Source organism: Electrona antarctica, assembly GCF_951216825.1.
Source record: "Electrona antarctica genome assembly, chromosome: 12".
Lineage (NCBI taxonomy): Eukaryota > Metazoa > Chordata > Actinopteri > Myctophiformes > Myctophidae > Electrona > Electrona antarctica.
Window position 1 is genome coordinate 20,181,214 of NC_136793.1, and position 72,089 is coordinate 20,253,302.

The 72,089-nt window shown below is 42.6% G+C and overlaps 3 protein-coding genes across 3 annotated transcripts; all 3 read left to right on the forward strand.

Moving 5' to 3' along the window:
- Window positions 1–3,631: 3,631 nt before the first annotated feature.
- npffr2a (neuropeptide FF receptor 2a) lies at window positions 3,632–46,798 on the forward strand. Its single transcript, XM_079515587.1, has 5 exons — window positions 3,632–3,736; window positions 4,053–4,166; window positions 21,006–21,340; window positions 32,588–32,687; window positions 43,198–46,798. The coding sequence occupies exons 1-5, from the start codon at window positions 3,717–3,719 to the stop codon at window positions 44,045–44,047; spliced, it is 1,419 nt and encodes a 472-aa protein (XP_079371713.1). The 5' UTR covers window positions 3,632–3,716; the 3' UTR covers window positions 44,048–46,798.
- LOC306933652 (signal recognition particle subunit SRP54-like) lies at window positions 5,156–6,610 on the forward strand (the record flags this gene model as incomplete). The annotated part of the gene is made up of 1 exon (XM_079515966.1): window positions 5,156–6,610. The coding sequence occupies one exon, from the start codon at window positions 5,156–5,158 to the stop codon at window positions 6,608–6,610; it is 1,455 nt and encodes a 484-aa protein (XP_079372092.1).
- LOC306933653 (signal recognition particle subunit SRP54-like) lies at window positions 9,836–11,236 on the forward strand (the record flags this gene model as incomplete). Its single annotated transcript, XM_079515967.1, has 1 exon — window positions 9,836–11,236. One exon carries the CDS (start codon window positions 9,836–9,838, stop codon window positions 11,234–11,236), a length of 1,401 nt encoding a protein of 466 aa, XP_079372093.1.
- Window positions 46,799–72,089: the final 25,291 nt, after the last annotated feature.

Consider the following 72,089-nt stretch of genomic DNA (forward strand, 5'->3'; position numbering starts at 1 on the left):
TTTGTCTATTTACAAATTTTCTTTGCTAACATGTTCAACTCAAAAATACTTAAATAAATAAATTGATGAACTCTTCTTGTCTTCTATAATAACCATGTGAAGAGAGATATTTGTTTTGTTTGTGTGTTAACCACAGATTTGTATAACTCAAATGGACTGCCCATGTCACTCACTGTGCAATCATGATGAGACTTTCAGTGAGTGATTCTCAAACATTTACATGAGATTAGATTCTATTCTCAAATAGCTGAAGAATAAGGGCTAAAGTGTTTCAACTGTTCCTCATTTTGCTGTGGACCCCCTTGGACGGACCCCATCAAGGACCCCACGTTGAGACAATGTGTTGCAGTGTGACTGGTCTGTTTAGGCTGGAGAGGCGAACCTGTCCCGGCAGAGCTGTGTGTTAGCCAAGTTCAAGTATGAGTCAAGCCATTGTAGTCAGTGTGGATGTCTTCCCACCCTGTATCACAGCAGTGAGTACTCCTACTCCCTGATCCATCTTTCCTCAAATGCTGTGTCATTGCTTCCTCGCCTGATGGAGGGATAAGTGGAGCCAGCTCTGAAAGCATGGCTGCTCAGACATGGAGAAATAGCTGCAGTGGTTCCTAACTTTTTTCCTTGGTAAATGGTAAATAGTGCATTTATATAGAGCCTTTATCCAAAGCGCTTTACATCAGAGCTGGACTGAGACAAAAATTCGGCCCGGACATTTTCGCGGAATTTGATCCAGACTGGCCCACCACTAACCAGCGCGCAGATACTCTACTGACTTTTTGGGTCGAGGCCCATACAAATACTTGAAATACAAGCCCTTAACACCACTACATTTACAGTAAATACATAAATGATACACAACCAACAGACAACTAATTTATTATTTGGCCCACACCGGCCCACCAGACGGTCGGTCCACGGACCACCGGGCATATGCCTGGTACGTCCTGTGGCCAGTCCACCCCTGCTTTACATAGATTGTGCATTAAATTCACACACCGATATACAACTATTATAGCTAAGAAGACGTGCGAATGCATTCACATATTTGTCTCTTCACTATTTAAAATACAACTTTTTTTTTCTTGTTGTGTACTGACAGTGTGCCAAAGGCAAATTTCCATTTTATGGAAGATTTAATAAAGTTTTCTTTATCTTTGCCACCCACCCCTCCTCTATAAATAATATACCTTTTGATGCTATAGTTTTCTTTTCTTTTCTTTTCTTTTTTTTGCAACTCTATCTTTAGTGGGACAGACTTCCTGTGAATTCGTGTGGTGTTTTCAGCATTCCAACGGTCTTTGAGCTGGCAGGGTTTAATGAGAGTGACCTTGACTAGCTGGTCCTGTTGGAAATATTTCATATTACACTGACCTCAAAAGCTCAAAGCACACACACTGGTATTGTTTGATAATATAGACTCCGCTACACCTACAGTATATAATTATGTGTAGATATTGTGTGTGTGTGTGTGTGTGCGTGCGTGCGTGCGTGCGTGCGTGCGTGCGTGCGTGCGTGCGTCATGAAAAACTGTTTTAGAATGTTGTTGATTTACTAGTAAATGCCTTCCACCACCACAAACTAAATAATTACATGGCCCTTGACTGTGTTAGTGAATAATGAATATCTATGACTCATGCCATGTGTGTTGACTTTGTCTTAACCCTTTACGTTAACCCTAACGTTTTCTTGTGCTTAGACTCAAGACGAAGGAATCTTTTTCTGGATTTACTAAAGGAAGGAAATAAAAACATGATTTCCCCTATAGAGACAATTCTGCATGATTATTTTTCCCCCATGCAGAGAGAATACATGCCTCACAAAAACACAGCCATATGTATATCTGCAGAGTTTTATGCGTAGGCCTACAGCAAACATGCTGTATAAAAGGGGATGATGTTGAAGTGGAAAAAGAGAAACTGTAGAGCCTCAAATTACTGGTGGTAGTACTTTTTCCTGCAGTGAAGTCTATTTTATAGCTTGGAAGAACAAAGCTTTACAGTGCTGGCACTAGCTGCCATCTGGTGATAAGACAATGAAATAACACCCTGAATCTAAGCCTAAGGGACACTTTTTCCTCAATGTTTTATCCTGTACTTCTTAGCAGGCCTTTTTCTGTGGCTAGAAGCATAGCAATGATGTTTGTTTACTTTACTCTCTTGTTGACAGTTGATGATTGTGCGTGTGCGACTGTGCGTGCATGTGTGTGTATGTATAGTATATAATTTCTGTTTATACCTTTACATAGATAGCACCCAAGGCGCCCAGCCCACATGGACTTATAGGACACACCATACAAATCATTGCTTCAGTATTGCATTGTGTACAAGAGACAGTTTTTACACACACAAAACATTCTGCCTTTTTTCCCACGCTTAAAAAGTCTGCTAAAGCAAAAATACCTTTCCTAAAACAAAATTCCAGTTTTTCATAGTCCTCTAACTAGAAAAAGTTAACACAGATGGTTGTCATTTTACAAAATAATACATGTCTTAATTCTTCATATAATGGGCAGTAAAACAAAAAAATAATTTCATTTTCAATTTCTTTCAAATCACACACTAGACACACTCTGTCCTCCTCAGGAGTACCAATGAATCTACCTGTTTCTAAAGCTAATATAGAAAAGTCCCAATTTCTTCAGCTAATAGCTTGAGACTTCATGAAAAAAGAAAAAGAAACGTATGTACGGCATTATGTAAGGCATTTCTTTCATTAGTTATTGTTTGCTTGTCATGGATTGTTTACTGTATGTATTTCAAATCAGAGTACAAAACACTGATTTTAAAATTGACATAAGGTAAGCAATCCATGACAAGCAAACCTACAGGAGGCCGATGCTCCATCTTTGGTTATTGAGAGCAGTGTTCCACCCACACAATTCCACCCACACCATCTTAAGACTGAAAGGGACCACCTCTCACCTCTCCCAGCATCAGTATCCCACAGGCTAATGAAATAACATTCTGTAAACAGCGTCTGTTCATTTGCATTATTTTTTAAGCGCTTAAGCCCTACTTATGGCATATGACAAATATGTAAAAATAGCCAATGCATAAGCTCAGCTCACAAGGACGCAATTCATAAACTCACACAAATGTTTGTGAAAAGTTCAGAACATTTTTGCAAATATAGGGATGCTATTATGTGAGGTTGAAAGTGGTTTAAAAATTATAATATACTAATAAAGAAGAGTCCTCTGGTAGCTTCCCATTGCATGAAAGAGTAGATGCTGGAGTATACTGTACACTGAGCTCAATCCTACTATAAATGCGCCACATCTCTGTGTGCGTACATGTGTGTGCGTGTGTGCGTGTGTGTACGGTTGTAATGCACGTAACTCGAGAACCGTTTGACCCACCGACTTCAAATTCGACACACGCGTTCCCCACAGGGAGTGCAGTGCCCGGTATCGAGTCGGTCGGACCCACGCTTCTCCAGAACCATCACAAAAGGCTCTGGTCAGGGCAGGCTCTGCCAGTGGGCCTAATGAGGCCAACTCCTTTCACCTGGGCCAGGCTCTGCCAGTGGGCCTAATGAGACCAACTCCTTTCACCTGTGCAATTTCCAGCCTCTGCCTCATCCAATTGAGGCTCAACCAATCAGGCTCTGCCAGTGGGCCGAATTGATTGCCAAGTACACTTTTTAGTTTGCAGTCTTCACACACAGGCACATACACAGATCTCCATGTGGGACAGCGGCTGACAGTTAAAACGGGTGCTATGACAACATATCTCTACAGGTCTAGTATTTACAATTTAACCAAGAGCTGTAAAGTGTGTGTGTGTGTGTGTGTGTGTGTGTGTGTGTGTGTGTGTGTGTGTGTGTGTGTGTGTGTGTGTGTGTGTGTGTGTGTGTGTGTGTGTGTGTGTGTGTGTGTGTGTGTGTGTGTGTGTGTGTGTGTGTGTGTGTGTGTGTGTGTGTGTGTGTGTGTTAAAAAGAAAAAAGATTTGGGACAAGAAATGTGCTTTAGCCACTTCAAAGAATGCAGTTATGGTCTCTAACTGGGTGTCTCCTTTATTTCCCCCACATCAATGTTAATACACTGTTGTCTGCAGGCGAGCGGTTTGCCTGGCATGGGATGAGATGCTGAACCATGACAAATTTAGAAGCTGCCAGTCTTGCTCTTCTGACGCCCAACAGCGAGGAGGTGCAGCTGCGGATTCTTCTGGGTGTGTAGATGCTCTTCGAAACTACAGAATGACTAGGGTTGAGATAAGGAAACTGAACATTAGACTAGAATAATGTGCAGCTGTGAAGGGCTTGCCACGCTCTCCACAGTAGGCTGCCACTACATCACACAATGCAAATTGCAAGAAAGCTAGATCCCTTGGCGGATTGTAGTAATGGGTGTTTCTTTCTGAGGGGTGAGTTTAACACATCTAGCCATTCTGGCTTTTTCTCACAAGGATCATATATCATTCTCTATATTAATTTACACAGCGACAGAGAAAATTAAAAGTTTTTGAAGAGCTATAGTGTAGATTCTGTCTTAACACAAACATATTGACAATGAATGGAGAATTTACATCATATATGTGTCTGAGCAAATCGGCTGTCGGTATGTTGGTGGAAACCCTTGGCCAATAAGGGACCACCATTCCTTGTGACGTAACTAAGGTATGTTTCAAGGTTGGTATAAGGTCAATAATTGATTAGAGCGCCCCTCACTTCACACAGGTGTGATTTTTGAAGGGCGCTAGGTGCTAGCCCCTCTTATATACAGCTTTTGTCCCCACACATCTCAAGATTTGCCATTGACAATGAAAGGGGAATTCAGGTCAAATGTCCACTAAATCTAATGGCAAATCTTGCCTATACGTATATGGGCATATCAGGTTTGTTGATGGTTATGCCTGAGTGAGTACAGGTTGTTATGGTTACCATTGTTGATAGTCAAATATGTCCACCCCCAAATATGGATATGGCTGACACATCATGAAATCATTGGAATGACAAGGAATGACAAGGGCATCCCGCAGTATAAAAAGACTCACGCCCATCAGATTTCATCATCCCTTCATCCCTTACAGATTCCAACATTAACCTCCCAAAACGAACCAGGGTCAAGAGGTTGCACGCATTAGATGCTGTTACCTCTGGTTAAGGTCTGATCAGTTGTTTTTATTTATTTACCGTAGAGAGACATTTATACGTCACCATGGTTCTAGCCGACCTGGGGCAGAAAATCACCTCTGCACTGAGGTCTCTAAGTAATGCCATTGTTATCAATGAGAATGTGTTAAACTCCATGTTGAAGGAGGTTTGTACAGCTTTGTTAGAGGCTGATGTCAATATTAAACTTGTCAAACGACTACGAGAGAATGTCAAGTCTGCCATTGTCCTGGAAGAGATACCTCCTGGTCTGAACAAGAAAAAGATGATCCAATGTGCTGTGTTCAATGAATTGGTTCAGCTGGTCGATCCAGGCGTGAATGCTTGGAATCCAACCAAAAGGAAAAACAACGTTATCATGTGTGTTGGTCTGCAGGGCAGTGGAAAAACTACGACCTGCTCTAAGATGGCGTATTTCTACCAAAGAAAAGGCTGGAAGACCTGTTTGATCTGTGCTGACACCTACAGAGCTGGTGCCTTTGATCAGTTGAAACAGAATGCTACAAAAGCCAGAATTCCTTTCTATGGAAGTTACACAGAGGTGGATCCGGTCGTCATTGCAAGAGAGGGAGTAGAGAGGTTTAAATCAGAGAACTTTGAGATCATCATTGTTGACACAAGTGGACGACACAAACAAGAAGAATCTCTGTTTGAAGAGATGCTGCAAGTTTCCAACGCTGTGCAACCAGACAACATAGTGTATGTGATGGACGCATCTATTGGCCAGGCCTGTGAATCTCAGGCGAAAGCTTTTAAAGATAAAGTAGACGTGGCCTCAGTCATCGTTACTAAACTGGATGGACATGCTAAAGGAGGAGGGGCCCTCAGTGCTGTTGCTGCCACTAAGAGTCCAATCATCTTTATTGGAACAGGGGAACACATAGATGATTTTGAGCTTTTTAAATCACAAGCCTTCGTCAAAAGATTGCTGGGAATGGGAGACATCGAAGGACTGATCGACAAATGTAAAGAATTAAAGCTGGACGACAAGGAAGAACTTGTGAACAATATGATACATGGTCAGTTCACTATGCGGGACATTTACGGAGTGTTCGAACAGAACGTGAAGAAGATGGGAACATCTGGACATGTTCTGCAAATGATTCCAGGTTTTGGCAATAGTGACTTGAGCAAAGAAAATGTACAGGAGACAAGATGGACGAAGAAATGTATTACCATCATGGACAGTATGAATGACCAGGAGTTGGATGACAAGGATTGTTCTAAGCTCTTCAATAAACAGCCGAACAGGATCCAGAGGGTTGCTCGAGGGGCCGGGGTTGCGACCAGTGACGTTCAGGTGTTACTGTCTTGGTTCTCCCAGATGGGCAAAAATATAGAAGGCATGAAACGGCTCTTTATGTCTAAGAATAAGAACCTGAATGCCAACCAGGTGGCCAGGATGATGAGGCCACGGTTCCTGCATCAAGTGGGTGGCATGGGTGGTCTCCAGTCCATGATGAGAGGCAACGGGAAAGACATGATGGTATTCAACATGTGACCATGGCCACACAGCATGACATATGATATGTGTGAAGACATTATAAAGATGATTTGATCTCATCTCAGTTGTTTAGCGTTTTGCGAATAGCTCTTCTTTTTCAAAGGAGGGTAAAAACAAACCACAGACCCTGTTTTGAAGGAAGAGAGGAGAGCCAGTCAAATCAACAAAATATAAAATCTTAGACAGGAGATGTGTGAGATGATGAACTCTACAATAAAACAATAAAGTTAAGTATATGTTCATACAAATAATTTACCTGAAATTATTCCTCTGTATTTGCCGTTGCTAACTACCAGGAAGATCAGCGTAGATTACCATGAAAACCTGCAAACCCTGTCCGTCAGTCGGTCGGTAACGCCTCCATATACGGTTGTCAGAACATCACGCCTCATGACATAAGGTCCATATATGGGCATTCCCAGACAATGCCCTAATACCATCCCTGTTATGCCAATACTGTATATGGAGATCCCTGATGTCATCGGTATTAAGCCCATATATGGGAATGTCAATATGGCCATATTGTGACAGTCTTATGATAACCTGTGTGGTTGCCTTGACGCGAGTCACACCTGCAAATGAACCAAGTTGGTACAACACATGGATCTCCAATCTCCATATGTGGAGCTGACTATCATCACCTGGATCTTCATATATGAAGATCACGACACTGACCTCATCAAACCCTGGATAGCCATTAGCCATACATACATGGTTTGACATACTAGATCTGCATATATGGAGCCGGCCAACATCTGACCTCACTGACACCAGATGAATAGTTTAACTCCTGCTTCTCAACTGTGCCGTATTAAGAAGCTCTGTTGTTTCAGCACGCGCTTCTCGCCCTCAGGGTGTCTTACTGGTATTGCAATCTGGTAATCAAGTTACTGTATGGGTCATTTGTAGTAATAATTGTGTCAAATGCGGTTTACTGGTATTGCAACCTGGTAATCAAGTTACTGTATGGGTCAATTGTAGTAATAATTGTGTCAAATGCGGTTTGACCCTATCTAGCATTCTAAGGTTTCGTTAAGGTTCAAGGTTATTTATTAGTGTCCCCGAAGGGCAATTGGTTTTACAGCAGGTCATAAGGCTTGAAACACATATAACATACATCAATCAAACCAAACGTATTGCTGCTGGTCGCAAGCGTGCGCTGCGCCCGGCCTACTTGCATCTTCAGAAGAAAAAGAAAGAGGTGGGGGGTAAGAAGGCTTCATATCACATTACAATTCGTGTCTCAGGTAGGGGGCAGAACATTAAAATAATAATAGTTTTGCTCAACTGGGATTCTAAATATTGGTCCATGGATTTTGTGTAGCTTGCTAAAATACTCAGGAGTAATAGGGATTTAAGTGTTTAAAAATGGTCTGATCTCTGACCTCTCAGAGAATTTCAGAATTCAGGCTGGAACCCAGGCTAGTTACTTTGTTCCTCGTGAGAAGAGACATCTACTGTATATGTTTAGGCCTAATGAGGTTTCATGGCTGTATTAGATCAAACGGGCCGGGGTACTATTTATGTGTTTTTCATCAAATAATAAAAATCACACTTGTGTGAAGTGAGGGGCGCTCTTATCATCATGACACCATCACATTCCGTGCTCAGCCAATCAAATCATCACATTCCATGTACAAACACACGCACACAAAGCTGTGCATATAGGAGGGGGAAGCGCCCTGCATAAATGGTAGAAAAATCCCCAACATAGATCTCTTTTCAATTTCAATTGATTACTACAGTATAATGTGGCCCTTTGGCCAATGGGAGTAAGATTCATTTGGTGACCATATGGCATGACCTCTTATGCCATGAACTGATACAATAGGGTGCCTAAGCATTTCGTACATGGCACCCTAAATTACGTATAAAGTCCCCCCCTATTTTTCCCTAGGCCTACTGTACACATTTTCCCTGTTCTTTTTTTAACTGTGTATGTGATGATTTCTTTTTTGCATAGAAGTGTATATTGGTATGTCTTTAAATGCTCTGATGAATTGAAAATGGAGGACCCTGATGTAAACAAGTCATAGTGCTTTTTCTGGTTGTATCCTTGTATCAGATTTTGTATTGACCTGTACCTTCATTGAAATGTACTAATTCAACAACAATTCAACAATTTTCACTCAATCAATCAATTTTAATCTGCTGAGAAAAATCTTGAAGCACTGCACAACATAAACAACTGCAGTAAAACAAAATATGTAATAAAATATAATAAAATAAGGAATAAAACAAGGGTGGGCTGCTATAAATACCATGACATGGGCTTAGAGTAGAGAATGCATTCCAGTAGTCATACATGTTGTTCTTCTTCTTAATCACTAGAGGACAGCCAAGAGCTGTGTAAAAGAATAAAGGAGGGAATAAAGGTGTGTGTGTGTGTGTGTGTGTGTGTGTGCGTGTGTGCGTGCGCCCACCACAATACTTTCACAGCTTAATATGCATGCAGTAGTAGTGGGTTTAAGTACTGCTGATGCTAAAGTATTTGAGCAAATCAAAGACATTTTGTACAAAATTCCACACATCCCAAATGTTTCAAATCTCCTCATGGTGCCTCTACATTTTACAACAGCCAACTTCATGTTTTGACTGCTGCATAATTGGGAATGGCTGACCTAGAACTCCATACAATATGGAGTTGGCTGACACATTGCGACATCATTGGGTTTTCGCAGAATCCAGGTTTGTTGATACTAGGTCGCCATAGTAACCCAATTTGTTTGAGTCGGTCCAGATTGTGTTTGATAATCATGATACTTGTACTCTAAGTCTGCCATCATGGACTCCATATGGCTGACCTAGCCTTGCCCAAATTTGCACATGTCCATATATGGAGCTGGCAAACACATTATGACATTGTTGGGATGGCAAGGGCATCCCCACCAGACAGTATATAATGAATCACATTCTCATAGAGTTTATGAACTTTGATCCAAAACCCATACTACATGTTCTGCTACTAGTCACCGGTCAGTGGGTCGGTCAGTTATCAATTTCTTGTTTGTGGGGATCAATTAGACTGGAGAGACATTAATACGTCTTCATGCCCATATATATGGAGCTGGCTGGCACATGGTGACATCATTGGGATGACATGGGCATTCCACAGTATAAAACGGCATTCTCAGAGAGTATATGAACCACACAGATCTCCATTAGTTCTCCAGCACGACTATCACAGAGACCACCATTCCAACGAGACATTAATGCGTCACCATGGTTCTAGCCAACCTGGGGAAGAAGATCACCTCGGCACTGAGGTCTCTAAATAATGCCATTGTTATCAATGAGGAATTGTTAAACAACATGTTGACGGAGGTTTGTACAGCCTTGTCAGAGGCTGATGTCAACACTACACTTGTCAAACGGCTACGAGATAATGTAAAGTCTGCCATTGTCCTGGAAGAGATGGCTTCTGGTCTGAACAAGAAAAAGATGATCCAATGTGCTGTGCTCAAAGAATTGGTTCAGCTGGTCGATCCAGGTGTGAATGCTTGGAATCCAACCAAAGGGAAAAACAACGTTATCATGTTTGTTGGTCTGCAGGGCAGTGGAAAAACTACGACCTGCTCTAAGATGGCGTATTTCTATCAAAGAAAAGGGTGGAAGACCTGTTTGATCTGTGCTGACACCTACAGAGCTGGTGCCTTTGATCAGTTGAAACAGAATGCTACAAAAGCCAGAATTCCTTTCTATGGAAGTTACTCAGAGGTGGATCCGGTCGTCATTGCAAGAGAGGGAGTAGAGAGGTTTAAATCAGAGAACTTTGAGATCATCATTGTTGACACAAGTGGACGACACAAACAAGAAGAATCTCTGCTTGAAGAGATGCTGCAAGTTTCCAACGCTGTGCAACCAGACAACATAGTGTATGTGATGGACGCATCTATTGGCCAGGCCTGTGAATCTCAGGCGAAAGCTTTTAAAGATAAAGTAGACGTGGCCTCAGTCATCGTTACTAAACTGGATGGACATGCAAAAGGAGGAGGGGCCCTCAGTGCTGTTGCTGCCACTAAGAGTCCAATCATCTTTATTGGAACAGGGGAACACATAGATGATTTTGAGCCTTTTAAATCACAAGCCTTCATCAAAAAACTGCTGGGAATGGGAGACATCGAAGGATTGTTCAACAAAATTAATGAATTGAAACTGGAAGACAATGAAGAGCTCATGAATAATTTGATACATGGTCAGATCACCATGCGTAGCATGTATGAACTGTTTCAGAATATGGGACCATTTGGACATTTTATGCAAATGGTTCCAGGTTTTGGCTTCATGAGCAAACAAAATGAACAGGATATATCGGCAAAACTAAAGAAACACATGACAATCATGGATAGTATGAATGACCAAGAGTTGGATGACAAGGATGTTCCTAAGCTCTTCAGTAAAGAACCCAACAGGATCCAGAGGGTTGCTCGGGGGGCAGGGGTTGCAACCAGTGATGTTCAGGAGTTACTGACCAAGTTCTCTCTGATTGGAGGCAGCATGGGGCTTTTTAAAGGTGGAAACATGAACCAGATGTTCAAGATGATGGACCCCCGAAACCTGAATCACATGGGTGGCATGGATGGTCTCCGATGTGATGAGATGCAAAGCGAGGATGTGGACTAGCTGACACCAACTCATGACTCCTGGGGGTGCATGTGTTTGGTCCGACGTACTAACAGTCGGCATTCAACGGACACCCTACCCCAAGCCCTAACCTAACCCTAACCTCACAGGGAAGCAACAGGTTAGTTTTAACCTGCCACGCATGTCGGGAGCCACGGGTGAGGTTTAACCGGCCACAGGTAAATTGTAACCGGCCACGCATGTCGGAAGCGACAGTGTTGTCTAACTAATGCCTGTCATACTGTTAATATGTCTAACCGACGTATGTACCCCGACTCTGGTAACACTGCCCTCCACTCAATCCTACTGCATCTATCCAGATTTTGCCTTGGGTCGGCTCCCACGGTATCGATTCCCTTTCATTCTGTTCCTTTTCTTTACTGTGCCAGAGATAGTCAAGGTCAAGGAGTGTCTCCTTCTTGCCAACTGATTGCATGTCTCACAGGCATGGTCGCGTGATTCAATACTACGTCCGTCTCTAGACATGGTAACGCCCCACCTTCTTCTGATTGGCCTACCGACACTGCCCGTCTTACCAGACCTTCCTCCGAGGTGGCCCCGCGGGAACTTAATACTTCTTACTATAGCCCCTCCCTACTACTAGTCGGAGGGAATTAGGTGTCATGGTCCATCGCCACAATAAACAGGAGGAGGGCCAGGATATCAGCCTGTATGGGATGCCTGCAAGTAGTTCAAGAATATTTAGTGTCCCCATCGTGGGTCAGAACCTTGACTCGAAGCCAACTATAATAGCTTGCTGCTATCATGTGCACCATCTTCTCGGGAACACCATAGGCCTGCAAAATGTACATGGGTTCATGGGTGTATGGTCAAAGAGGTTTTGAAGTCAAGAAGGGGTTCACAACTGTTGACAGGTTCTGCTCCCTGACACCTTTCAGTATCCTTCCAAGAGCCACTATCTATCTTTGGGTGAAGCTCAGCAGGGGCTCTAACATTGGTCTAAGGCAGCAGAGAGAGAGGGTGGTTAATTGTCCTTCTTAGTTAGGACACCTGACCAATATTGGACCAATGATCATTGTTCACTGCAGCTTTGTATATGTTTGGTTGATAAATTCCAGGACTTCATCTGCAGCAGTGATTATCAAAGTTTTTTTCAAGGACCCCCATAATGTACAAATGCAACCAATTTGTACATCTCTCAAAGTTACAAACCTGTAAGGGTCCATTTGGACCCTTACAGGTTACAGGCACATATCTACTTTAGATTCTAAAGTAGATATACTTTAGATTCTAAAGTAGATATGTGGATGGAATATCACATTGGATGGAATAACACATGATGTTCTAAAGTTTAGAACATCAGGTGTTATTCCATCCAAAATGTTAAATTAAGTACAGTACTTAGTTACTTTCCACCACTGATGATACGGTGTGAATCGGCCATACTGTCAAAAACAATGAGTAAGAAATGTACTGTGATATCAGAAAAGAAGCACAATGGTTTCAACAAAAATAAATGTTTCACTCTATTTGTATTTTATCTCAACAACAATCTCGATCTGAATTCATTTTGATCATCGCTGGCAATAATGTGTTTTATCACTTTGTGGTCAGACTGAATAAATACAGTATGCATTCCTTTTGGAAAATGTAGTGGACTGTCTGACGTTTGATATTTATATTTGACTAATCATCGCAATTTAATAGTTTCACTTTAAATGTACAGGTTAACCATGTTAAACCTGTTAACCCTATTTTGGGATTTGTCTAAATTTGTTAGACGTTAAGAGAACTATTTAATTCAAAACATACCACAAAAAGTTTGTAGATTGCTATATTTTCACTATTTGTCTTGCAAAAGAATAGTAGGACGACAAATAAGATAGGAAGTAACTGTTTAGGACAATGTACTGTAGGCACTATCCATCCATCCATCCATCTTCAACCGCTTATCCATAGTCAGGTCGCGGGGGCAACAGCTCCACCAGAGTGTTCCAGACTTCCCTCTCCAGAGCAACATTAGTGACTTCATCCTGGGGGATCCCGAGACGTTCCAAGGCCAGTGAGTCGATGTGCTTCCTCCAACTGCGACTTGGCCTGCCCCGGGGTCTCCTCCCAGTGGGACGTGCCTCGAGGACCTCCCTAGGGAGACGCCCGAGGGGCATCCTAACCAGATGCCCGAACTACCTAAGCTGGCTCATATTTGCCATTGACAATGAAAGGAGAAAGTAGGTCATATGTCCGCCAAATATGACGTAGGCCTAAATTTGTGGCAACACAAACATTAAATACTATATTGACAATGAAAGGCAAATCGGCGAACCAATCACATAACTTCAGTTGTTCATGAGATGATGTATGATGATGTATAATGATAAGAGTGCCCCTCACTTCACACAGGTGTGATTTTTACAGAATGGACAACATATAGATTGCTCATTAACATTGTCCCATTTCTTATGAGCCACAGCCCATCAGCCTATTTGTTTGATGTAAAGTTGGCAAATGGTATAGATTCATACAGTGGTGGAAAGTAACTAGGTACTTTTACTTAAGTACTGTACTTAAGTACAATTTTGAGGTATACTTTACTTGAGTATGTCAAATTTTCTGTACTTTTACTTACTCCACTACATTTCAGAGGCAAATATTGTACTTTTACTACACTACAATTATTTGACAGCTTTAGTTACTAGTTACATTGTACTGTACACTGTACATTTTGATCATTATTACAAAACCCTAACCCTTACATTAACCACTTCAGCCCTATACACATTTCGGTCATTTGAAAATAGCCGATCTACAAACGCACAATGCGTTGCGATGCGACACATTGTGAGATTGTAGATCTGCCTTTTCCGAAAGATGAATATATTTGAAAACTTGAAATGAGACATTCTACATAATGAGTACTTTTTCTTTTTGTTACATTTTGATACCAATACTTTTGTGTACATTTTCGATTCCGGACTTCTACTTGTAACAAAGTATATTTCAATATTGCAGTATTTATACTCTTACTTAAGTAAAACCTGTGAGTACCACCACATGGATTCATAGTACCTCTCAGGCTCACTCACTTGAGCAGTTTTGTCATACTCGAGGACACTTCGACACAAAGCCAGAGATTGAACCTACTGCCACTCTGCCTGACAACTAAGTGATGCAAAAGTGACTTGTGAATAATAATCTTTGGAAGCTGTCAAAAGCTGTCAAAGTCTTGAGATGATGCAACACCTTGATAAGATAAATCTTTATTGATCCCTGACGGGAATTCAGGTGTCACCAGCAGTGAGAATGATATACAAAAGAGACAGATATGAATGAGTGTAAAGATAACATTTTTGAATATTGAGCTGTTAGATCTAGATATCTGCAATGGATCTCTGAATGAGTGAAATACACTGTGTGACTGTGGACTTCCCTTCCTTCTCCAGTGTACGTGTTGCTGTTCAGCACCTGTAAAACATTATTATTGGGATGTGCGTGCTTCCATTTGGTCTCTATTATAACATAATTATGTGTAGTCTATCAATACAGTGAATATATGATCAGAGTGACTCACTGCCAGTGCCTCAGCCTGATGACTTAAAAGTCTAATATCTCCCCCAGTCCATCTGATATCCCTTTGGTCTATAGTTAAGATATTGGACTTTCCATGATTGAACGATATTGGTTGGGTGTTGTTCAGCAGTTGAATGAGCTCTTCAATATGGAGTTCGAACCTGACCCTATGTGTCTGATTCTTGGACTGCCTGATAATAAGATTGTTAACAAGTTCCATAAACGTTTGTTTATGCTGCTATAGGAAAAATATTCTGCTGTCTTGGATTAATGAGAAACCACCAAAAAAGAAAGATTGGCACAAAATAATCATGCAGTGCATGCCGTTGGAATTCTTAACCTGCCTGCAGCCCACAACAGATGCCTTCTATAAAATATGGGACCCATATTTGCATTTTATTGGCCCTCAATTAGCTGCCACCTTAACCATATAGGGTTCCTTGACATAAGCGATACCACTAACCTTGATCGATAGGATCATCATTCTTTATTTATTTACTTTATTTTAATTTACCTTCTGCTGTGGGTATTAATACTATTATTGTATATGTGAATGAATGAATAATAATACAATTAAATATAAAGAAGGGTGACTAAAGAAAAAAACAACGTCAAATAACATGTTGGGCCACCACGAGCTGTCACTCTCAGAACACCTTTAATGTGTGAAGGGGTGAAAGCCCAAGACATTTCCCTTGTGGGCAATAAAGTTTACCTTGACCTTGTGCCTTGGCAGGTTGTGCAAGGATGCCCTGTGATTGGCCAGTCGCTGTGATTGACAGCCTAAACCTAGCCCTAACCCTAACCTTAACCTCAGTAAAACCCTAACCCTAACCTTAACCTTAACCTTAACCTCAGTAAAACCCTAACCCTAACCTTAACCTCAATAAACTTAACGTGGTTATAAGCACAACCCAGGCAAGTTACAACCCTGGTGCCTTGGCTTGGCATAGTCTGGAGGGATGGAATACCATTTGTCTGGTGTTAGCCTATCCCTGTGTTTAGATTGTCAGTGGAGTCATCATGTGTCCTGTTAGTCCCTGTATTTCTAAGTCAGGTCATCATTCTAAGTTATTGTGTGTCTTTTGATTTTGTCTTTATGCTTGACCTGCCCTGTTTCCCGAGTCCATGGGACTGTATGCAAGTTAATTATAGCCTATTCACTCTTTTGAGTTTCCCGTGTGGCCTTACTTCCTTGGTCCTCTTGCTTTTGGGTCCTATAGTAATAGTAGTAGCCTATACTCCATTACTCCTCACTCTGCACCCTGACTGACAGTAGCCTAAACGCACAGCCGAAGTCCAAGCTTGAGGAACGAATCTTTTGATTGACGTCAACGAATTGACGTCAGCTAACATTTAGAGTCGGCATGCAGCTACCAGCTAGAAATATAGCCTAAGTATAGTAGTAGTATAGTAGTAGAATTCCATCACTCTCTCAACCATTAGCCTGCTGCACGTGTTCCTCCCGCCCACTGTCTGCTTGACGTCACGGCACCAAATACAACATAGCTTTCTCCAGTTGCGCGCAGACTGAGCGGAGACGGTTGGCTTAAGATCCTGACTGTATAGATATAGCCTATGATACTAATTGGACTGCAGCCTCTCAGCGACGCACATCCTCGGAGTAAACTATGGGGTTTGCCTTTATTTTTGAAGCCCGTCTGATTTTTGAAAGTGCAGCCTACATGCTTTAGGCCTACTTGTCACCACCAACAACTGGCACATTTAACATTAGATAAGGTAAGGCAAAGTTATGCAATTATGTGGATACATTTGCAACTGAGCATAATTTATGCCTATATAGAGTGATTGTTTTACTTCTTTAAATTCAAATCTGCAATAAAAACGGTCTTGGTATAGTTATTATATAAACGATAGAAATATAGGGACCATGCAGGCTATACTTATTTTTGACTTGAGGACGGTGTGTTGAGTTCGATAAGGACTTCAGTTGCAACTCAATTCCCTTAGCGGAATGTTTGATTCCCGCTTGTCTTCCGTTTGTGCCATACCGCTGCTGTCTCCCGGTTTAACTGCTGAACACCAAAGCGCACCAAAGCTAATGCGTCTTTACGCACAGTCCCGTTTTGGATGTAGGTCGATTTTTAATAAAATATGGATGGATATTTCACAAATAACAGCCTTTGGGCTATTGTTGTTGACCACAAAGTATAGCCTACGAGCGTAGCACGGATACATCCCGATCAAATAAGCCTATACTACGAAGTATACGAATAGAAAGTCGCATCTCACCTATATCACTTTTATATGATCTGATACGCTGTACAATATGCAGCCTTTAGTGTCAAATTCATTTTTGAAGCATAAATTCCCCCAACAGAAGATGTAGCAAACGACTCGGTTAAGTTATAGCCCAACTGTCCAACACATTTTAGAAGTGAGTGATTTGATATTGTGTGTGTGTCGTGTGTGTGTCGTGTGTGTGCGTGTGCGTGTGCGTGTGTGCCCGCGTGTGCGAGTGTGCGTGCATGCATGTGCTGTTACTGCTGTAAATACGATTAATGCTTTATTATTTACTTGGTTATTTAATTAGTTATTTGATTATTAAGCAGTTATAAGTAAGGTCATTCTCTTCCATTCTGAAAGGATATTATTTAATTAAAATGTGGTGCCATGTTTTGTTAAATAAAAATGTATATATTATTATTATTATTATTATTATTATTATTATTATTATTATTATTATTATTATTATTATTAAAATGTTATATTCTGATTAGTGATATATAATTTCCCTCACCACCCCCACAAGTTTCTCAGCTTCAATTCTAGTTCCATTTCTCTACTCCCTACTCTTCCAATTAACGGGTTGGCTCTTTACCCCCCACCACTTCCAATTTAAATTGTTTATCCTGTAGGCTACTGTATGGGCTCTCTCTCCTGATTGGATAAAATAGGTACCTGACATTTTTATTTCAGCACGCAAGAACTGGAGAGACACAGGGAGACATGTAAGCACTGATGTTAAGATTAACACACTGTGGCCACTCTCAGATATCAGGGGATGTGAAATGTCCCAGGCGAGGAGATCTGAACAGATTGCTGCTACAGCGTGAATCCTTTTGGATTTACACTTTAAACACAATAGTCCCCAAAAGGAATGAACGAGGACATTCCCACCATAGCCACATTTTAGAATGTCTTTATTGTAACTATGACGATGTATATAGGCTATATATATCTGAATTGTTGCCCAAGTAATAATACCTGATTTATAATAATTATATATAGATTCTATTAATCATTATGTCCATTTATGCTTATTCCACTGTTGTGGATTTGTAAAATGTGAAAAGCTGTATGTAGATTAATTGATTTGATGACCAATCAAATCAAATCAAATCAAAGTTTATTTGTATAGCACATTTACATTGACCGAAGACAAACCAAAGTGCTGAACAAGAGCATGTAAAGAAAAGAAAAGAAAAAACAAAAAAGCAAAGCAACAAGTGAGAGCAGAAGTATTATACAAACATGGTATAAGACGGGTATATGCGTTTTCAACTTTTCAGACAACATTAAAAGCCAGGGAGAAAAAGTGGGTCTTTAGGAGAGATTTAAAAACACCCAGGGACTGGGCAGAGCGAATGGGAAGGGGCAGGGCATTCCACAGTGTGGGACCGGCCACAGAGAAGTCTTGGTCACCTCTAGTGACACATGAGGTTCCGGGCACAATCAAAAGCAGTTGGTCAGCTGACCTCAAGGGTCTGGCTGGGACATATGTTTTAATGAGCTCGCAGAGGTAAGGGGGGGCAAGCCCATTTTGGGCTTTGAAGACAAACAATAATAATTTAAAATCAATTCTAAAGCGAACTGGGAGCCAGTGTAGGGAAGCAAGGACAGGTGTAATATATGATCGCGCTTTTTCTTTCCGGTAAAGGAGGCGGGCAGCAGCATTTTGGACGAGTTAACTTGTAGGCGCCTGATAGCAGATTGATCGATTCCAAGGTACAGGGCTGGGGCGGTAATGCAACTATTTGGATGCCAACCGCCATAAAACCCCACGAAGAAGAAGAATGTACACAGCATTACAGTAGTCAATCCGCGAGGAAATTAAGGCATAGACAACTTTCTCTAGGTCTGAGGGTGGTAGATAGGCCTTGATCTTGGCCAGCAGCCTTAGTTGGAAAAAGCTAGCTTTGACAACGGCACTAATCTGCTTATCAAATTTGAATTTGTTGTCAAAGAGCACTCCTAGGTTTTTGACAAAGGGGCGAGTGTTGGCGCTCAGTGGGCCAAGGTCAGCGTTGGGATAGCTTGGGGCATGATCAAAAACCAGCACCTCAGTCTTTCCCTCGTGTTGGTTCCACCCACTGACTAGTAACGTGACCCGTGGGTGTCTATTTAAATGGGTGGATCACTCACATCTTGGCTCGAAACGTCGTCAATAAAGTATAACTTTTGGGGCAGATGAGTGTGCAGGTTCTTTTCTCTTTTTCATCTAATCATTGCCAATTTACTGTATACTATGTTTGGAGTCCTTTGGACAAGACAATCGGAGGTGTACATTTCGTAGTTGCTCTACTAGAGCTCTGATGTGCCGGTCCATAAAACAGATGAGAAACATGAGTAGGCTACTCTATACATTTAAAAAACTGTTTGAGATAGGGGAAAAATAAAAAAACACTATTTTCAAAAGTATAAAGGTTATGTTTTCTTAAAATATCACAATGATGCCATTTTATTGGTTTCATGGTCCATGATTTTTATTGCCCGTTTGTATATTGAAGTTATAGGTTTTTAATACGGTTTGAAAAGCGTGTGAGCACGATGTATTGCAATTTGACAAGTGTAGGAGTATCAAAGAATTCACTCTGAATCAGAATGACCTTCATTGTCACATCACAGGGGCAAAGAAGTGTGACATTTGTTTTTGCACAAGCTCCATCGTTAATTTTGTTTTCATGAAGAGAAAAAGAAAAGCGGGCAGGGAGGAGAGCAAAGATAAAATGAAATCAAACAGTAAAAATGAAAAACCAGTAAAGGTATCTGCATATTAACACATAATCCAATTGGTACATTATGTGCACAAGGTTAGACAAGGTGCATAAGGTTATAGACACAAAGTTGGCAGCACTTCGATAGGTCCACATATAAACTGTAACAGCAGGTATGAGACATTAAGGTGCGAGAGATTGTCAATCCATTGTGAGATAAACAGTCATGATTCTGAATGGTTCTACCAAGAGCGTGATTTGAAACAAACAACTGGTGTATAGTTCTTCAATGCTATACCATTGTCACACATGAACAACATGTAATGGAATGTAAGATGCAATAAGACAATTTATATACGGTATATGTCTTTCATTTTCCCAGGGAATCCTTGGCCCTTATTCATATTGGCTATATATATTCTATATTGGATTTTACCCATGCAGGACATGTTGATTATGAGTCCTGTCATATTTACCAGCTGAATAATACAACATGTCTTGTAGCCCTGTCATTATTTACAATTTAATATGATGGCAGGCTTGGCAGCAGTAGTGATGAATGTGATGTCACACTTCAATAACTTATCAGTTATCACTGTTGTTGAATTTCTGCAAAACCTTAGCTTGATAGGGTTTGAAGACACTAAACTTCTATTGGTGTGTAGGACACAAGTCTTATTTATACTGTATGGGATGAGGTAAGTTTTGACTGATAAGGCTGATTTATTAAGGGAAATGATAGTTGGGCTGGGTATAAACTTATGGGGTCCCCCAGGGGTTTATACTTGGTCCCCTCTTTTTCCCCTTCTATTTTCTCTTCACCACAAATAGGCAATCTACAAACTCATGTGTAGCAACGCATTAGAAACATCACAACAAAGATGAGTTAGATGACTACTGTATTTCATAAGCCATTGGGGCAGCAGTGGCTCAGTGGTAGATTAGCCGGTAGAGCAGCTGATGGGTTCCCAGTTCGATCCCGGGCTCACCCAGAGTTAGTGTCAAAGTTTTCTTGAGCAAGACACTGAACCCCTATAATTGCTCCCGATGTGCAGGTTGGTGCCTTGCATGGTTTCCTCTGCCATTGGTGTATGAACGTGTGTGTGAATGCGTGCATGTGACAATCTATGTAAAGCGCTTTGGATAAAAGCACTAAATGCACCATTTACATTTGCCCAAAGCTATTTAAACCTCCCTCTTTCTTAACCGACTAGCATTCTAACAGAAAGTGTTGTGGTATATGAAGTGAAAAAGTGAAAAATGTATTCTCTTGTTTTCTATAGGTCTAAGATGAAGGAAGGATTTGAGAACAACTTCACCTTTTTGTATGATGACTGGATGTTTTCGAACACCTCAAATGAATTCTTCACACCCAAGACAAACGTCACTTATGTTGGATTTTACCTGCATCAGCTGTCCATAGCTGCCATCTTCATTGTGTCCTACATGCTGATCTTTCTGGTTTGCATGGTAGGAAATGGAGTAGTGTGTTTCATTGTACTGAGGAGCAAGAACATGCGGACAGTCACCAACCTTTTCATCCTAAACCTTGCCGTTAGTGACCTCTTAGTCGGAATCTTCTGCATGCCCACAACGCTTCTTGACAACATAATAACAGGTGAGCATGCATGTCTCTAAGGAATCTTTGCTGCATGATTAGAGATGCTTGCTTCCAGTATACAGTATACTATACATGGCCTCAATATGGCCATGTATAGTATACTGTATACTGGAAGCAAGCATCTTTTACTTTACTTGAGCATTTACATTTTTATTTTATTATTTATTTACACTTTCTACTCCACTACACCCCAGGCAAATAATGCACTTACTATAGTTAATTTGTAAATTTTGGTCATAATTACAAAACATACTACTGTACAGTAACCATTTTGCACATTTGGAAACCAAAGTACTAACATTTTAATACAGGACTTTTACTAGAGTAGAGTAGAGTATTTTTATATATTGGTATTGCTAATACAAATCTTAGTACTTGAGTCAGAACCAATGGACGGATCAAGGTGAAAACATGCCCTGTGCACAAAATCAAAAGGCCCCTGTGCATGTGCACACATGGCACAAGCCATAATTCGTCCATGGTCAGACTCTCTAATCCTTACTAAGCCTCTGTAATACTTAGAGACTTACATTTGGCAAATTGGCAGTAAGTGGTAAGGTAGGTGTGTACACTATTATTCATTAGAGACATTAGAGACCTGCCTTTAGTTTATTTCGGTTTGGTTTTGATGAGCTATTTTCGGCGAAGATATTTGGTTTATAGAGAAAAAGGAGGGGGCCTAGTATAGAGTTATGCGGGAGCGCCTACTGAGTGGCAAAAAATCACACCCGTGTGAACTGAGTGGTGCAACTCCGTGTGGGGGTCCCCGGTGGGTCCCCGGAACTTCCAGACCCACAGGAACGCGGTCAGGGTGCCAGTCCGGTTCCGGCGAGCCGCCCTGTGTCCGAAACGGTCGAGAAATGACAGAGTTACTGTGTGGGGGAATTAGCAGACAACACTCTCTCTCTCTCTCTCTCTTTCATGCACACTCCAGCTACACATTTGAATTAGCAGGCAACAGTGCAACACTATCTCTCTCTCTGTTTCTAGCACAACAGCACCACTTTTGCCCCTGTTGGTACCTTAAACACAGGGACATAATTATACGGACATAGGGATGGACGGACGGACATAGGGACATTGCTGTTCCTTGGAGTGGCTGCACCACTCAAAAATACTTTCTGGCCTTGACCTCTCATACATCCAAACAGAAAAGTCCTATCTGATCTGCATTCAACAACGGTAAAAGACGTTAAATTCACTTTGCCACTCACTTTGCCACTCGATTTGCCACTCACTTTGTACATGCGCATACCCTCTATAGACCTCTCAAGGGGCTGCGGCCAGTCAACAAAGTATATACGGTTAAATTAAATATATATTTATATAGTGGTGAAATGAAACAATAGTGGCTGATAGAGAGATCATGCAGCTTTTGTTTTTCTATGTATAGCTGCTTCATCTTCGAGAAAAGCATATTGTATGGTTCCATTGAGGGGAAGTGCACAATAAAAACATTCTAAACACATTTGTATTAGACATTATGTTTCAATGAAAAGCACACAGAAAGAAATGTCAAGGCTATCAAAAAACAATAAAGTCAAAGACTTATTTCCATTGTGGTCTTTGCTCTTGGACAAACAAAACATTACAACAAAGAAAAGGACAGTATTGTCACAGTTTATTAAAAGAAAACCCTGTTCCAATATCAAATGGAGTCATCTAATACCTTACATTGGTTAACTACTACTAAGATGGTGCTTAAGTGGTTAAATAATTTGTAAAACCCACAGTGGAGCCTAGAGTGCCCCTATGGGCCATATAGCTTGCAGTGTTTATGTTTTGATGGGCTGCCATTCATGCTGTATTATGTTGATAGTCCACCATGTTGATAGTCCACCATGCCATGCTGTATAATGTTCTGTTGGGCCGCCATATGGTGATAGTGTCAAGGCAATAAAAGGGTACAATTGTAATGTGTCTTGCTTTTCGCTCCCTACACACGAGAGAGAGAGAGAGAGAGAGAGAGGAGAGAGAGAGAGAGAGAGAGAGAGAGAGAGAGAGAGAGAGAGAGAGAGAGAGAGAGAGAGAGAGAGAGAGAGAGAGAGAGAGAGAGAGAGAGAGAGAGAGAGAGAGAGAGAGAGAGAGAGAGAGAGAGAGAGAGAGAGAGAGAGAGAGAGAGAGAAAGAAGAGAGGCAAAATGTGTTATTTACCTTAAGTCTCTTAGAATAAAAGACTAGTTCATGGGGAGGGCAACTTTGACGATGGCGAGGGCCACTATATTTCCACACTCACTCCAGAAGGCCACGTTGCATATTACTCATAGGAAAAATAGCTGATCTACAAGCTCAGTGCGACGCGTTTTGAGCTTGTAGATCAGCTATTTTTGCTTTTTCATTGAAATCCTGATTTCTTTTTTTGCTGTTTTTGAATTGGAATCCTGAAAGTAATTTTATTTCAAGTCCCTTTGGGGGAAAAGTCCCTTTGGGGGAAAAGTCCCTTTGGGGGAAAAGTCCCGTTGGGGGAAAAGTCCTGTTGGGGGAAAAGTCCTGTTGGGGGAATTTCACCAACAGGCAAGAAACACTTAGTCATTTTTAGCCAAACCAGCGCCTGAACCAGGCGCATATTTATTTGACATTTGCGGTTCAACATTGATTTTATTACTCATTTTTGACTCATGTATTTATTTATTTGATGCTGTCTCTTCTCTGGCGGTTTCCCCCTCTCCAGTACATCAGCGTCTGCAACACGTTAGAGATAGGAAAAGTGTTAGAAAATACACAACCATACATTGAAATTAATTATGTGTTTTGGGGGGCATGTTTTACCTGTCTGAGGTCGTCGCTTTGGTGGGCGCCCCATGCGCTTAGGCCCGGAGATAGCTGGAGGTCTAGGATTTGGTGGGCGCCCCATGCGCTTAGGCCCGGAGATGGCTGGAGGTCTAGGCTTTTCGTGGGAAATAATACGATGCAGTGACACGCGTAGCTCTTTTCGTAGGACCGGTGCAGCACTTTGGTTCCTTTGGGGACTGGCGGATCTGCCTTGTTGTGGGGGGTCTTCTTCTCCCATCATGGCCCGGTCAAGCATTTCACGTGTTGACCTCACTTCAGAAGGTGTTCTGTTTCCCACGTAGTATCGATTCATCGTGGCGAGTGAGTGGCCCATGCTCCTGCTTACTTGGCCTTGTTCCTCCAGAGTGAAAGTCCGGTCGGACAGCGTCCCAGTCATGTTTACCCCGCTGCGGTTAATACAGCGGAGATAAGCTTGCTTGACGTGACAGCCCATCTTACACATTGGCCTCCCCGTAGCCGTGAAAAAGAATGTCTGATGTACATCATCATGCGAATAGCCGGTCATTCGCCCCCATTGGTGCATAAACCTTAGGAGCCAGCGCTCTTCTTCCTGGGTCAGCATCAGCCGTGCAGCCCTGTACGTGCGCCGTGTCTTGTGGTGATCCAGGCGGATGATTCTCGTGCCTTCCCCCGCAGACACGTTGGTACAAACATCAGCCTTGGTCATGTGAAGAAAGCATCCTTTTCTCAAGCCGCTAATTGTAACATAGTAACCGACCATCAGTCCGACGCAGGCCCGGACCGCCACACCGCATTTCGGATCGTCTTCAATGCGTTTCAGGGCCTTGGGTATCATGTGTACAGCAGCGGATCTGAACCTTTGCAGTTTGGTTGCACATAGCATTCTCTCGCTCTTCGCCTCCATTACTTTAAATCTGTGCCTTGCTATCCGCTCCCCCAGATCCTCTCTCTCCAGCCTCAGCCACCGCAACACTTTGTTTAAGTCATTCTCTGAGGCACATATTCCCGCAGGCCTGCGCTCCTTCAGATAAATTATGAATCTCCTCATATCTTGAATGTAGTTGTTTACCGTCGTGGGCGCCCAACTGGTGTTGAGGCGCTGGAACCAGGCGATGAAACGCTGTCTGTCACTGATATATCCCAGATGGGCCGCGGGGGTCCCCGGACCGCTGCTCGCGGCGGGGTCTGTGTCAGCTACTACTAGCACCGGCTGCTCCTCTGCCATGAACATCAGGAAAAGCTCCACATGCCTCGTACTCTGTCGCATATTCTTTCTCTTTGGTTGGCTCGGGCAGGAAGGCAGGTGCTCCTGCTGGAAGTCACAGAGTAGAGCTGCAATGTCGTTGAATTCCAGCATGGTGTGTTTTCAAAAACAGATAAACAAACACTGTACGATAAACACGGATAAACACTGTCATGTACGGTGTGAGAAGAGCCAGCCATCTTTTAGCTCTACCTCTGCCCTTTTTATGCTCCACTTCTCGGTGGCAGATGCGGATGGGGAAACAAGCGGCGGCCTCCAGCGGCCACCACGGGGCAAGACTGTTAACACATGCAGCCACCTTCAAGGCTAGCTCCCGCCGCGGAGTCCCGTTGGGGAAAAAGTCCCTTTGGGGAAAAGTCCCTTTGGGGGAAAAGTCCCTTTGGGGAAAAAGTCCCTTTGGGGGAAAAGTCCCAAAAGTCCCGTTGGGGAAAAAGTCCCAAAAGTCCCGTTGGGGAAAAAGTCCCTTTGGGGGAAAAGTCCCGTTGGGGAAAAAGTCCTGTTGGGGAAAAAGTCCCAAAAGTCCCGTTGGAGAAAAAGTCCCTTTGGGGAAAAAGTCCCTTTGGGGGAAAAGTCCCAAAAGTCCCTTTGGGGGGAAAAGTCCCTTTGGGGGAAAAGTCCCTTTGGGAGAAAAGTCCCGTTGGGGAAAAAGTCCCTTTGGGGAAAAAGTCCCAAAAGTCCCTTTGGGGGAAAAAGTCCCTTTGGGGAAAAGTCCCAAAAGTCCCTTTGGGGAAAAGTCCCTTTGGGGGAAAAGTCCCTTTGGGGGAAAGGCCCTTTGGGGAAAAAGTCCCAAAAGTCACGTTGGAGAAAAGGTCCCTTTGGGGGAAAAGTCCCTTTGGGGGAAAAGTCCCTTTGGGGGAAAGGCCCTTTGGGGAAAAAGTCCCAAAAGTCACGTTGGAGAAAAAGTCCCTTTGGGGGAAAAGTCCCAAAAGTCACGTTGGAGAAAAAGTCCCTTTGGGGGAAAAGTCCCTTTGGGGGAAAAGTCCCTTTGGGGGAAAAAGTCCCAAAAGTCCCTTTGGGGGAAAAGTCCCTTTGAGGGAAAAGTCCCTTTGGGGGAAAAAGTCCCAAAAGGCCCTTTGGGGAAAAAGTCCCTTTGGGGGAAAAGTCCCTTTGGGGGAAAAGTCCCTTTGGGGGAAAGGCCCTTTGGGGGAAAAGTCCCAAAAGTCACGTTGGAGAAAAAGTCCCTTTGGGGGAAAAGTCCCTTTGGGGGAAAAGTCCCGTTGGGGGAAAAAGTCCCAAAAGTCCCTTTGGGGGAAAAGTCCCTTTGAGGGAAAAGTCCCTTTGGGGGAGAAGTCCCGTTGGGGAAAAAGTCCCAAAAGTCCCTTTGGGGAAAAGTCCCTTTGGGGAAAAAGTCCCAAAAGTCCCGTTGGGGGAAAAGTCCCGTTGGGGAAAAAGTCCCAAAAGTCCCGTTGGGGAAAAAGTCCCGTTGGGGAAAAAGTCCCAAAAGTCCCGTTGGGGAAAAAGTCCCAAAAGTCCCGTTGGGGAAAAAGTACCGTTGGGGAAAAAGTCCCTTTGGGGGAAAAGTCCCTTTGGGGGAAAAGTCCCTTTGGGGGAAAGGCCCTTTGGGGGAAAAGTCCCTTTGGGGGAAAAGTCCCTTTGGGGGAAAGGCCCTTTGGGGGGAAAAGTCCCTTTGGGGGAAAAGTCCCTTTGGGGGAAAGGCCCTTTGGGGAAAAAGTCCCAAAAGTCACGTTGGAGAAAAAGTCCCTTTGGGGGAAAAGTCCCTTTGGGGGAAAAGTCCCTTTGGGGGAAAAGTCCCGTTGGGGAAAAGTCCCAAAAGTCCCTTTGGGGGAAAAGTCCCATTGAGGGAAAAGTCCCTTTGGGGGAAAAGTCCCGTTGGGGAAAAAGTCCCAAAAGTCCCTTTGGGGGAAAAGTCCCTTTGAGGGAAAAGTCCCTTTGGGGAAAAAGTCCCTTTGGGGAAAAAGTCCCAAAAGTCCCTTTGGGGGAAAAGTCCCTTTGGGGGAAAAGTCCCGTTGGGGAAAAAGTCCCAAAAGTCCCGTTGGGGAAAAAGTCCCGTTGGGGAAAAAGTCCCGTTGGGGAAAAAGTCCTGTTGGGGAAAAAGTCCCAAAAGTCCCGTTGGAGAAAAAGTCCCTTTGGGGAAAAAGTCCCTTTGGGGGAAAAGTCCCAAAAGTCCCTTTGGGGGGAAAAGTCCCTTTGGGGGAAAAGTCCCTTTGGGAGAAAAGTCCCGTTGGGGAAAAAGTCCCAAAAGTCCCTTTGGGGGAAAAAGTCCCTTTGGGGAAAAGTCCCAAAAGTCCCTTTGGGGGAAAAAGTCCCTTTGGGGAAAAGTCCCAAAAGTCCCTTTGGGGAAAAGTCCCTTTGGGGGAAAAGTCCCTTTGGGGGAAAGGCCCTTTGGGGAAAAAGTCCCAAAAGTCACGTTGGAGAAAAGGTCCCTTTGGGGGAAAAGTCCCTTTGGGGGAAAAGTCCCAAAAGTCCCTTTGGGGGAAAAAGTCCCTTTGGGGAAAAAGTCCCAAAAGTCCCTTTGGGGGAAAAAGTCCCTTTGGGGAAAAGTCCCAAAAGTCCCTTTGGGGGAAAAAGTCCCTTTGGGGAAAAGTCCCAAAAGTCCCTTTGGGGAAAAGTCCCTTTGGGGGAAAAGTCCCTTTGGGGGAAAGGCCCTTTGGGGAAAAAGTCCCAAAAGTCACGTTGGAGAAAAGGTCCCTTTGGGGGAAAAGTCCCTTTGGGGGAAAAGTCCCTTTGGGGGAAAGGCCCTTTGGGGAAAAAGTCCCAAAAGTCACGTTGGAGAAAAAGTCCCTTTGGGGGAAAAGTCCCAAAAGTCACGTTGGAGAAAAAGTCCCTTTGGGGGAAAAGTCCCTTTGGGGGAAAAAGTCCCTTTGGGGGAAAAGTCCCTTTGAGGGAAAAGTCCCTTTGGGGGAAAAAGTCCCAAAAGTCCCTTTGGGGGAAAAGTCCCTTTGGGGGAAAGGCCCTTTGGGGAAAAAGTCCCTTTGGGGGAAAAGTCCCTTTGGGGGAAAAGTCCCTTTGGGGGAAAGGCCCTTTGGGGGAAAAGTCCCAAAAGTCACGTTGGAGAAAAAGTCCCTTTGGGGGAAAAGTCCCTTTGGGGGAAAAGTCCCGTTGGGGGAAAAAGTCCCAAAAGTCCCTTTGGGGGAAAAGTCCCTTTGAGGGAAAAGTCCCTTTGGGGGAGAAGTCCCGTTGGGGAAAAAGTCCCAAAAGTCCCTTTGGGGAAAAGTCCCTTTGGGGAAAAAGTCCCAAAAGTCCCTTTGGGGGAAAAGTCCCGTTGGGGAAAAAGTCCCAAAAGTCCCTTTGGGGAAAAGTCCCTTTGGGGAAAAAGTCCCAAAAGTCCCGTTGGGGAAAAAGTCCCGTTGGGGAAAAAGTCCTGTTGGGGAAAAAGTCCCAAAAGTCCCGTTGGGGGAAAAGTCCCAAAAGTCCCGTTGGGGAAAAAGTCCCGTTGGGGAAAAAGTCCCGTTGGGGAAAAAGTCCCAAAAGTCCCGTTGGGGAAAAAGTACCGTTGGGGAAAAAGTCCCTTTGGGGGAAAAGTCCCTTTGGGGGAAAAGTCCCTTTGGGGGAAAGGCCCTTTGGGGAAAAAGTCCCTTTGGGGAAAAGTCCCTTTGGGGGAAAAGTCCCTTTGGGGGAAAGGCCCTTTGGGGGAAAGGCCCTTTGGGGGAAAAGTCCCTTTGGGGAAAAAGTCCCAAAAGTCACGTTGGAGAAAAAGTCCCTTTGGGGGAAAAGTCCCGTTGGGGAAAAAGTCCCAAAAGTCCCTTTGGGGGAAAAGTCCCATTGAGGGAAAAGTCCCTTTGGGGGAAAAGTCCCGTTGGGGAAAAAGTCCCAAAAGTCCCTTTGGGGGAAAAGTCCCTTTGAGGGAAAAGTCCCTTTGGGGAAAAAGTCCCTTTGGGGAAAAAGTCCCAAAAGTCCCTTTGGGGGAAAAGTCCCTTTGGGGGAAAAGTCCCGTTGGGGAAAAAGTCCCAAAAGTCCCGTTGGGGAAAAAGTCCCGTTGGGGAAAAAGTCCCGTTGGGGAAAAAGTCCTGTTGGGGAAAAAGTCCCAAAAGTCCCGTTGGGGAAAAAGTCCCCAAAGTCCCGTTGGGGAAAAAGTCCTGTTGGGGAAAAAGTCGCGTTGGGGAAAAAGTCCCGTTGGGGAAAAAGTCCCGTTAATAACAACATAACATCTGCATAATAGCATCTATCAAAAAGGTGACAAGAAGGGACAGAGGAGTGCTAGAGGGTGAAGTGGAGCTGTTAGGGGTTACGCAAGTTGATCATGGACACCAGGACACATGGCCATGGCCTGGTTTCTATGGCTGCCTCTCTGCTGTAATGTGTACATTTCTGAGGCTTTGAGATAAACTGCAGAGTTACTTCTGAGGGAATCGTTAGATGTATATGTCCAGTGATGGAAAGTAACTAAGTATACATTTACTCAAGTACTGTACTCAAATACAATTTCTTTACTTTAGTATAATTCTACTCCACTACATCTCAGTGGCAGATATTGTAGGCTTACTTTTCACTCCACTACAATTATTTGGAAAATATAGATATTTTGTAGATTTAGATTATTACAAAATATTCATTAACCTTTAAGACCTAATGTATATCTTGTAGATATATATCTCTACAAGCTTAAAAAAAAGGGGGAAAAAAAGGAATTACAGGTAAGTATATTTTGATGCCAACACATTTGTACTTTCAATCAAGTAAATGTTTAAATACAGGACTTTTACTTGTACCTTAGTATTTCTACGCTGCTTTTACACAAATCAGAGTACTTTTTCCACCTCTGTATACTGTATCTCTGAGTAACAGCCTACCCTTCCTATGTGAAAGCTACAATTGTATTATGTACTCTATCAGGTGCCTTTAGGCTACAAACTGTAAAGAATAGCTATTCTCATCCCACGGTCCGGAACACTGTCAGACTTTAATTATTTTTGTCTCCACCAGGCCGAAGGCATGTAGCCTGCTTAGCCTGCACTCCCTTTAAGGCATGGGGATTGAGCATGTTTTGCACCCTGTCCGTCTGTCCGTGTGTCCGTCCGTGTACAGTTAATCTCCGGCACTGTTGGTCCAGTTCATATAGCCTATATCAGCACAGCATTTCATTTATAAATTTCCATTGTAGCCTACTATTCAAGTTAATTTTCAATGCCATTCCAAGCCATATTGTAGTATAGGCTAATCCACAATGACATTTCTTGAGCTTGTTCTTGATCAGGGGGCAGGGGCTGCAGTCTTGTCTCGCTTTCCAAGAAGTTGTATCAATCACTCATATTTGTTTGGTCCGACATACAGTCTAACAGGAATTAGCCAAAACCCAAACCTAACCTCACAGGAAGCCACGGGTTAGTTTTAACCGGCCACAGGTTAGTTGTAATAGACTGTAACCAACGTATGAACCCCCAAATTATATATAGACAATTACTTTAGACTTTTTTCCTGCCCTTTGTAATTGTATGAGAGAACTTTAAACGATAGTGATAGATAGATAGATAGCCTACAGTGTCCTATGGCACATTCAAAGATAAAGTTGACATAAGCGAGAATATCATTAGATGCAGCTGTGCATATCCTTGATAAAACTAGAAGCTCGATGTCATGGGGAAAAAATGTGCAATACAGAAACCTGTGGCCTGTAGAAGGAAAATTGCTAAAAAAAAGAGGAAAAAGGGCATAGACCTGATTGCGTGTTTCTGTGCTTATGAAGATGTGTGGAAATATTGGGGCTTAGAAAGATATGAAGAGTATATGAAAGCCATTTTAAAGGTTAATCCTTTTAGGCCTCAAGGACCTCTTCCAATATAATGCATGTTGGCATTTTCCAACCACCCACAATGTATGTGAAATTGTGTGTTACATTGTGATGTGAGAAAGAAACATGTGTCCATTATATGTGTATGTATGTAACAAATTTGTACTTTGTCATTATATAATGGAGTGGTTTAATATCGAGTAGGTCTGGATGTCGTTGAGATAGCGGTTGTGAGTTGGGGCGGCCGCAAGTGAACACATTGGTCCGTGTGGAGTAATTGAACACCATTAACTGCAGAGATGATGTTTACATAAACATATTGGGCCCATGTAGAAGCACTTGTACACGCAGTATATGTGTTGCATTGCATACAAGCAGCGACTGTTGATTGTTGAATGGAGACACACAGGGGAACAGTAGTTTGTAACTGTCACGCGTGCGCACACACACACACACACACACACGTGCGCAGCGAAAGAGTCCAAGATATTCCAAACAGAGTGGTGTAATAATGAAATAAATATTCATCAGGAGATACATACACACACACGGTAGAAAGTTGCCAAACGAGGTGGCTGCAAGGTGCCTGAATAAAATGGTTTTATATTAACTGTACAATATGTGGAGACATTGGGAGGGGGATAATAATTAAGCCAATAACCGTGCCAGAGTACCTCCTGCGGCAGTCACCTGCTGTGATACATGATCACGAAGCTGTCTCGAGGTCCAATGAGCCTTGCTCTCGGACTGAGTGTGGCGAGATAAGCAACACATTGAGTGCAAGATCAGGTGATTCCAGGAGGAAAAAAAGACAAGAGAGGAGGAGAAAGGGAGTGACAGAGAGAGAGAGAGAGAGAGAGAGAAGCTACCGGGATTGAATTTTTCGTGGGTTTACCCGCCTCGCCCACCCTGCGATAATTGCGTCAGAATCTGTAACCCGCCTGCCCGCACCGCAGTTCAACCTGCAGGCTACGGGTCGGCCCGCACATCACTAATAGGCTATACACACATATTCACAACACACACACGCACACACACACGCACGCACGCACGCACGCACGCACGCACGCACGCACGCACGCACGCGCGCGCACACACACACACACACACACACACACACACACACACACACACACACACACACACACACACACACACACACACAGTGTATTTGTTTACAATCTTATAAATATACAGTGTCAGAAAGACAATGCTTTTGTTTATAGCTGCACTGCGAGAGGGACAATTAACTGACTACAGTTCAGACTGCAATCTGCCTCTGTCAAAGAATTATAATGTGTTTATGGAAAGGCTGTTCTATTTGACGACCATTATTATGACATTATTGGTTACTTTAGTGTGGACGGCAAACCTCCCTGTGTTATTAAGTCACCATTATGGTATTTATGACTTGTTTTGGCTCAGATTTATGACTTGTTTTGGCTCAAATTTATGACTTGTTTTGGCTCAAATAAATGAGCACCAATGCCATACTCCTCTACAAACAGCTGAATGCCACTTTTTTGTTTTTTCGACAGGATGGCCGTTTGGAAGCCTGGTATGCAAAATGAGCGGCATGGTTCAAGGCATCTCCGTATCTGCATCTGTCTTCACCCTGGTTGCGATTGCAGTGGACAGGTACAGTAATATAGTTTCATGTTTCACACAGCATGTTGTGGCTCTTCATCCACAACACTTATAGTCACTGTCAAACACTCCCTTAATGATTTATTGCCTGTCTTTACTCATTAATGACCAAGTACGTTTGTAGTCGAAGACTTGATCAACTCCACTGGCGACCACTAACCTTAATCTTGCTGCCTTGACATATTGACATGATTAGCATGCGATGTGGAAGATGATTCACCTCTAAATCATTGAACGGTGGGAGGGCTTAATGATGAGTAGGTACTCAGTGATTGGCACTGATCTTAGAGATGATGTGAAAGGATGCTCCCAATGCTGCACCCCTTGAGCTGAGTCATGCCACAGCTGGCAATTCGACACATGACCAAAATGGTGCCAAGGTGGGTGGACTAGTGACAGCAGCCCCTCATTATGCCCTTATGACATAGTTGGTATTTTACCATAGTCCATTTCTTCATTAAGTAAATATAATATATTTATGCTGCATTGCCTTTTGAAGATGAGGCTTCAAGCCCTTTGGTGGAATATGATCAAAGTCACGTTGTTGATTCACATGATTTGTAGATTGGAGTGAGCATCCAGGCTAGCCGATAAATAAGTTACTTATTTATGATAAAGCTCAAATGGCAACAAAGCTCTTGCTAAAACAAACAAACCTTTCTGCACATCGTTATAGGGATCCCAGCTCATATCTTAATTTGCATGCCATGACATTTCATCGCTGTGTTGTGCCTATATCACATTCTGTTTAATGAAGCAGGCAGCAATTATAATAGAAGCCATGCTGCACTCCACTCGGCCTTGTGTCATCCGATGACACTTTCTGATGTGGCGGACAGATCCATTGCTATACTCCAAGGAAGCGTATACATTTAGACACCAAATTTAGGGACACCGGCTGTCCCTAAAAAGGATATAATTTATTTTGGATTTCGCTTTTTTTTAACGTTTTTAAAAGCTTTTTTTAATAACCTGATCGAAACTCACTGTAGATCAGCAATTATTTGTGCAATACTGTTTCACAATTAATTATTACATATATTGTAGGGCTTAAGTGGTTAATCTGACTAATCAATTTAGTTGAAAACTTTTAATGGGATCCTTAAAAAAGTTTTCACTGACGGTAAAGCAGAAAAGACACAAAAGAATACAAAGAGCTCTTTGTTACTTGAGACACGTTCATATCAGAGACGTGTTTCAATTGTAAAACAGACTTCAAGCATAGTGAGATTTACCCACCTTTTGATTAGCTGCATTGTTAGAACCAAGGAATGGGGAAAACATATCCCCAGGGCTTTAATTTCAAGGTAAGCTATAGGAAGAAAATAAATGAGGGGCGATCTTGTCATCGTACATCATTTGACCCGAAGTGTAAATCTCAAGTTCAAAGAGGAGATTGTGTGGATATTATCTAGTAGTACATGCCTGATGAAGACCTATAAGGTTGAAATGCCATCGTTCAAATTGTTTGGGAGCTTTAAACCAGTCTGCGGATGTTTTAACCTTCTATTAGGAAATTTGAAGGACACTGCTTTGCTTTGTATGGCCTACACAGCCACACAGGTAGGCCATACATGACCTACTTGTGCGCAAGTAGAGCACGCAAGTACTGTTACTAACTAATGTCTATTACAACTGCTGTTCTAAATCTTTTAGACCCGTTATTGGCTTATAATACCTACCTGAAGCGTACCTTAGTTACGTCACCATCAACAGCCTATTGGCCATTCTTACCGACCTACATACATACATACATACATACATACACACACACACACACACACACACACACACACACACACACACACACACACACACACACACACACACGCTCTGCTTGCGCAAGTAACAAGTAATAAATACAGTACATTTCCTAAACAAAACAGGGAATATAACACCCACGGACAACGTAATATGAATCAGAGTTGACTAATTATGTCGCAGGTTCACAGATGTTGCCGTCCTCCAGACAATGAAAAATATGCACACAGCTGGCTAAATAACGCAATTATGGACATTTACTGTCACTCCCTTTGATGTGAAGAACGAGGCAGTTTCTGTATACTGGCGGCTTTATTTTATGCCAAGCATCACTCAAAAGCCCACATCAAAACTGACAAACACAAAGACAACTATAGAAAAAGTGCCCTTCTGCGAGTGTGTGTGATGTTTGGCAAAATGTTTAGGAGTAATATAAACATGTTTTTTTGTTTGTTTGTTTCTTGCAACAATTTTCTTCATTTTGTTGAGGAAATGCAGAGCCAGATCACTCATAGCATCTCTGAGGATAGAATTCTGGATGAGCAGGACATGTGCAGCATTTTGTACAAAACGGGCTACTCCTGAAAACTTTGGAAGGCAATCTTAGCGCTATAACCGGCAGATGTGGAGGGATGCAGAAAAAACGTTTTTCCATGGCCTCTAGGGAGTGCGCATACGTAAGTTGTATACAGATCGATGCAGTTATAGGTAAAAACAGGAATTGGCCTGTTATAGCGCCACCGTGAGGCTGATTTGGGGGGGGGGGGGGGAGTGGCATGACGTCCTCGGCCTAGTGGAAATGTGCGTGTATAATTTCATGGAAATTGGACACTGTGTTTGTGATTTGTGGCATTTACCATTACTGAATGAAGAATATTTGGGAGCATCAATTGGTGTGCGTATTTTTTCTTCTTTTATGACTTTATCTTTATCCAGCACCCAGCCTACATAGGTCACTCATTCTTGAGATGAGGGACAAAAGTGGAAAAAACATGTCCCACACATAAGAGCCTTATTTATGTTAAAAATAAATTAATTCATAAAAATAAAAGCACTTGCAAAGTTAAATGTAATACAGTTGTGTATTATTATGCCATTAATTTCATTATATATGTTTTCATATGCCATCTAAATTAGTTAAAAGCAGGCACTGTACCCAAAAAGGCCTGTATTTAGCCTGTCCCCAGCAAGTTTTCACAATTTCAAACTGCCAAAAAAGTGTCTAATACTGTCACAATCACATACATATACATACTAAATGAAAGTAGATTGTCAACAACATAGCAAACAATATACACAGTTAATTTTAATTTATATTTTAAATTAAATATCTCATATCAAATGTGTGTCCCACGTCTCCGTCAACTCCGTCAGGTTTTTTGAAAGTCTTAAATTAATCAGAAAATATTGTCGACAGATTTAGCCTGAAGACTCCTTTTCCAAGTCCTGTTTATATTTGTTGCAACAGTGGAGCACCTGGTCTGACAAGCATTCAATTGTTTGATATTTTAAACAAACAATGTTGATATCAATGTGGTCACAGCTTTTACATGTCAACTCCGTCAGGACATTATTATGATCTTTGTTAAGAATTCCAAAATAATGTTTAGTATTTTAGTTTAGGGTTAGGTTTAGCTAACAACTGAAGAAAAACTAAATGGATAAATTGTACTACAGAGGGTTAAGATGAAAACAAATGCCATTTTGGCAACTCCGTCAGACGTCAACTCCATCAGGTTTTGTGTCTGACGGAGTTGACATGTATCTGACGGAGTTGACAAAAGTGTTCCCAAAACAATAAAATGATAGTTTTTGAATAATGGGAAGTATTCTAAATTGGCATAGTTAGAGCATGCCTTAAGGAACATTTTTGGCTATAGGGCCATCACAGATTTGTCTCGTGGTGACCATGGCAGCCATCTTCCAAAATGGCCGCCACCGGATGTTATTTTACGATCAAGTTCTACACCACCTAGGATCTTGATTCTGGTGACTAATATTACATTTTCAAGGATGAGGGATACAGTTGTACAATTTAGATTTTCCCTATGACCATGGCAGCCATTTTTAAAAATGGCCGCCACCTGCTGTTATTTTACAATAACTCAAGTTTTAGACCACCTAGGATCTTGATTCTGGTGACTAATCATACATTTTAAAAGATGAGGAATACAGTGGTACTATTTAGATTGGTCCTGTGACCATGCCAGCCATTGTTTTTCAAAATGGCCACCAACCTGCTGTTATTTTACCAATAATTCAAGTTATAGACCACCTAGGATCTTGATTCTGGTGACTAATCAATGTAATCATACATTTTAAAAGATGAGGAATACAGTGGTACTATTTAGATTTGTACTGTGACCATGGAAGCCATTGTTTTTCAAAATGGCCACCAACCTGCTGTTATTTTACCAATAACTCAAGTTTTAGACCACCAAGGATCTTGGATCTGGCGACTAATCATTACATTTTCAAGAATTAACTTTCTCTGGGAGGGGTCAGGGCTTATTTCAGGTGCAGGTTGAGTTGCTACTGACAGGACATTACAGTAGGTGGGCTTTATGGCCTTTGACTTGTCCCTTTCAGGCACAGACGCACAGTTTGACTTCACTGGCCACTGCAGGGAACTGTGGGGGAGAAACTTTGGTCTCTTGACACCCCGATTAGGTTCAGGGGTTTTTTGGTAGAGACTTGGCTTTCATGACATCGTTGCTGCAGCAGTTGATCTCCTTACTGCGAGCGGTGGCACACTCTGGGTCTCTTGGGCGTTGTATCTTGGTGGCCTCCTGCCAGTGTTTCTCCGTCCTCATGAGCTCTGTGTTCTGGGGTTCTTACATTGTCTTGGCTGGAGATTGCTTTCCTGCAGGGTCCAGCCCAGTCTTGTGCATATGGCTGCTGGCCCACCTGGAGGCCCCAACCTCAATTGTTCGGTTGGTGTGATTAGGTGGGGTGGTCTTCCCCAATCAGGATGAGGGGTTTGACCCTTTCAAACCGTTGTAGCGGCAGTCTGGCCAAGTGTCTGTATTTAGTTGTGAGGCTAGATACAGGATACGATTGTTCACCCAGCAATTTACAATTTACAATTTAGGCATTTAGCAGACGCTCTTAATCCAGAGCGACTTACATTAGGCAAGAACAAAAGTATGGGAATACATCACATATATAAAATGCATTTATCAAGAAACATGCGTAAGCTAAGAACGTAACTAGAACATATCTATATAATGACACTATACATATTAAATATACATATATACTATACTATGCTATACATATGTACTATGATGTGCTATGACTACATACAATGCAATTATTGTGCTGTCTACATGACATGCTATAAGTCTGTTTCAAATGCTATCTAAGTCTAAAAAGTGCTATCTAAGGGGGTAGGATAAGTGCTATGGGCCCCAGGTGACTTGAGGTGAAGGCTCCTTTGATTTGGTAACATTGCTTTGGTTGACATGCTGGGGACACAGAGAACGACACTGATGCCTTCAGTGTCTGCACATCCTGCCTTATAGTTCTGAAGGCAGATCTTCAGGTTTTCCGTTGAGGCAGAGTCTTTCGCTCACTGTTCACCTCAAGCAGGACTTCAAGGTGTTTGCCTTTGCACAGGCTATATGGCTAGGACTCGTGCTTCAACCACTCCGAGAACTCCAACAGGGTGTTGGTTGCTCCTGGGCCGCAGAGCATTGTGCGGCGGAATTCAACTCTTATCTCTGGTGGCAGCTTGTTGAGGAGTCGTGCAACTTGTGAGCCGCATCTAAGTGCTGTGTCTCCCTCTGGGCCTAGGGTTGTTAGCATGCCTACCAGCGACTGTACTTGAAGCGCAAACTTCTCAAAGGCCACCCCATCGCCTCGACAGATGTTGGCTGCCTCCAAGACACTTGCTATTTTCCGTAACACTAATTCGTGGGGCTGTCCAAACTTGTTGTTAAGGTGTCACCCGGGTCTCTGTTGGTGAAGTCGGGTCTATAGGTGGTCTAGAACATTATTAGAACCTTATTTAGTATGGGGATATTAATAAAATCTGGTAATAAATTCCTTACCAAGAATTTTCTTCACCAATGTGTTTGGAAGGGTGTCTACTAACATATCCCACATTGCTTTATATTCAACCACCCTAGGGGAACTTTTGACAGCTGCTGAAAGTTGGGGTACCATCAACAACCAATATAAGGCAAAATGTTCATTATGCTTATAGCATGTGACATGTCAAACTAGGGGGTTTTCATGATTCTGAATGCATTCCAAGCATTAGCTATGCACGAAAAACACTCATTGGGCTGAAAACGGCCATAGCCGTCATCACAAATGTGATTAGGTCAGCACATTTGGGCACATTTGGGCACATTTGGGCAAGTGGATATGGCAGAATTTAGCCCAAGGAGTTTGACCCCTAGTTTGGCCATAGACCCCCTAGTTTGGCCATAGCCACTTGCCCAAATGTGCCCAAATGTGCTTACCTCATCACATCTGTGATGATGGCCGTTTTTAGCCCAAGGAGTGTTTTTCGTGCAAAACGAATGCTTGGAATGGATTCAGAATCATGAAAACCCCCTCGTTTGACATGCCACATGCTACTTAAAGCATAATGAAAATTAGAACATTTAGCCTTATATTGGTTGTTGATGGTACCCAACTTTCAGCAGCTGTCAAAAATTCCCCTAGGGTGGTTCAATAGAAACCAATGTGGGATATGTTAGTAGACACCTTTACAAACAAGAACATTCTTGGTAAGAAATGTATTCCCAGATTTGACATTCTGATAATATTCCCTGACTAATTGGTAAAATAATAGCAGGTCCGCCATTTTTGAAAATGGCTGCCATTGTCACAGAATAAATCTAAATAGTACTACTGTATTCCTCATCCTTGACAATGTAGTATTAGTCACCAGAATCAAGATCCTAGGTGGTGTAGAACTTGAGTTATTGGGAAATAACAGAAAGTTGGCGGCCATTTTGAAAGATGTCTACCATGGTCACAGGACAAATCTAAATAGTACCAATGTATCCCACATCCTTGAAAATGTATGATTAGTCACCAGAATCAAGATCTAGGTGGTGTAGAACTTGAGTTATTGTAAAGTAACAGCAGGTGGCGGCCATTTTGAAAAATGGCTGCCATGGTCACAGGGCAAATCTAAATAGTACCACTGTATTCCTCATCCTTGAAAATGTGGGATTAGTTACCAGAATCAAGATCCTAGGTGGTCTAGAACCTAAATCAGTTCAACTTGTCAACTCCGTCAGATGTCCGTCAACTCCGTCAGACGTTGGTCACATGATGTTTTTGTTAATTTCTAAAGAAATAGATGATTCAATGTCAAATATTTTGTGCTTATGTATTGAAACACCAACTGAAATACTACTTAATGATGCTTTTTATTTTTTTTAACATGGTTTTTATGTTATAATATTGAAAGTAAAGGTTGAAAATGAAGGATTTGAGAAATGGGATATTTCATAATAGTGTGATATTGGAATAAAACAATATTAAATTAATTGTATTACTTAACTTGACTACTAAAAGCCATTATAAGATAACTGAGGACTTTATAGTATTGTTGAAATTATCAAATAAAAATAAAAGGGATTTTAGTGTTGACATAAATCAGTTATAAAGTGCATAAATGTCCCATTTTAGAAATAAATGTTATGCGAAAAACCTGTTCCTTCTCAAGATTGGTAGTTGAGACCTGTGTCTACAAATACATCCATTTCATTTTAATGGTTCTTAAAATAAAATAAAATCTGATTTGAAAAAGGTTTTGTCCCTTATCTCAAGAATGAGTGAGGTATAGATGTGCGTGTCCTTTATGGCTGTTTGTTCAACCTCCCCTACTACTGGCCTTTTCATTCATTCATTCATTCATTCATTCATTCATTCATTCAAACCTTTATTTATTCTCGGAAGACATTGAGGTCACCCTCATTTGCAGTGTCGTTGAGATACAACATCATACAACATTTCAAAGCAATAAACAAAAACAGAACAGAACAGCAACATTTCCTCATCGCGTGATGTAGCACGCATGTTTAAAAACAGTTGCAGATGTGGAATCTCGATGTGTGTGTGTGTCGCCTCGGACGGAGCAGGAGAAAGGAACAAAGGAAAACCCGTGATGTTGATCTCATGACATTCCGCATTTATTTGTTAAACACAAATAGTCAGGTCGCTAACAAAACAGCGTATGAAAAAGTACACGCAGTTGACTGTCTCTACACCAGCCTCCGTCCCAAAATGAGACTAGTTGATCAGCCCTGAATGTTGACATTACATGGTATTATATACTCAAGATTCGCCGTCCCCCAAGAAGTCCCTCCCCTCTCTGGGCATAAACACTTCCTGACTTCTAACCAATGAGGTCTGAGCCTGGCTTCCTGTTAGAGGCGGGCATTTTCTAGACAAAGGGCAAGTCTCATGGTAACCTTTTAACGGAGTTTAGCTTTGAAATAATACCACAATAATGAATTAAAGATACAATGAAGATATAAACCTAACGGAAATATATGAACAGAACTATATGAAACTAAACAGAATTATATGAAACTAAACAGAATTATATAAAACAGAAGTATTATGAAACTGAACTGACTATATTTAAGAAATGAATGAGCTTGATACTGCAGATACTGCAGTAAAACTAGCCGTCTGCTTCACACCTTCTGTGGGCTTCAAAGGAACTTAGAACAAAAGGATTTGCATTCTGTCCTTGTAAGGTGTTGCTAGCTCCAGACATTAACAATAGCCCCTTTTGGTCCCGCTCGTTAGTGTAAACTTATTCATGGAAAATAGGAGTCGTCTAAAATCTCCACTTTGCTTCAATGAAACCCCAGTTTGTAGCAGTCTAATTTTAACATTGTTTAGCATTGCCCAAGTAGAATATATGCTTATATGATTCATAATTTACCACACAGACACTTGGGGGTAAGTCTGCAATCAAAGATTTAAATTGACCGTATGTTATGGGAGAACAGATCTTTAATTTAAGCTGTAGGTCATTCATTCCACGTGGTTGGGGCACTAAAACAAAAGGCTGTTTTCCCCAACTCTGTGATTACATTTGCGGGGAGGCATACTATCGTCCGACGGAGCATTGGTTCGACATGCGTCCACACCTCGGACTAGTGCCTGCTCCCGTGCTTGCGGTTATGGTTAGGTTAGGGTTTGAGGTGGGTTGTCGTGTTTCGGACCAATGACTAGTCGGACCAAACACATGCACCCACATTTGAGACCTTTAGTGTGAACCAGTGACTGGAGCGTGTCCTATATGTTACAGGATTCCAATCCAGCAGAGCTTTAATATACTATATATAATATATAACGGTAAAGTTCCATCAATTGCTTTAAAAATAAACAGATACCAATGTTTATTTCGCCTGTCGGCCAAGGAGGGCCAACCCACTCTGTCATATAGGATGCAGTGATGAGTTCTGTAAGGTTCACCAGATCGCAAAGCAGAATGATAAACTGCATCCAAGGGCTTGAGGACAGAAGGAGCAGCTTTTCCATAGATGACATCTCCATAGTCCAACACAGAAAGAAAGACTGCTTCAATAACCCTTTTCCTACATGGAGTTGGGAAAAGGTTCCGGTGTTCCGGTAAAAAAAAAAAAGGCAATTTTTACCTTAGTTTACTGACAAGATTGTCTATATGGTATTTAAATGTAAATCTGTCATCAAGCCATATTCCAAGTTACTTGTATTCAGCAGTTATTAAAATAAATTCCCCTTCACAGCATGAATTTAGTTTTTCCAGCATTTAGAACAAGCTTCAGCTCTCTAAGGGAATTTTGAAGTATATTAAATTAATGCTGCAAGTTGTCTATTGCAAGCTGGACAGAATCAGCAATGCAATACATAATGGTGTCATCTGCATAGAAGTGTACTTGACAAGTTGACAACCATATAAAGTCGAAGCAATGTTATTTATATATAAGGTAAATAAAACAGGGCCCAGGATCGATCCTTGTGGGACACCTTTTGAGATGGGCAAGAACCCTGACTGGGCTCTCCCAGCTTTCACACATTGAGATCTCCCAGCGAAGTAGCTCTGAAACTGTGAGCAAGCATAGCGCGCCATGAGGTGCGCTCACAACTCCTAGAGTCCTACCAACCTTGAAATGTACCTTAGTTATGTCACTGGTGGTCCCTTATTTGCTGTTGATGGTGACGTATCTTAAACAAAAGAGGACACCGACATACAGTACATACCCCGACATACATACATACATACATACATACATACATACATACATACATACATACATACATACATACATACAGTACATACCCAGTCGATTGCAGTACTTGCGCGCTCTGCTTGCACAAGTAACAAATACCAAAATAATGACAAAATAATAGTTATGGCAGCCAAATTTACACTGTATATGGTCACTGTCGGATGGAAACCTTGTATGTCCAAAACCCAGTAGGCCTAATGTTCAGGAAATGGGGTAAAAATAACTGGTGTTCCAATGGATCCAATACATTTATTTTTGAAATAGCAAAAATAGCCAATCTACACGCTCACAAAGTGTCGCATTGCGATGCTGTTGCATGACAAAGTCATGAATTTACGGGAAAAACGAAAACATTATTGAAATTATGGACATACAAGGTTTCTACCTGACCGCAACGATATCATGTGCATTGTTGCTTTAACTCTATGAATAGCTCAGTTGGGAGAACACCAATCATCTCCATTCTTCTTTTTTTGTTCTCCTTCCAGATTCAGATGCATCGTTTACCCGTTCAAGCAAAAACTGACAATATCTACTGCAACATTGATTATAGTCATCATCTGGGTCCTGGCCATATCGATCATGTGTCCCTCCGGTGTCATGCTGCAAGTGATCAAAGAGCAAACTGTACGGGTGTTACTGGGATATGACAACAAGACAAGGCCTTTGTACTGGTGCAGGGAGAACTGGCCCAACCAGGAAATGCGGAAGATATACACCACTGTTCTGTTTGCAAACATCTACCTGGCTCCTCTGTCGCTCATCGTGATCATGTATGCCCGCATTGGCATAACGCTGTTCAAGACTGCTGTCCCTCTGGAGGGAAAGCCAGGCCACGACAATCGCCATACTGTGTCAAAGAAGAAACAGAGAGTGATTAAGATGCTGCTGATAGTGGCGTTGCTTTTCATCCTGTCCTGGTTGCCCCTCTGGACCCTCATGATGTTGACTGACTATGCTAGTCTAACCGAGCACCAGCACAGGATTGTCAACATCTACATTTATCCCTTCGCCCATTGGCTGGCGTTCTTCAACAGCAGCGTTAACCCCATCATCTATGGCTTCTTCAATGAGAATTTCCGCCGAGGGTTCCAAGCTGCGTTCAAGCTCGGCGCATGCTCAGCCGACGGCCAGCGCGGAAAGCCTTACTCGCACCGGCTCCAGGGGAACTCGGTGCTTCCCGCCAATCTTCAAGCGAACATGGAACCTATCTCCCTCAACAGCCTGGACAATAATGTCTCCAGACGAATGAACCATGTCAATGAGCAGGACTTGGTCATGGAGGACGTGGAGAAGGTGTCTCCGAGCAGTGGTGGCGTCACTGTGGTGTCGATTTAAGGGCAAACAGATCAGCATTCTTAATAGGCAAAATGATTTTATTTTTGAGAAAGCCCACTAGTTGCACCATGCAACAATGAAGTCCTATGCTTAAGAAAGGTACACTGCAAGTTCAAGGCGTTATCCTAACAAACTGGCAAATTTGACAATAGAGTACTCAAAATAAACACAGTACTGGAAATGATCAAGATAGGCCTACATAGACACACAAAAGAAAATGACCAAAGATGGTGGCTTGGCATAGATATTACATTTGTTACAGTTTTATGACATTATGATCATTTATGACAATTTCATTCTTAGATAGATTTAATGTGGTTGCCTGAAGGGGTATGGTTTCCTTGTGGGCAGAATACACACACGGGAAGGGACATCTGGATTGCTCTGTGCTTTATGTACTGTAGGACTTGCCTAATGGTATGTACTCATTGTACTGTAGGATCTGCCTGATAGCAACCACATACGAGTGGAATAAATAGTATGACTGTGAACATGTTGGCTACTGTAGACTGAGAGGTGTAACTTACAAAGTACATTTTATTTACATAGTGCCAAATCACACCAAGAGTTATCTCATGACACTTTACATGTAGAGCAGGTCAATACCATGCTGCTGAGACTGATCAAGTCCCCCATGAGCAAGCACTTGGCAAGGAAAAACTCCACAGGAAGAGACATCAAACAGAACCTGGGTCTAGATGGGCGGCCTTCTGCCTTGACCTGACTGACAATTAGGCAGGCAGGCAGGCAGGAAGGCAGGAAGGCAGGCAGGGCAACAACTAGAAAGGTGCAATTCTGGAAAATTGTAAGTGTGGTTGCACTGAAGCGAGCCATGAAGAACCTGCTGGGAAATGAATTCCGTCTTCTTCATTTTATCGGTCTTCTTCATGTGGGAAGCCATTTGCACACTTGTAATTCATGGGTTTATACTAGAAAGTTCTGTTCTCGATGAATTCTGTCTTGCCATTATCATTCACTCCTGTCTGATTGGACATTATATTGTCCGATCAGAAATGGTCTTTTTGGGTTACAGAAAAGGTTACAAAAAACGTCCATTGAACTCAATGAACAAAAACAGTTAACAAAAAAACAGGTTTATAGCTGGCATAAACGTTTTCGGACCTAGAACAATAGTGTGTGCCTACAGCAACCACACTAATAACTAGAAAAAGTGGCATGGATCGGGCCAACGGTGCCGGAGATTAGCTGATAACGGACGGACGGAAGGACGGAAGGAAGGAAGGACGGACACACACACACACACACACACACACACACACACACACACGGACGGAGTGCAAAACATACTCTCTCCCCATGCCTTCGGCCTGGTGGAGACAATTACTTGATCTGCAGTTGGGGGGGTCTGTGAGAAAGCACATAAACTGGGGAAGATAAAGTTAGTAACATGTATTGATGGGACGCTGCATGCAGATGAGAGGGAGAGGAGGGGATAGGAGCTTGGTGAGTCCCCCAACAGTCTAAACCTATAGCAGCATAACCATGAAGTCCCTATAAGTTTTGGAAGGAAGGTTTAAAGAAGATTTTAAGCCTACTCTTAAATATAGAGAGCGTGTCTGCATTCTGGACCAAGACTGGAAGATGGTCCCGCAAGAAAGGAGCTTGATATAGTTGAAGGCTCTGCGCCTTCCATTTTACTGTTGGAGATTCAGAGAAACAGAAGATTCAGTTATACAGAAAACAAACCATGACAAGCACACCTACTGCAGGTTGATATGAGTTTAGCACCGTGATGTGGTGGCTGTCATGCAGCTTTCTTATATAGACGACATCTTATGCGTTGTATAGGCAAAGCTAACATGTAAATAGGGGAGTTATTGTTTTAATTTACTAATTCAGCACTGAATGAATACATGTATTTTTTATTTAGCACACCCATAGAGCAGGCCACATGGACCTCATCCCTGAAATAAATCTTATGATCTATACAGTATACCTATCACCTTTAAAACAACTGTGCCATGTTAAAATGTAAGCAGGTAATGTAAGTGCAGACAAAGTCGGTAGAAAGAGAGTCTGTTCAGTTGCTGTGTTGGGCAGTTGCTGTGTTGCTGTGTTGGGCACCATCTGTTATATAATGAATTAAATTAATAAAAACGTGTAGTAGTATAATTGCTTGGCACATATATAAAATTACATTTGCAGACTGATATGTTACATTTAAATAGCTCTCCTCTCCAGCCTGCTGCACGCATGCATATAATTCAATGATTTTAATACAATGCCACAGTTCAAGCATAGCTATCAATGTTACCGATCACAGTAACCTCGCAATCGATTACATTCCCAGTGCACCTGCATACTTGAAGTAATGAATATTATTATTTTGCTTTTCATTTTTTGTTGGACAGTGAAAAATTCTCATCTCATACAATGATGGTGTTTTTGTGGAGATGAATAATCTCTTAATTAATCTTTTTAACCTGTTACGTTCATCTCCATAAAGCTATCGAGCTGTGAGCCAATTATATGGATAAAAAAAAGTGGATGTTCACCCCAAATGTCAGGAGAAACTCAAGGTTATGCTATAATATTTTAATTTGTATGAATTTAATCTGATATTAATATAATGTGGTTGCCGGTATGTATTTTCATGTGAAGGATACACAGTCTGATTCACTGAATATGTCATTGTCATAGTACTTCCTGTATTCAAGAACATATAAGAGCATCTCTACACTTCATAGTTTTACCCTGGACTGTAATTAGCTGGAAATGTATTTATGTATAAAAAAATAAGAAATAAACAACAATTCTGCAATTGCGTCAAATAGTGCAGTGCCAGAATTAAGGCGAAGTACATTTTCATCTGGAGGTGATGAGATGCTGAGTTTGGACAATTCATGGTTGGGTGAATAGCACAAACCCCACATGTTTTCTCAGCTCTGACAGGTTGGAGAAAAGTTGACCTGTCCTGCGAAAGAACATATTTTAAAAACAAGGCGTGATTTGAAACATTTTGCTTATTTGATACTCTCTGTCATATGACGGCGATGCAATGCGTTGTGAGCTTGTACATTTTTTGAGTGGTGCAACCACTCCTATAGACAGCTATGTGTGTCCCTGGGTCCCTGGCTGGGTCTGTCTGTCCGAGCAGGCGAGCACGAATATAGCGTTTGGTTGGTTTTCACCACCAAGTGTCACTGTTGCGCAGCCTAACACACACACACGCACACACACACACGCACACACACACACACACACACACACACACACACACACACACACACACACACACACACACTGTATATGATTTCGGGTGTTACAGTACAGTACAGTACAGTACAGTAGAAGGACCCCCTGGGGACCCCCACACTCTGGCTCGCTGGAACCTGGGCGCGTTCCTGTGGGTCTGGAACTTCCAGGGACCCCCCAGGGAACCCAACACGGGAGTGTGAAGTGAGTGGTACATCAAGATAAACCACAAACAAAATACATAAACAGTTATAGATGCATTGTTCTTCAACGCAATTGCCATGCCTTCTCTATGAATTGTCCTAAAACAAAAACGTCCTTAGCCTAGTGAACAGCCAACTTAATATGCAACGTTCAGAACAAATCCAAAACAAATCTGGGTTCTTATCCTGAATTTTTCTAATGAAGAATGTCTTACATCATGCTGCAGTGGACAGAATGTCTTACATCATGCTGCAGTGGACAGTGAATGTCTTACATCATGCTGCAGTGGACAGAATGTCTTACATCATGCTGCAGTGGACAGTGAATGTCTTACATCATGCTGCAGTGGACAGTGAAAAACTAAATGAAACTCATCCTCCACGTCCCAACTCCAAGTCCCAGGTCACTCCAACCCTAACCGCACTCGGAAGCCACGGGTGAGTCTTAACAGCATGTGTCTTAACCGGCAACGCATGTCGGAGCCATGGCTGAGTCTTAACCGGCCACATATGTGTCTTAACCGGCAACGCATGTCGGAGCCACGGATGAGTCTTAACTGGCCACGCATGTCGGACCACTGCGACTGCGTCTTGCTCCCTAGGGCAGTGTTTCTTAAAGTGCAGTCCGGGCGGCCGGGGACCAGCAACATTTTTACAGTATAGCATCAAAATCAATGTAACCACTTTAACCGTATTTACACTTTAAGACGTCATGAAATACCTTTATTGCATACACGTTTAGCTCATAAACGGGGGTGGGGTGTGGGGGGGTTTGTTGGGGGTTATTATGTTGCTATGCAGGGGTTCCTGCATGTCCTGAATGGGTTAATCAATCATATTGTCAGATGACATTCCCGTCCCCTCGAAACCATAGGATCTGGACTCTACTGATCAGAGCACACAGCGCAGCTGAGGCAGGCAGCGAGAGAGTTAATTTATATTCATAAGGGTCTATCTCATCACGTCTCTGTATGTCTGTACAGTACGTGTGTACGTCTGTAATCCACGTAACTCGAGAACCGTTCGCCCCACCGACTTCAAATTCAGCTATAGGGAACAGCTAGGAGGCAACTAGATAAAGACAAATGGTTGCATTGAAGTAAGATGTTATGGAAACAATTTGTTGCATTGGTATTGATTAGCAGTCATGTAAATATTGATCAGCATGCGACATATTCTTTGAGGAGCTTGGAATAATTGATCTCTGCTCTGTGACACAAGGAGGCATGTCAGATCGATACGGGGAAGGTTAATTTGGATAAAGATCGATCTGTTATGAATGTACAGCACCAATGGAAATCTCACAAAAGGTGTATTTTTCTCTTTGTGAACAATCTTGTGCATATAGCATTCACTGTTACAAGTAACCTGTATTCTACTTTTACTTGAGAAAAATTACAAAAGTGTTGGAATCAAAATATACTAAAGTATATAGAAGTAAAATGGCTGTCTGATACAAGCTCACAACGCATCATATTGTGGCACGTTATGATATTGTTGATATTCTATTTGAAATGGGGCTTAATTGGTTGTTGTTTTGTAGGCTATTAATAATCTGAATCTATAAAGAAACTTGTAACTAAAGTTTTCAAATAATTGTACAGTTCCTTTCCACCACTGTATTCTTCAGGATTGGAGAATCAATTATTCTGTTAGTGAAATTTCTTTCCACTTTTTCTAGTTCAGTGTTCAGTGGAATACATAATGTTAAAGATTTCTTAGGAAGCCATCCTGGCCCATATGTGTTACTTTCAAAAGAATCAAAACCCAAGAAGTCATGAATATAACATCCAAGGGACCAAGGCTTATCCATCTTCTTGAAATGCAGTTGGAATAAGTATTTGTTTGTGAACAGAACCATTTCAAACGGTTGCATTTTTGCAGTATGCTGTAAATGTGTAATTTATTTCTGGTGGAGCAGGGCCTCTTCCTTTCTTGGTCTGCTTGGCTAAAGGTTATACCAGCAGTGGTTCTCAAACTTAAGGACCCCTTAACTCTAAAGAGTGACAGCCTTGTAAGGGTCCATTTGGAAACCCCTCAAAAGGAACCATGAGGGTCCATGGACACTACTTTGAGAACCACTGAATTAGACTCTTTACCTTGTTTCATTCTGATATAATTGCAATCTGTGAAGATGAGGAATTAGTTTTAATAGTATTATATGTTTCATGTTATGAGCTGTGAGTCATTGGAAAATGTGTGATGTTCTGTTATTTTACTAATATCCTTTCCCAACCTGTCTAATTCATTTCTAAATTGCCTTTTGGTGTATGCTTTCAAAGTGTGTTCTGGTGATCAAAATAAAGTGTTTAAACAATTATTACAAAGGAAATTACTGGCATTTGTCACAGAAACAAAAATACAGAATTGTTATAACATTCAAGGAAAACAACGAAAATGAAGATAAAACCAAAGACATCAAGTACATTCTAGATAGAAATATGAAGCTAAAATATGAATAATTCACACATCTCTTATCATTCATTACTCATCTTTTGATCATTACTCAGGTTCCCAACCTTTTCTTGGAAGCCCCCCCCCCCCCCCCCCCCCCGGGGGGAGGGGGTCGTGTGGCGGTCAGCCCGCGGCACACATGGAGGCGTGATCCCCAAAAGGAAGACGGGGGACGACCACTAGGCCAGGGAGTTGTGGGCCTGTCTGATGTCGTGGAGGGAGGAGCGGATGTAGGTCAGGTAGGCTTGGGAGGACCATCTGCCGAGCAGGCGGACAGTGTGGTCCTGGAGGCCTCGGCTGGCGGCGGTGGAGGCGGCGCCGATGCGGAAGGAGTGGCCGGAGAAGTTTTCTGACGGGTAGCCTGAGGTGGTGAGGATTTGGCGGAGGTGGAGGAGGAACCAGCAGCGGGTGGCGACGGTTCCGTGTTCATTGGTGAAGAGGGGGTCAGTGGGGAGAGCGTGCTGGGATTGTCTGAGGCGGACATGTTTGACCAGGGAGTCGAAAGGACTGGTGGGGGAGTTGATGCGGAAGAGGTAGATGGGAATTGGGCGATGCTGGGAGGACTTGCTTCTTTTCAGGGTGAAGACCAACGTGTCGTGGTCGTGGGAGGCTAAGTCGGAGAGGCAGGGGTGGATTGCGGGGTCGAAGTTATGGTTGGCGGCCGTGAACTCAGAGCAGCGGAGGAAGCCGTAGAAGGCCAGGAGGAACATGGATTCGAGGGTGGAGTTGAGGGTTTGGTTGGCGTAGCCGGAACGGATGGTGTGGATGCAGGAGGCCAGGATCTCTATGGTGAGGGGGAGGCGCCGGGGAGGAAGCCGCGGTTCGCCGCGCTGCAAGCCTTTGAGTTGGAGGATGATTTGGGGGTGCTGGGTGAATGGATGGGGCGAACCGGTTAGGAGTTTGGTGAAGAAGCTGATGCCGCATAGGTAGACTCTGATCGTGGAGGAGCGGGTGGAGAGGGTGGAGGCGCTGTAGCTGATGAAGGCGGAGAGGGAGAGGAGATCGAGTGAGGGGAAGTGTAGATTGTGGCGGAGGTGGAAGGACCGGAAGTTGTGCCATGCTGTCCGGTAGGATGAGAGGGTGGAGTCTGCTACGCTCAGCAGGATGGAGCTCTTGCAGCCGAAGGTGAGGCGGACGGCGAAGTAGTAGGCGTCCTGCCAGGAGACCCCAAAAAGGTGCCAAGAATCTGGGTGGAGGGGGAGGATCTTGAAGGCTGCGGTGACGTCGGCTTTGGCCAGCCAAGCGCCTTGGCCGGCGAGTCAGATGAGCCTGATGGCGCCGTCAATGGTGGCGTACTGCAGGGAGAAGGGGGGGCTGGGGATGAGGCTGTTGACGCTGGGGGTGGAGGTGCCATGGGGGGAGGAGAGGTCGAGGATGATCCTCTTCTTGCCTCTTCTTACTTCCTGGTGGCGATGCCTAGGGGGTTGATGCGGTAGGTGGGGAAGGGTGGGGTGGAGAATGGGCCGATCATAAAGCCGCTCGCCACTTCCTTGTTGAGCAAGGAAGTGACGGAGTCTGGGTCAGTGAGGGCGGACTGGAGGTTGTGGCAGGTGTGGGTGGTGGTGGGGAGGGTGACGAGGCCGGGGGAAAAGCCATAGTTAAGGCCTCCGAGGAGGAAGCAGGCAGTTGCGGGGTCTGGGTGGCGTGATAGTGCAGCGGCCAGGGCGGGGATGTTGATGGGGGTGGAGAGGTGGACAGAATGTCAGCTGGGTTTGGAAGGTTTGGTGGGGTGTTGGGGGCAGGTGGAGCGGGCATGGGCGCCCCCGCAGTGGGTGCAGACGTGGAGGAGTCTGCAGACAGCCGCGGCGCACCCTGCCTCGTTGAAGTTGTTACAGATGGCTGAGGAGCCACAGAACAAGACAGGGCGGCCGCGTCTGTCGAGGGAGTTTTGGGAAGCTGGGTAGGGTTGGGGGCGTGGCGGGGGTGCGGAGATGGCGAGGAGGGAGGGGGGGCCGGGAGTTGGTCTGTTGGTGATGGGTTTGGCTTTGGGGGTGCGGGGGGCGGCGTGGACGCACTGGCTGGCGGGGTGGGTGGGGTTGCCGCAAAGGCTGCAGGCGATGGCGAGCCTTCCGGCGAAGATACGGCAATACAGTTCTAGGTCCAGTTGGCCCCAGTAGGTATTTGTGTTGAGCTGATGGAGTCTGGCTGCGGCGGTGGCGGAAAACTGGCGGTGATATTCTAGGAAGAGGGAGCCGCCGAACCTCACGGCTAGGTCGAGGATGATGGTATGGTAGTCGTCCAGCTCCTGGCGTCGAGCTGGGTAGGCGGAGCAAATCACGTCTCTGAAGATGGAAAAAGCCAGGCCGAACTCGGCGACGGTGAGGATGGCGGAGCGTGAGGGGGTGGGGTTGCGGAGCTGAATGGAGATGTCTCCGCATTCAATGATGCGGGACTCGGAGTTGGTGATGGAGGGGCGGAGGAGTGTGGCTAGGTCAAGGTCGTTACCTAGTAGAATCTGGTTGCGGAGGGCGGCGCCGATGTTCTGTGGGTTCCTGGCGGGGGCGTTGGACGGGGCGAGTGCCGGGGTTGCTGTGGAGAGAGAGAAAAGGGGGGGACGGGGGGAGGGGGGAAGGAGGGGTCGGAAAAGACGCTGGGGGGGTACCAGCGTAGAGTGAACGCTGGGGAGAGCCAGCGTAGGGTGGTGGGGGGCCGGGAGGGAGGGGCAGGCGGGCAGAGCCTGGGGAAAGGCGGGCAGAGCCTGAGGGAAGGCGGACAGAGCCTGGTTCAATGTAGCCACGAGGGCGGCGAGGGATGGGGGGGCGGGGGAAGTTTGAGTGGGGAGGAGGGACGGGGGGGGGGGGGGGTTGGGGGGTGGTGCAGCCTGCGAGGCAAAAGAGGACAGGAGGGACAGGAGGGACGTGAGGTTGTGGGGGGCAGGCGCTGAGGTGGGGGGGTTTGGAGGGGTTTCGCTGATTGGTGAGAATGTACTGGTGGAAGGGAGGGAGCTTGGAAGGGTTGCGCTGTTAGAAGAAATGTGCAGTATGGGGGAAAAGTGGTGGGGAGAAGTGGCGGGAGTGGAGGGGAGGGGAGGGAGGAGGTAGAGGTGGGTGGTGTTGGGTAACTAACACTACATGGGCTTAAAGCTTGGCAAGTTAAAGTAATGGCAATACATATGGCATATGTATTACCTCATATATAATATATATACATGCATATTAATATACATATATATAATATATATATTCCAAATGTAATGTAAGACACCCGACGCTGGAGGGTGGGTAACTGACACCACATTAAAACTTAAAACTTGACAAGATTAAGTAATAGTAATGAAGTATATTCCAAATATAGTGTAGATACCCAAAGCTGGAGGTAGGGAGGGGAAAGGAGGCTGTGTTGACTCTGGAACGTCTGGAACGGCGGGTGACGTCAACAGCAGTGGTGGTAGCGCGAGGAGCGCGCCTCGTGACGTCATCGGGGAGCGCCTGGCTCGAGGAAGGACCCGGCTGTGTTGTTGTTGTTGTGGTGGTGGTGTCGCAGAACAGCTTGAATAATCCCGCTTTGTTGGTGGAGCGGGCAAATGGGACATTGTGAGCGCGGAGCTGCTTATGGAGTCCCGCTACAGTCCAGTCTGTGATGGCGGGTTGTGGCGGGCTTGGATTGCTGGGGAGGCGCGAGGCGGCGGAGCTGCGGTGAGCGCGCCTGGAGCGCTTGGTGCCGTCGGAGGGTGGTGGTGGGAGGGTGGGTGGTTGGTGGCGTTCCTTCGTCTTAAAAGAGCGGTGTTTGGAACGTGAGGTGCTGCTGCTGCTTTGAGAGCCGGTGCGAGACCGACCTGAGGAAGCGCCGGAGGAGCGGCTGGAAGCAGAGTGGTGGGATGCGTTGGATGACGGGGCGGCGGCGGTCTGGGAAGCGGTGGTGGGACTGTTGTCACCACTGTTGTCGTCTGGGTTGGAGGTACTGGACGTGTCGGGGACGAAGGAGGGCGAACGCCCGGCGCCGGCAGGCGTCGGGGTTCCCTGAGCGTCCCCGGGGGATTCGTCGCCCGAGTCTGGGGCGAGCGGGACGTTGGAGGAGGCCATGGTGGCAGGTGAGCAAGTTGGTATAACTTTTTTGCTGTGGTTTTTTCTTTGGCTGTGGTATGAGTACTGCGGGTACGAGCATACGAAAGCATAGAGGATGCTGGGTTGTATTGGGCGGGTATAAGTAGGCTCAGGTAGATTGGCGTGGAGGGCGGAGATTGGCGTGAATGTGTGGTCAAGGTGTGTTCCTCCGCCTCCTGAACATCTGTTGTTCCAACTCCATTAAAAAAATCTGAACTATCCCTTTAAGAAAAAACAAAACAGCAATAACCAAACAGGCACTAACATGGAACCCACAAGCAAAACGGAGCAGAGGGAGACCCAAAAACACTTGGAGGAGGAACACTGAGCTAGATGTTAAACAGAAGGGACTGACGTGGAAACAGCTGGAGAGGATGTCGCAAGACAGACGAGGGTGGAAACGACTCATCAATGGCCTATGTTCCGAAAGGAATACAAAGGCCCAAGTAAGTAAAAGTATAGTGGCTCAAAGCATAATCTGAAAACAAGGTTGGTAGCAGCTGCTTGTGAACATACACAGTGATACACTGAAGAAAAGTATAGCCTATACTTATCATTATATCAACAAAGAATAATGGAACAGAAACATGAGGATTACAGTGAATATATAAGGTGAACATTATTTTCATTATCTCATATCACACATTCATATGTACTCAAATAACCCACGTTTTTGCATTTCTTTTGGAGTAGCCTACACAAAATCATCAGACAGAGAAACACTGAACTACAGTACAGTATAACTTTGTGAGATAATGAAATACTGCAGCCACAGCAGAACAACACAAATAAAAAGTACTCTCTAATCATAATGATCATTATTCTTCAATGACTGGTGTCTTCATCATACCAGATGTTGTTCCAAAACAATGTTTGGAAGAAGCCATTAGTGTTACTGACATTTTGTCTAGATATTTTGTTTACAAGACAAAAAGAACAGATTGACTATACTGTTATCCTATCATCATGGTGTGGAAGAATTACCTTGATAATTAAACAGTAGAATATAGTGTAGCCTTTTCAAGTTTTGAATGTGTTTTAGGTGAATATCTCCAGAAGGAGCAAGTTCATTCTCCCAAGTCATAAATAATTTACCTATATTTGTGACAGATATACAGTACATTGTGCAATGCAGGCTGCAAGGCATTTGCTATTTTTACCCTGCTTCTACTGCATGACGTCTTGTGAAAAGGACATATTGACTTTGGATCAGAGAGGGACCGAGACCCTGTGGTTTTCTGTGCCCTTAGAGCTTAGACCATTATATAATGTATAAAAAAAGAAAATGTTGTGATTTCTACGTGATCTGTGATTTTTTTACTGATTAAATGGTGAACTACTATTTCACTTGTAACTAATGCTGTGTAATTGATTATTGTTAAGTATAAGGACCCCCCCCCCCCCCACACACACACACACACACACACACACACACACACACAGGTGGGAAATGTTGGCTTTAAATGTGGGACCTACATCCCCAGTATCACTTTTCCATCTGCTCTGAGGAAGGCTATACTGCCGAAACGCGTCAGCGTTCTCAATAAAATTAGAAATTGCATCTGAGCCAGTCTTGCATCTTTTATTTCGGAGTGCTGCTTTTTCCACTTTGTTAGTTAGAGAGGGACCTTTGTGAACTCACTTGCCATTTTGAAGTGCATCCACTCGCTCTCCTATCCACCACATGCACGCACGCACGCACGCACGCACGCACGCACGCACGCACGCACGCACGCACCCACGCACGCACGCACGCACGCACGCACGCAGAATGCATTGATGAGCCGATTCACGGCCAAGCTACACCAGGCTTTTCTCGCGCGTTTACCCTAAACGCGTGGCCCGCGCGTGCGTTTTTTAAAATAGGACTGGACCTAAATTAAACGCACGCGCGGGAGAAAACGCGCGAGAAACGCACGAGAAAAGCCTGGTGTAGCTTGGCCGTGCCACCAAAATGTGGAACGCCCTACCAACTGTCATTAAGACATGCGAATCCCTTGACTCCTTCAAAACCGCTCTCAAAGGGCACCTACGGATGGCTGCAATTCGAAACTGGCCCCCGTAAAATCTGAATCCCCCCCGGCCCCCCCCTTTTTACCCCTCACTGTATATATTTCTTTTCCCTTTTTACCTCCTTTTTGATGAATTCCTGTTCTGTCTATAGAAGTGTCTATTTGTACGTCTCTAAATGTTTTGATGATTTGAACATGGTGGACCCTGTTGGAAACAAGTGTAATGCTTAATTGGGTCGTCCACTCACAGTTAACAGCCTTTGTATTGAGTTTGTGCTTGAAATGTACTGTAAATTCTGCAAACTGTTAATAAATTCTTCAATCAATCAATCAATCAAAGCACAGTCAGAGTGTGTAAGTATATGGCATGTCAATATAGAGCGTCGCAGTCCCGCCCCCTTTCATGACGACGCCAGGCCCAGGAAATAGTCGTACATGCCAACTCTTGTCGTGACAAATCATGACAACAAACACAATATTTTGGACCGAACAAATAATTACAAAGAAGAAAAACAACAAAAAAAGTGTAACCTGCCGTTTTCTTCTTCTTTCTAATTGTTGATAGATAGCCCCCAGCCAGATAGATAGTAACTATAGCATGCCGTTTTCCATCATTTTTGAGGATTTGAAAAAAGGACGAAAATCACTCCGAGACCATGGGCTATAGCCCATGGTGTCGGAGTGGTTTCTCATAATTTTTGACCATGGGCTATAGCCCATATCGGACGGCATACTATAGCACGCCGTTTATCTACATTTTTGAGGATTTGAAAAAAAGCCGAAAATGACTCAGAGACGGCATACAGGACGGCTATAGCATGCCGTTTTCCATAATTTTTGAGGATTTGAAAAAAAGACGAAAATGACTCCGAGACCATGGGCTATAGCCCATGGTCTCGGACGGCATACTATAGCATGCCGTTTTCCATCATTTTTGAGGATTTGAAAAAATCCTCTTTTCTTTCAAATCCTCGTTTTTCATCATTTTTTACCATGGGCTATAGCCCATATCGGACGGCATACTATATAGCATGCCGTTTATCTACATTTTTGAGGATTTGAAAAAAAGATGAAAATCACTCCGAGACCATGGGCTATAGCCCATGGTCTCGAACGGCATACTACAGCATGCCGCTTTCCATCATTTTTGAGGATTTGAAAAAAAGACGAAAATCACTCCGAGACGATGGGCTATAACCCATGGTCTCGGAGTGATTTTCGTCTTTTTTTCAAATCCTCGTTTTTTAAAATGTTTGACCATGGGCTATAGCCCATATCGGACGGCATAATATAGCACACCGTTTATCTACATTTTTGAGGATTTGAAAAAAAGATGAAAATCACTCACGGTCTCGAACGTCATACTATAGCATGCCGTTTTCCATCATTTTTGAAGATTTGAAAAAAAGACGAAAATCACTCCGAGACGATGGGCTATAGCCCATGGCTCACGGCATACTATACTATGTCGTTTTCCATCATTTTTGAGGATTTGTCGTTATAGTATGTTGTTTTTTCGTGATTTTCATCTTTCTTTCAAATGAAAAAGTCTTGTTTAATAATGTTGAGGATCTGCAGCAGCAGTCAAACCAGACAAACGCAGAAATTAAATAAAATTAATAAACCATGTAAGTGTAAATACAACAAAATGAGCAGGGCACTTCAGGGAATTGAACCCTGTCCCGGTAAACCAAGGGTGCCAACACCAGTGCCTTCGTTTTAGTTTTGTTGTCATTTACAGGCCCAGTGTGACGAAAAAGCGTGACGCAAAAGCGTGACGAAAAAGCGTGGCGACATACTATAGCAGGGGTGCCCACACTTTCTAGACTTGAGAGCTACTTTCAAAATGACCAGAAATACCCAAAATACGGTCAGGGGACCTTAGTATAATTGCCTTATTTGAATCTGAATCCAACATATAAAAAACATATTTGTGATTTTTGTTCGTTTAATTTGATTCCAGCAAACAGAAATTTGCTAGTTTTTCCTTTTTTTGTTCAGAATTGAAAAATGGGAAAATGTAACCGAAAAATCACAACCAATGGTGGTGCCTTAGTATAATTCTGTTTGAGTCCAGCAAATAGAAATTTTCTATTCTTTCCTTTTTTTGTTCAGAATTGAAAAATGGGAAAACGCTAAACGAAAAATCACAAAAACTGGTCAAGGGGTCAGGGGACCGTATAAGTATGTTTGTTCAATTTAATCCAGCAAAAGGAAATTTGCTATTTTTTTTTCATCATTCATCATCACTTCCATCTTGTCCATCACCCTAACCCTAACCCTAACCCTAGTTGTCTGGTACGAGATTGGTTACCATATTGTATCAGAACAAAACAAACAATGAGTACCACAGACGAAAAACAGTCTAAGTCCAAATTTCAGACTGACCCCTCCACGAAAAGGCCTCGTTGTCCTGAACCCTTATCTATCATTTATATATTATGGATCAATAGTGTGGACTTAGACTGTTATTCGTCTGTGGTACTCTTATTGTCTGGAACCAGTGGCGCAGTGTATTAGGACGCTGCCACATGATCGGGAGATGGTGAGTTCAAACCCCACTCAAGTCTTTACTTTCAAGACCGATTTCAGGAGAAGAAAAACAAAAAAAAAGCAGTTGAATTGTCTGGCACCAGTGGCGCAGTGTGTTAGGACGCTGCCACATGATCGGGAGATGGTCAGTTCAAACCCCACTCAAGTCTTTACTTTCAAGACCGATTACAGAAGAAGAAAACCAACATAAAAGCAGTCTGAATTGTCCGTACCCAGTGGCGCGGTGTGTTAGAATGCTGCCACATGCTCGGGAGATGGTGAGTTCAAACCCCACTCAAGTCTTTACTTTCAAGACCGATTTCAGAAGAAGAAAACCAACAAAAAAGCAGTTGAATTGTCTGGAACCAGTGGCGCAGTGTGTTAGGATGCTGCCACATGATCGGGAGATGGTGAGTTCAAACCCCACTCAAGTCTTTACTTTCAAGACCGATTTCAGAAGAAGAAAAACAAAAAAAAAGCAGTTGAATTGTCTGGCACCAGTGGCGCAGTGTGTTAGGACGCTGCCACATGATCGGGAGATGGTGAGTTCAAACCCCACTCAAGTCTTTACTTTCAAGACCGATTTCAGAAGAAGAAAAACAAAAACAAAAGCAGTTGAATTGTCTTGCACCAGTGGCGCAGTGTGTTAGGATGCTGCCACATGATCGGGAGATGGTCAGTTCAAACCCCGCTCAAGTCTTTACTTTCAAGACCGATTACAGAAGAAGAAAACCAACATAAAAGCAGTCTGAATTGTCCGTGCGCGGTGTGTTATAATGCTGCCACATGATCGGGAGATGGTGAGTTCAAACCCCACTCAAGTCTTTACTTTCAAGACCGATTTCAGAAGAAGAAAGCCAAAAAAAAGCAGTTGCATTGTCTGGAACCAGTGGCGCAGTGTGTTAGGAAGCTGCCACAAGATCGGGAGATGGTCAGTTCAAACTCTCGTCTTTACTTTCAAGACCGATTTCAGAAGAAGAAAACCAACAAAAAAGCAGTGTGAATTGTCTGTACCCAGTGGCGCAGTCTGTTAGGACGCTGCCACATGATCGGGAGATGGTGGGTTCAAACCCCACTCAAGTTCAAACAAAAAAATAAAGGTCCAGGGTGCAATCCCACCCCAGTCTTTACTGTGACACTTTGCTTTCCACACTGACATCAAGTAGCACAGAAAAGCTGTGTTGTAGTAACCATCAATTAGCTCAGTGTGATGAGAGGCTGTCCTTGGGAGCCACAAGTCCAGGGTTCAAATCCCACATTAGGCATAACTGTGAGTGTGACACTTTGCTTTGCACACTGATTTCCAGAAGGACAACTTTAAAGCAGCCCAGAAATTCACCATGATTGTGTGCCGGTAAGTGGTCCAGCGGATAAGTCAGATGATATCCGTAGTATACCTAGTAGAAGTTTGCCGGTTCAAACCCGACATACTCCTAGTAGGCGGTGATGGTTCGAATTACTGACACCTAAAGTAGGAGTGGCCCAGTGGATAAATCAGATGATATCAGTAGAATACCTAGTAGAAGTGTGCTGGTTCAAACCCGACATACTCCTAGTAGGCGGTGATGGTTCAAATTACTGACACCTAGAGTAGGAATGGCCCAGTGGATAAATCAGTTGATATCAGTAGAATACCTACTAGAAGTGTGCCGGTTCAAACCCGACATACTCCTAGTAGGCGGTGATGGTTCAAATTACTGACACCTAGAGTAGGAGTGGCCCAGTGGATAAATCAGATGATATCAATAGAATACCTAGTAGAAGTGTGCCGGTTCAAACCCGACATACTGTAGCAGTGGCCCAGTGGATAAATCAGATGATATCCGTGGAATACCTAGTAGGAGTGTGCCGGTTCAAACCCGACATAGGATGGTGCTGGTTCAAATCACCAACACCTAGAGTTGGCGTGGCCCAGAGGATAAATCAGATGATATCTGTAGAATACCTAGTAGGAAGGTGCTGGTTCAAATCACCAACACTTAGAGTAGGTGTGGCCCAGTGGATAAATCAGATGATATCTGTAGAATACATAGTAGGGTGGTGCTGGTTCAAATCACCGACACCTAGAGTAGGTGTGGCCCAGTGGATAAATCAAATAATATCTGTAGAATACCTAGTAGGAAGGTGCTGGTTCAAATCACCAACACCTAGAGTAGGCGTGGCCCAGCGGATTAATCAGATGATATCCGTAGAATACCTAATAGGACTAGTAGGATGGTGCTGGTTCAAATCTCCAACACCTAGAGTAGGGGCAGACCAGGTTAGATAGGGGGAGAATAGTTCAAGGGTCAGCTAAAGTGGGGTCAGGTTGGGGAGGGTAGTTGAGGTGGTCAGGTAGAGTAGGTCAGAGTGGGGGTGGGGTCAGGTAGGTGGAGAGTGAGTCAGGTAGGAGGAGAGTAGGGGTCAGGTAGGTGGGGGGGTCAGGTAGGAGGAGAGTAGGGTGGGCAGGTAGGAGGAGAGTAGTGGGGTCAGGTAGGAGGAGAGTAGGCAGAGTTCAGTCAGGGGGAGTGTAGGGGGGTGGTCAGGTAGGAGAAGAGTAGGATGGGGTCAGGCAGGGGGTGAGTAGGTAGGGGAGGGGGCAGGCAGGGGGAGAGTAGGTAGGGGAGGGGGCAGGCAGGTGGAGAGTAGGTAGGGGAGGGGGTATGCAGGGGGAGAGTAGGTAGGGGAGGGGGCAGGCAGGTGCAGAGCAGGCAGATGGGGGGGGGTCTTCCTGATTTTTTTTTATAATTTTCTAAATTTAAATTTAAATTTAATTTTAAAAATATTTTTTTTATTTTCTTTTTCTAATTTTCTAATTTTTTCCATTTTTTTAAAATTATTTAGTAATTATAAAAAAAAAATCAGGAAGACCCCCCCTCTGCCTGCTCTCCCCCTGCCTGCCCCCTCCCCTACCTACTGTACCCCTGCCTGACCCCTCCCCTACCTACTCTCCCCCTGCCTGCCCCCTCCCCTACCTACTGTACCCCTGCCTGACCCCTCCCCTACCTACTCTCCCCCTGCCTGCCCCCCCTACTCTGCCGGCCCCACCTACTCTCCCCTTGCCTGCCCCACCCCCCACCTACTCTGCCCCTGCCTGACCCCACCCTACTCTTCTCCTACCTGACCGCCCCCCCTACACTCCCCCTGACTGAACTCTGCCTACTCTCCTCCTACTATATAGCATGCCGTTATCTACATTTTTGAGGATTTGAAAAAAAGAAGAAAATCACTCCGATAGCCCATGGTCTCGAACGGCATACTATAGCATGCATCATTTTTTTCCATCATTCCATCATTTCCATTTCCATCATTTTTGAGGATTTGAAAAAAAGACGAAAATCACTCCGAGACGATGGGCTATAACCCATGGTCTCGGAGTGATTTTCGTCTTTTTTTCAAATCCTCGTTTTTTATAATTTTTGACCATGGGCTATAGCCCATATCGGACGGCATAATATAGCACACCGTTTATCTTCATTTTTGAGGATTTGAAAAAAAGACGAAAATGACTCCGAGACGATGGGCTATAGCCCAGGGTCTCGGACGGCATACTATAGCATGCCGTTTTCCATCATTTTTGAGGATTTGAAAAAAAGACGAAAATCACTCCGAGACGATGGGCTATAGCCCATGGTCTCGGAGTGATTTTCGTCTTTCTTTCAAAGTAGGCCTATGTCGTTTTTTAATGATTTTCATCTTTTTTTCAAATCCTCCAAAATCATGAAAAAAGACATGCTATAGTATGCCGTCCGAAGCCATGAACTATAGTATGTCGTTTTTTCATGATTTTCATCTTTTTTTCAAATAGTCCAAAATCACGAAAAACGACATGCTATAGTATGCTGTCCGGAAAAAAAATATAACTTTGGCATGCTACTAGTCCTACATACTTACACCTAGAATCCCCATTCAAACCTATTTAGGTTCATCTTACGGTGGACATGTTTGCCTGAAAAGGAATCTTTGAAATGTTTCATAGTTTTAGAAATATAGTGCTTTAAATGTGAGAAATTTATAATGGCAGATAGTGGCACGTCAAAATCACTTTCACCTAGAAACTCCATTCACACGTTTTATAATTCAGCTTACTGTGGAGACCCATGCTGGAACTTTTTACTTTGAAATGTTTTGTAGTTTCTGAGTTATTTAACTTTAACGCCCAATGCATTCTCAATGGCAATAGCACAAACTTTGGCATGCTACTAGTCCTACATACTTACACCTAGAAACCCCATTCAAGCCTACTTAGGTTCATCTTACGGTGGACATGTTTGCCTGAAAAGGAATCTTTGAAATGTTTCATAGTTTTAGAAATATAGTGCTTTCAAATTTGAGAATTTTACAATGGGGCTCAATGGCAGATATTGGCACGTCAAAAAAGCACTTTCACCTAGAAACTCCATTCACACTTTTTATAATTCAGCTTACTGTGGAGACACATGCTGGAACTTTTTACTTTGAAATGTTTTGTAGTTTCTGAGTTATTTAACTTTAACGCCCAATGCATTCTCAATGGCAATAGCACAAACTTTGGCATGCTACTAGTCCTACATACTTACACCTAGAAACCCCATTCAAGCCTACTTAGGTTCATCTTACGGTGGACATGTTTGCCTGAAAAGGAGTCTTTGAAATGTTTCATAGTTTTAGAAATATAGTGCTTTCAAATTTGAGAATTTTACAATGGGGCTCAATGGCATATATTGGCACGTACAAAAAGCACTTTCACCTAGAAACTCCATTCACACATTTTATAATTCAGCTTACTGTGGAGACACATGCTGGAACTTTTTACTTTGAAATGTTTTGTAGTTTCTGAGTTATTTAACTTTAACGCCCAATGCATTCTCAATGGCAATAGCACAAACTTTGGCATGCTACTAGTCCTACATACTTACACCTAGAAACCCCATTCAAGCCTATTTAGGTTCATCTTACGGTGGACATGTTTGCCTGAAAAGGAATCTTTGAAATGTTTCATAGTTTTAGAAATATAGTGCTTTTAAATTTGAGAAATTCAGAATGGGGGTCAATGGCAGATTTTGGCAAGTAATGATTTGAGTGGGGTTTGAACCCAGCCAGTGTGCTAAGTCACTGATCTACTTGCTACCTGCCACAATGCAGTCTGCTGTTCCCTTTGAGTACAACATTGATACAAAAATAAAATACAAAAAATAAAATAACAGGAGATTTGTCTATTGTTTCTTTTGCTGTTGTTTATCTCTAGACGCTCGAATGTTTATGAACCACAATGGAAACAAGTCTCTGGCTCTTCTGTCATTATCTATTCGGCCTTTTAAGAACAGCATGCACAGTGGCTCACTGGGTACAGAGCCTGCCTGGTAATCAGGAGGCTGCAGGTTCAAGTCCTGGCTCTGACATAGTGTCCCAAAATCATGAAAATATGACATAATATATTATGCCGTCCCAAACCATGGACTATAGTATGTCGTTTTTTCATGATTTTCATCTTTTTTTCAAATCCTCCAAAATCATGAAAAAAGACATGCTATAGTATGCCGTCCGAAGCCATGAACTATAGTATGTCGTTTTTTCATGATTTTCATCTTTTTTTCAAATAGTCCAAAATCACGAAAAACGACATGCTATAGTATGCTGTCCGGAAAAAAAATATAACTTTGGCATGCTACTAGTCCTACATACTTACACCTAGAATCCCCATTCAAACCTATTTAGGTTCATCTTACGGTGGACATGTTTGCCTGAAAAGGAATCTTTGAAATGTTTCATAGTTTTAGAAATATAGTGCTTTAAATGTGAGAAATTTATAATGGCAGATAGTGGCACGTCAAAATCACTTTCACCTAGAAACTCCATTCACACGTTTTATAATTCAGCTTACTGTGGAGACCCATGCTGGAACTTTTTACTTTGAAATGTTTTGTAGTTTCTGAGTTATTTAACTTTAACGCCCAATGCATTCTCAATGGCAATAGCACAAACTTTGGCATGCTACTAGTCCTACATACTTACACCTAGAAACCCCATTCAAGCCTACTTAGGTTCATCTTACGGTGGACATGTTTGCCTGAAAAGGAATCTTTGAAATGTTTCATAGTTTTAGAAATATAGTGCTTTCAAATTTGAGAATTTTACAATGGGGCTCAATGGCAGATATTGGCACGTCAAAAAAGCACTTTCACCTAGAAACTCCATTCACACTTTTTATAATTCAGCTTACTGTGGAGACACATGCTGGAACTTTTTACTTTGAAATGTTTTGTAGTTTCTGAGTTATTTAACTTTAACGCCCAATGCATTCTCAATGGCAATAGCACAAACTTTGGCATGCTACTAGTCCTACATACTTACACCTAGAAACCCCATTCAAGCCTACTTAGGTTCATCTTACGGTGGACATGTTTGCCTGAAAAGGAGTCTTTGAAATGTTTCATAGTTTTAGAAATATAGTGCTTTCAAATTTGAGAATTTTACAATGGGGCTCAATGGCATATATTGGCACGTACAAAAAGCACTTTCACCTAGAAACTCCATTCACACATTTTATAATTCAGCTTACTGTGGAGACACATGCTGGAACTTTTTACTTTGAAATGTTTTGTAGTTTCTGAGTTATTTAACTTTAACGCCCAATGCATTCTCAATGGCAATAGCACAAACTTTGGCATGCTACTAGTCCTACATACTTACACCTAGAAACCCCATTCAAGCCTATTTAGGTTCATCTTACGGTGGACATGTTTGCCTGAAAAGGAATCTTTGAAATGTTTCATAGTTTTAGAAATATAGTGCTTTTAAATTTGAGAAATTCAGAATGGGGGTCAATGGCAGATTTTGGCAAGTAATGATTTGAGTGGGGTTTGAACCCAGCCAGTGTGCTAAGTCACTGATCTACTTGCTACCTGCCACAATGCAGTCTGCTGTTCCCTTTGAGTACAACATTGATACAAAAATAAAATACAAAAAATAAAATAACAGGAGATTTGTCTATTGTTTCTTTTGCTGTTGTTTATCTCTAGACGCTCGAATGTTTATGAACCACAATGGAAACAAGTCTCTGGCTCTTCTGTCATTATCTATTCGGCCTTTTAAGAACAGCATGCACAGTGGCTCACTGGGTACAGAGCCTGCCTGGTAATCAGGAGGCTGCAGGTTCAAGTCCTGGCTCTGACATAGTGTCCCAAAATCATGAAAATATGACATAATATATTATGCCGTCCCAAACCATGGACTATAGTATGTCGTTTTTTCATGATTTTCATCTTTTTTTCAAATCCTCCAAAATCATGAAAAAAGACATGCTATAGTATGCCGTCCGAAGCCATGAACTATAGTATGTCGTTTTTTCATGATTTTCATCTTTTTTTCAAATAGTCCAAAATCACGAAAAACGACATGCTATAGTATGCCGTCCGAAAAAATATATAACTTTGGCATGCTACTAGTCCTACATACTTACACCTAGAATCCCCATTCAAACCTATTTAGGTTCATCTTACGGTGGACATGTTTGCCTGAAAAGGAATCTTTGAAATGTTTCATAGTTTTAGAAATATAGTGCTTTAAATGTGAGAAATTTATAATGGCAGATAGTGGCACGTCAAAATCACTTTCACCTAGAAACTCCATTCACACGTTTTATAATTCAGCTTACTGTGGAGACACATGCTGGAACTTTTTACTTTGAAATGTTTTGTAGTTTCTGAGTTATTTAACTTTAACGCCCAATGCATTCTCAATGGCAATAGCACAAACCTTGGCATGCTACTAGTCCTACATACTTACACCTAAAAACCCCATTCAAGCGTACTTAGGTTCATCTTACGGTGGACATGTTTGCCTGAAAAGGAATCTTTGAAATGTTTCATAGTTTTAGAAATATAGTGCTTTCAAATTTGAGAATTTTACAATGGGGCTCAATGGCAGATATTGGCACGTCAAAAAAGCACTTTCACCTAGAAACTCCATTCACACTTTTTATAATTCAGCTTACTGTGGAGACACATGCTGGAACTTTTTACTTTGAAATGTTTTGTAGTTTCTGAGTTATTTAACTTTAACGCCCAATGCATTCTCAATGGCAATAGCACAAACTTTGGCATGCTACTAGTCCTACATACTTACACCTAGAAACCCCATTCAAGCCTACTTAGGTTCATCTTACGGTGGACATGTTTGCCTGAAAAGGAATCTTTGAAATGTTTCATAGTTTTAGAAATATAGTGATTTCAAATTTGAGAATTTTACAATGGGGCTCAATGGCAGATATTGGCACGTCAAAAAAGCACTTTCACCTAGAAACTCCATTCACACTTTTTATAATTCAGCTTACTGTGGAGACCCATGCTGGAACTTTTTACTTTGAAATGTTTTGTAGTTTCTGAGTTATTTAACTTTAACGCCCAATGCATTCTCAATGGCAATAGCACAAACTTTGGCATGCTACTAGTCCTACATACTTACACCTAGAAACCCCATTCAAGCCTACTTAGGTTCATCTTACGGTGGACATGTTTGCCTGAAAAGGAATCTTTGAAATGTTTCATAGTTTTAGAAATATAGTGCTTTCAAATTTGAGAATTTTACAATGGGGCTCAATGGCAGATATTGGCACGTCAAAAAAGCACTTTCACCTAGAAACTCCATTCACACTTTTTATAATTCAGCTTACTGTGGAGACACATGCTGGAACTTTTTACTTTGAAATGTTTTGTAGTTTCTGAGTTATTTAACTTTAACGCCCAATGCATTCTCAATGGCAATAGCACAAACTTTGGCATGCTACTAGTCCTACATACTTACACCTAGAAACCCCATTCAAGCCTACTTAGGTTCATCTTACGGTGGACATGTTTGCCTGAAAAGGAATCTTTGAAATGTTTCATAGTTTTAGAAATATAGTGCTTTAAATGTGAGAAATTTATAATGGCAGATAGTGGCACGTCAAAATCACTTTCACCTAGAAACTCCATTCACACGTTTTATAATTCAGCTTACTGTGGAGACACATGCTGGAACTTTTTACTTTGAAATGTTTTGTAGTTTCTGAGTTATTTAACTTTAACGCCCAATGCATTCTCAATGGCAATAGCACAAACCTTGGCATGCTACTAGTCCTACATACTTACACCTAAAAACCCCATTCAAGCGTACTTAGGTTCATCTTACGGTGGACATGTTTGCCTGAAAAGGAATCTTTGAAATGTTTCATAGTTTTAGAAATATAGTGCTTTCAAATTTGAGAATTTTACAATGGGGCTCAATGGCAGATATTGGCACGTCAAAAAAGCACTTTCACCTAGAAACTCCATTCACACTTTTTATAATTCAGCTTACTGTGGAGACACATGCTGGAACTTTTTACTTTGAAATGTTTTGTAGTTTCTGAGTTATTTAACTTTAACGCCCAATGCATTCTCAATGGCAATAGCACAAACTTTGGCATGCTACTAGTCCTACATACTTACACCTAGAAACCCCATTCAAGCCTACTTAGGTTCATCTTACGGTGGACATGTTTGCCTGAAAAGGAATCTTTGAAATGTTTCATAGTTTTAGAAATATAGTGATTTCAAATTTGAGAATTTTACAATGGGGCTCAATGGCAGATATTGGCACGTCAAAAAAGCACTTTCACCTAGAAACTCCATTCACACTTTTTATAATTCAGCTTACTGTGGAGACCCATGCTGGAACTTTTTACTTTGAAATGTTTTGTAGTTTCTGAGTTATTTAACTTTAACGCCCAATGCATTCTCAATGGCAATAGCACAAACTTTGGCATGCTACTAGTCCTACATACTTACACCTAGAAACCCCATTCAAGCCTACTTAGGTTCATCTTACGGTGGACATGTTTGCCTGAAAAGGAATCTTTGAAATGTTTCATAGTTTTAGAAATATAGTGCTTTCAAATTTGAGAATTTTACAATGGGGCTCAATGGCAGATATTGGCACGTCAAAAAAGCACTTTCACCTAGAAACTCCATTCACACTTTTTATAATTCAGCTTACTGTGGAGACACATGCTGGAACTTTTTACTTTGAAATGTTTTGTAGTTTCTGAGTTATTTAACTTTAACGCCCAATGCATTCTCAATGGCAATAGCACAAACCTTGGCATGCTACTAGTCCTACATACTTACACCTAAAAACCCCATTCAAGCGTACTTAGGTTCATCTTACGGTGGACATGTTTGCCTGAAAAGGAATCTTTGAAATGTTTCATAGTTTTAGAAATATAGTGCTTTCAAATTTGAGAATTTTACAATGGGGCTCAATGGCAGATATTGGCACGTCAAAAAAGCACTTTCACCTAGTAACTCCATTCACACTTTTTATAATTCAGCTTACTGTGGAGACACATGCTGGAACTTTTTACTTTGAAATGTTTTGTAGTTTCTGAGTTATTTAACTTTAACGCCCAATGCATTCTCAATGGCAATAGCACAAACTTTGGCATGCTACTAGTCCTACATACTTACACCTAGAAACCCCATTCAAGCCTACTTAGGTTCATCTTACGGTGGACATGTTTGCCTGAAAAGGAATCTTTGAAATGTTTCATAGTTTTAGAAATATAGTGCTTTCAAATTTGAGAATTTTACAATGGGGCTCAATGGCAGATATTGGCACGTCAAAAAAGCACTTTCACCTAGAAACTCCATTCACACTTTTTATAATTCAGCTTACTGTGGAAACCCATGCTGGAACTTTTTACTTTGAAATGTTTTGTAGTTTCTGAGTTATTTAACTTTAACGCCCAATGCATTCTCAATGGCAATAGCACAAACTTTGGCATGCTACTAGTCCTACATACTTACACCTAGAAACCCCATTCAAGCCTACTTAGGTTCATCTTACGGTGGACATGTTTGCCTGAAAAGGAATCTTTGAAATGTTTCATAGTTTTAGAAATATAGTGCTTTCAAATTTGAGAATTTTACAATGGGGCTCAATGGCAGATATTGGCACGTCAAAAAAACACTTTCACCTAGAAACTCCATTCACACTTTTTATAATTCAGCTTACTGTGGAGACACATGCTGGAACTTTTTACTTTGAAATGTTTTGTAGTTTCTGAGTTATTTAACTTTAACGCCCAATGCATTCTCAATGGCAATAGCACAAACTTTGGCATGCTACTAGTCCTACATACTTACACCTAGAAACCCCATTCAAGCCTACTTAGGTTCATCTTACGGTGGACATGTTTGCCTGAAAAGGAATCTTTGAAATGTTTCATAGTTTTAGAAATATAGTGCTTTCAAATTTGAGAATTTTACAATGGGGCTCAATGGCAGATATTGGCACGTCAAAAAAGCACTTTCACCTAGAAACTCCATTCACACTTTATAATTCAGCTTACTGTGGAGACCCATGCTGGAACTTTTTACTTTGAAATGTTTTGTAGTTTCTGAGTTATTTAACTTTAACGCCCAATGCATTCTCAATGGCAATAGCACAAACTTTGGCATGCTACTAGTCCTACATACTTACACCTAGAAACCCCATTCAAGCCTACTTAGGTTCATCTTACGGTGGACATGTTTGCCTGAAAAGGAATCTTTGAAATGTTTCATAGTTTTAGAAATATAGTGCTTTCAAATTTGAGAATTTTACAATGGGGCTCAATGGCAGATATTGGCACGTCAAAAAAGCACTTTCACCTAGTAACTCCATTCACACTTTTTATAATTCAGCTTACTGTGGAGACACATGCTGGAACTTTTTACTTTGAAATGTTTTGTAGTTTCTGAGTTATTTAACTTTAACGCCCAATGCATTCTCAATGGCAATAGCACAAACTTTGGCATGCTACTAGTCCTACATACTTACACCTAGAAACCCCATTCAAGCCTACTTAGGTTCATCTTACGGTGGACATGTTTGCCTGAAAAGGAATCTTTGAAATGTTTCATAGTTTTAGAAATATAGTGCTTTCAAATTTGAGAATTTTACAATGGGGCTCAATGGCAGATATTGGCACGTCAAAAAAGCACTTTCACCTAGAAACTCCATTCACACTTTTTATAATTCAGCTTACTGTGGAAACCCATGCTGGAACTTTTTACTTTGAAATGTTTTGTAGTTTCTGAGTTATTTAACTTTAACGCCCAATGCATTCTCAATGGCAATAGCACAAACTTTGGCATGCTACTAGTCCTACATACTTACACCTAGAAACCCCATTCAAGCCTACTTAGGTTCATCTTACGGTGGACATGTTTGCCTGAAAAGGAATCTTTGAAATGTTTCATAGTTTTAGAAATATAGTGCTTTCAAATTTGAGAATTTTACAATGGGGCTCAATGGCAGATATTGGCACGTCAAAAAAACACTTTCACCTAGAAACTCCATTCACACTTTTTATAATTCAGCTTACTGTGGAGACACATGCTGGAACTTTTTACTTTGAAATGTTTTGTAGTTTCTGAGTTATTTAACTTTAACGCCCAATGCATTCTCAATGGCAATAGCACAAACTTTGGCATGCTACTAGTCCTACATACTTACACCTAGAAACCCCATTCAAGCCTACTTAGGTTCATCTTACGGTGGACATGTTTGCCTGAAAAGGAATCTTTGAAATGTTTCATAGTTTTAGAAATATAGTGCTTTCAAATTTGAGAATTTTACAATGGGGCTCAATGGCAGATATTGGCACGTCAAAAAAACACTTTCACCTAGAAACTCCATTCACACTTTTTATAATTCAGCTTACTGTGGAGACACATGCTGGAACTTTTTACTTTGAAATGTTTTGTAGTTTCTGAGTTATTTAACTTTAACGCCCAATGCATTCTCAATGGCAATAGCACAAACTTTGGCATGCTACTAGTCCTACATACTTACACCTAGAAACCCCATTCAAGCCTACTTAGGTTCATCTTACGGTGGACATGTTTGCCTGAAAAGGAATCTTTGAAATGTTTCATAGTTTTAGAAATATAGTGCTTTCAAATTTGAGAATTTTACAATGGGGCTCAATGGCAGATATTGGCACGTCAAAAAAGCACTTTCACCTAGAAACTCCATTCACACTTTATAATTCAGCTTACTGTGGAGACCCATGCTGGAACTTTTTACTTTGAAATGTTTTGTAGTTTCTGAGTTATTTAACTTTAACGCCCAATGCATTCTCAATGGCAATAGCACAAACTTTGGCATGCTACTAGTCCTACATACTTACACCTAGAAACCCCATTCAAGCCTACTTAGGTTCATCTTACGGTGGACATGTTTGCCTGAAAAGGAATCTTTGAAATGTTTCATAGTTTTAGAAATATAGTGCTTTCAAATTTGAGAATTTTACAATGGGGCTCAATGGCAGATATTGGCACGTCAAAAAAGCACTTTCACCTAGAAACTCCATTCACACTTTTTATAATTCAGCTTACTGTGGAGACACATGCTGGAACTTTTTACTTTGAAATGTTTTGTAGTTTCTGAGTTATTTAACTTTAACGCCCAATGCATTCTCAATGGCAATAGCACAAACTTTGGCATGCTACTAGTCCTACATACTTACACCTAGAAACCCCATTCAAGCCTACTTAGGTTCATCTTACGGTGGACATGTTTGCCTGAAAAGGAATCTTTGAAATGTTTCATAGTTTTA

Coding starts and splice junctions, on each gene's coding strand:
- npffr2a (XM_079515587.1), top strand. CDS start 3,717: ATGACAACATATCTCTACAG. Junction 3,737..4,052: donor ATGACAACATATCTCTACAG/GTCTAGTATTTA, acceptor TGTTGTCTGCAG/GCGAGCGGTTTGCCTGGCAT. Junction 32,688..43,197: donor GTTGCGATTGCAGTGGACAG/GTACAGTAATAT, acceptor TTCTCCTTCCAG/ATTCAGATGCATCGTTTACC.